The sequence below is a fragment of the Cinclus cinclus genome, chromosome 23 (assembly GCF_963662255.1).
Source record: "Cinclus cinclus chromosome 23, bCinCin1.1, whole genome shotgun sequence".
Classification (NCBI taxonomy): domain Eukaryota; kingdom Metazoa; phylum Chordata; class Aves; order Passeriformes; family Cinclidae; genus Cinclus; species Cinclus cinclus.
In genome coordinates this window covers 8,218,228-8,288,922 of record NC_085068.1, presented here as the reverse complement: position 1 = coordinate 8,288,922, position 70,695 = coordinate 8,218,228, and the positions used below count along the sequence as shown (strand labels likewise).

The 70,695-nt window shown below is 49.2% G+C and overlaps 2 protein-coding genes across 2 annotated transcripts; both read right to left on the bottom strand.

Annotated features, from left to right (window-relative positions):
• Positions 1-14,301: 14,301 nt before the first annotated feature.
• TMEM201 (transmembrane protein 201) lies at positions 14,302-34,098 on the bottom strand. Its single transcript, XM_062507752.1, has 11 exons — positions 34,025-34,098; positions 28,659-28,779; positions 27,949-28,143; positions 26,339-26,515; positions 25,380-25,771; positions 24,808-25,011; positions 16,463-16,680; positions 16,153-16,224; positions 15,050-15,340; positions 14,816-14,947; positions 14,302-14,399 (listed from the first exon to the last, which is right to left on the bottom strand). Exons 1-11 carry the CDS (start codon positions 34,096-34,098, stop codon positions 14,302-14,304), a joined length of 1,974 nt encoding a protein of 657 aa, XP_062363736.1.
• Positions 34,099-37,974: 3,876 nt separating this feature from the next.
• On the bottom strand, positions 37,975-50,013 carry SLC25A33 (solute carrier family 25 member 33). Its single transcript, XM_062507601.1, has 7 exons — positions 49,951-50,013; positions 44,863-45,042; positions 42,501-42,578; positions 41,308-41,408; positions 40,447-40,513; positions 39,117-39,397; positions 37,975-38,459 (listed from the first exon to the last, which is right to left on the bottom strand). The coding sequence occupies exons 1-7, from the start codon at positions 49,998-50,000 to the stop codon at positions 38,257-38,259; spliced, it is 960 nt and encodes a 319-aa protein (XP_062363585.1). The 5' UTR covers positions 50,001-50,013; the 3' UTR covers positions 37,975-38,256.
• Positions 50,014-70,695: the final 20,682 nt, after the last annotated feature.

The following is a 70,695-nucleotide window of genomic DNA, read 5'->3' as shown; positions in this document are numbered from 1 at the left end:
GTCAGAAAGGAGAGGGCTCAGCACGACTTTGGCTTTCTGAATTAGTCTTGGAAATGTAATGGGAAAATGTAATTAAATCCGTGTATCCCCTTTCCATTAGCACCAGCTCCACAGGTATGTGCTGTTCTGGACAGCACAGTCACTTTGTGGCTTGGGGAATGGAATGACCACACACACCACCCTTGCTTTGGGGTGCTGAGGGACTCACCCCTCTAGAGAAGAGTTTGCCTTGGAAGACATTCCTCCCCAGCCTCAGCAGCCCCCAGCAAAAATACAGAACAAATATTTCAGAAGCTCTTTGACACTAAAAATACATTCTTCCTCCTCCTCGGACTTCTCCTTTACCAGAAGGATTTCTCTCCCTGTGCCATTTCCCAGCCTGCCACCCTTGGCTCCAGACAAATCCCTCCCACAGCACAGAGCTCCCGATGGCCACAAGGGATTTCACTGCCAGCACCACTTACAGCCCATTCCCTGCCAGCAGGTCATGCCCTGCCTATCCCTCCCTGCACATTATTTATTTATCCCTCTCTTCCTTCAAAGCTTTACTGATTGCTGCTGCTCACTCAGCAGTGAGGACAGACACCAGCACCACACAATTCTGTCACTGCAAGGATCCACAGAGCAAACCTGGAGATTTGAACAGATCCCTCAGATTACCAATATCCAAAACCCAGCCAGCAAACCCCTCCAAACACCTTTTTTTTTTTTTTTCCCCCCACTGCTGAATCAGAACCAGCAGAAGCCTGCAGGGATTTGAGATGTGCATCCCTCCTCTTGGCAAAATACAAACACAGGCATCTGATCTCATTTACCAGCTCTTGTTCCCCGTGGCTCTCATCTTCACTGGATCTGTGTCTTCCCTTTTCTCTGATAATGGGCACGGCAGAATGTTTGGTGATAACAGATTTATCACAGGCACTGGGAATTGCTCAGTCCACAGCATCAGAGCATTTTCCCCTACTCCTCTTCCTGAACCTCTTTTGTGGGGTTCCAGCTGACCACAGGAGGAAAGGCAGCCAAACATCTACTCAACTTACAAACAACAAAAAATAGCACATGAAATCCTGCTAAGTTGCAAAAAGAGTAAAGATGACAACACCCAACAAACTTGCACAGGAGAGAGCTGACAGGGCAGAGTCCCTTCAGTGCCCTTCAGCCACTTTGGGCAGCAGTGACCAGCCACAGCACAGTGAAACCTTGATTAATTTTGATCACCTTGATGCTCAGTGTTTGCAGCTCATCACCAGATGGTGATGCCTGTTACCCTGGCTGTGCTTTGGAGACCTTGTAGGTACAAGCTGCTGCTGGTAAACATGTCCTGCCCTCATGAGAATTAGCAAAGGCTGAGGGAGCCCAGCAAACTGGTCCAAGGAAAAGTGGCTTTCTTCCACTGACAGCTTCAGGAGACTCTGAATTGTCCAGCAATGCTCCCCACTCACTGCCTTGGGATCAGTCTTACAGCAGCAAATTAAAACCAGTCACACTGCTTCTCTTATGTCACCAAAAAATAGAGGAAGAAGCCATAAAAAACCCAACCAGCAGCATAACTGGTTCTGAGTACATTGTTTTTCTCTGCTCTGAGTGAGAAGTCAGCAGCTCTGATTGCATGAGCGCAAATTCCCCCAAAATTTCCCTGAAACCTTCCATTACAGAGAGCCAACCCAACTCTAATATTAAGTTTAGGCTGGTACTTGTTTATTTACCTCAGTTAAGATTATCTGTTAGATCTTATCGTGGCTGAGTGAATCACCCAGCAGCACACATGTGCAGCTGGCTTTCCCAGGAGAGGAGCACAGCAGCAGCTCTGTAGATTGCAGAGGGGCTTCTCCCAGCCTTGCCTTTCCCTCCCCTGTTTGGCTGGGTGCCTCAGCTGAAGGAAAATTTCTGGTGGGAGGACTAAGAACAGCCAAGTGACAGGCTGTTTCCTCCAACAGACAAGTTGTAACTCCTGTGCTGTCTGTGTGCATCACAGGTTTACAAAACCCAGAAAGACTTGCTTAGGTAATGCAGAAAAATCTCTGTGCAAGAGCTTACAGAGCAAGGAGGGGATTCCTGCTGAATTCTAAACAGAGGTGCTGGGAAGACTCATCGTGGGAAACAGAACCAGGAAGGGCAGCAAGCCTTGGAATTGATCTGGAAGACGTGAATGAGCGTCACCATGAAATCACCAACAACCCAGTGACATTTAGCACACGGTAGAAACTCACTGTCAAACCTTATTAACTGCATCCTTGTATCACAGCAGACAGCTCTGCCCACAGATCAGAGACCACAGCATTACAGTGCAAAAATTATTCATCAGCCTGCTGGTGGCTCTGGAAGGAATCGTAGAATGAAGGAGAAAAAGGAATCCTGATGGAAATTTATTCCCATCATTTAGAAACCTGGACTAACCAACTTTCTGTCCAGTTCCCTTAGAGCCCTGGCACCAATTCCTACATGGAAAAGTCAGGTAACCCTTCTGGACAAACATTTGCACAAGCTGTGCTCACGTCTCTGGGCGTCACGGTTATACCTGGTAGCACTGGTCACTGCTGAAAAGCCACAAAAATGGCACTCAGTGTGCAGGAGCCTGTGGTGGAAGCAGCTTTGGTGAGGGGATGCCTCCTCCCTCCTTGTCCTGCTTCAATGTGCACACAAAGCTCATTCATTATTTTTCATCTCTCTCCCCTGCCACTGATTAAAGGGGCATCTTACCCAATTCCCATCCCCAGCAAAGTCCTGTCTTTCTCTGCTTTGGCAGCTGTTTTTTCCTTCTCCTCCCAACCCATTTGCCTGCTGTTGTCTGGCTAATTATTTTTACAAGGCTCAATAATTGATGCAATCTTCCCCATTTTTCATCTCCTTCCCGCAGCAGTGTTTGGCAAGCAGGGAGCTCCTGCAGCAGCTGTGCTGCCCACCCACCTCCTGCCAGTGCCAGAATAAGGCTGTGCAACCTAATCCCCTGTTTACCTTTCCCTGGGCTCAGCCATCATTAGCCAGAGGAGCAGCTTTGGAAGTCACTTAGCAACGTGCCAGCAAACCAAAGCTCTGATGTCACCATCAGAAATAGCATCTCAGAAAAAAAACACCCAATTGTCTCATGCCCTGAGCCAAAGCATCCGGGGCCATGGAGCTCCATTCCTCAGAAACTGCTGCTTCCAGAGAATTTATCTTTGACTCGCTGGCACATGAGGCAGCTACACAGTGATTTCAGATTAAAAATAATCTCCCGTTCTTCAATAATCACTGGAGCACAGGGCTCCTGCTGCCTCTCTAACGTGCAGCACTGAACAAGAGCACAGGACAGATACTGAAGTGACACAGGCCCGTGTGGTAGAGCAGCTCCCTCAACCCTTCCAGTTATCCACCTATGAAGATGAATTAAGGATTTTAAACAGCTTTATTCACATCCTGCCATTTACTTACGGTCAAACAGAGGGGAGAAATCATGGCAGCGAATACAGAAATTACACTACAGCACAGTTCCTAATGCAACTTCTTGGTTTTTTAAGAATGCTGCCAGGCCTCTAAAAACAGAAGTCACAGCTCTTGAGAATTTTCAGTTCTTTGTGAATTTTCAGATAATAATTGACCCTGGCTCTCAGTTTGGGAACCACTTCCCTGAGAGTTCACTCTTGTCCAGCTGTGGGTCATGGAAAGGGAGGGCAGCTCCTCGCTGGTGCACTGCAAACCAGATCCTTCCTCATTTCACACACTTGAGCAAACCTAGACTGCATGGTGGCTTCCAAAGCATAAAATCCTAGATTCTGCAGGAATCTGCACTGCTGATTCAACATTCAGCATTATTCTGACACTGGGTGCCTCTGACTGATTATCACAAGACTCCTAAAAACTGGACAAATTCTAGATTTGTCCATTCAAGAGCAGCTGAGGAAAGCAGCTCAATGAGGAAAATGAATGGACAGTTCTGCTGCTGCACAGCCCTGAGCAGGGCATTTATGGGGAGCACACAGACACCACAGCACCCCTCCTTGGAGAGCCACGTCCGTGGGACAGGAGCACCCCTGGGCAGCACACAAACACACTCAGCCTTTCCCAGACCCTCTGCAGGTGTTCCCAGGGGTTTCTTCCACACAACCAACCGCCAGCCCTGTCCTCTCTCATGCAGCTTGTTGTTTCTAAGAGCAGCGGTGTGAAAAAACAGGAAGCCATGCAGAGAAGAGAGAGAATACAGATTGAGGCATGAAACTGCAGTAGCCCCAGCTCCCCCAGCCCTCACCCCACCCCCTCTTCCCTTCCCACCCCCTCACCACAGGCCACATTCTCGATGAGAACTGCTCAACTTGGTCTTGACGGGAAACTGGGTACGGAGCTGGAAATCCTCAGCAGGAGGGGAAATCCAGCAGTACGGAGGGAAATGCAGCTCCCTGGGCTCTGATGGACACAGAGCACCAGAAACAGCTCAAATCAGACTCTGCTTCACAGGTGCATCCTATTCAGGCTTCAAGGAAAAGTTTGTAACGCCCCTGTCCTCAGAAGTTCAGATTTGCTGCTTCAAAGATCCACTGAGGGCCATTCTGCTGTTTGAGCTTTAGCTATGATTTGCTGCAATCCAAGCAGGTGTTTGCACCATTCTGTGCCCATGTAATTGTTTAAGGAATAAAGATTCCGAGTCACATCTCTCTACTGGAGAAAGCCAGAGATCCTCATCTACAGCTCTCTATTCACAACTCTCCCAACTCACCCTGCACGGGCAAATTGTGACACAATTTTTTTGTTTTGCAGGACTCTGCATTGCTCACACCCTTATCTCTTGAGTCTCCAATGCATGGCTGAGAGATTAAAAGGGTGGAGATGAAGAAACAAGAAGTTGGGGCAGAAAGGCCAAGCAAACTTCCAAAAACACACCAGCACCCCAGCTCCCAAGGCAGAGAAAATATTCCCAGCTTCATCCTGCACATAACCATGGCTTTGCTTATGTTAATCAACTGTCTGGATAGAAGAGGAAAGGAGGAGATGTCTGGGGAATCCTGGTGTTACTGAAAAAAAAAAGAACCAAACACCACACACAGCTTGGCCAGTGCTTCTGGAGACCAGCATTCCAAAATCAGAGTGAATACAGGTGGGATGTGCACAGCCTGAGCCACAGAGGGTGGAGGCACAAGGGACCTGGCACATCTCAGAGCCAGTGACAGCCCAGGATCAGATAAAGGCATTAACACATGGAGACATCAGCAGGGCACCACCACAGCACCGTGCTTGGATTTGGTCACTCGAAAGTCTTTTACATCTGTACAAACCCAGCACTGTGCAAATAAACTGTCCTGCTTTTTTACATAACATGTAAAACCATTGTTAATCACTAAAACCAAGGGCCAAGGAATAAGGACAGGCATGAGGAGAAGAATTAAACAGTCTGATATCTACTGGTGGGAAAGGGGAATGCTGAATTTCCTTCGTCCTGCCCAAAGCCTCTGTACTGTTCACAAGGGGATGTGCTGGGCTGGGGTGTATTTATAAAACCTCTAAGAATGTTGACCTAAGGCTATAACTTGGAGAAAAATAAGCAGAGGTCAGGTTTTCTAAACGCGGTCGCAAACCCCAGAGAGAAGCTGGCCAGCAAGATCCTGGGCTTTCACAGGGAAGCAGAGCTCAGGAGAAGGCCCCAGCACTTCTGAGCTGCCGAGGGAAGCGTGCAGACCGTGAGCCATGCCCTGGTTTGAGTGCAGCCCGTGCTCCAGGCACGGAGCAAGGCAGGGTCTGTGGGAGCCTGGAGGAGCCTGAGGGGGCTCCCAGCGCCTCTCTTTGCTGGCTGAGGTAGCCAGCTTGCCCTTAGATTTTTTGTCTTTTTAAATCACTGATGAAGGATGCTCCTGCAAGTGGTGACTGAGAGCAGGGCCTTTATCTAAATGCTCTGAATCATTCTTTGTAAGAGACCATCCCTGCTGACAGTGGAAGGAGCCTCTGGAGAAGGCAGACAGAAATGGTGATTAACTCTTGTGTGGCTGAGATTCGCATCAGAACACCCGTGCAAGAGCTGTAAGAACAACCATGCAATGAGCTGTGGCTCATTGAACAAACCTGCTCGAACAAAAAGCCACGGCCGGCGCAGCCGGAGGAGGGGGAACACGAAGTCTGCGATCCAAACGTTTGACCCACAAATAACTCAACCATGGCCATGCCCATCCCTACAGCTCTTATTAAGAACGCCGTGAAGTCCTCCTCACCTCAAGGAAAATGATCCACGCCCAGCACGACGGGGGATGCTGCTGGGAGGGGGTGAGCAGGGGGAGAACCGCGGACGGAGCTCGAAATTCCCATCTCCAGGGGCAGGCTTACAGCATCTCCCCTTGGCGAAGCTCCAACGTGCTTTTGTCGTTTCGTTTCCCGGAGGGGGTGCCGGTGTCGCTCCTCCCGGCCCCACCAGCCCCCATCCCCGCGGGCTGTGGCACCCACGCCCCATCTAGTGGCAACCACGGCGGCAGAAGCTGCGGAGCCCCGAAAGCTCCGGACAAACGCACGGCAAAGCGCCCGGGTAGCGGCAAATCGCTGGAAATTGCCCCAAATAGCCGGGGAAAAGAAAATAAAATCGTTTTGTGTGTTCCTGCGCCCTGCAGCCCATTGCCGCTATCACAGCACAAAGAGAGCACAGAGGGAGGAAAAATTCCTCGCTCTGAACTCACAAAAGCCAAAGCTCCCCGAGTGCCTCGCAGGCACAGAGCCCCTCAGAAAACACCCCGAGCTACGAAACTCACTTTACACCCTTCTTATAGGCCCTTATTTTTGAGAGGAACGATCCCTGCAGGAGAGATCTTTACTTAAGGGCACAGAAAAATCAGCTTTGTCCGCGGATTTGGGGGGACCCGAGCCGGGACAGCCCCGCGGCTGAGGGCACCGGGTCCCAAAGGCGGCCCCGGAGGAAGAAATGGTCACCACTCACCTCCGTCCTCCCCGGCTGAGCCCCTGCAGAAACAATCCCTGCTCGGGAACACGGGCACAAGAGTCGGGGAACCCCGGGATGTGGGGACCCTCCCGATCCCCCCAGTTCCCCCGGGGGCGGCCAGTCTGGAGCGAAGCAGCTGGGTCACATCAGAACCGATAAACGGCAGGGGTGAGAGGCGAGGGCTCTGAGGGGCATGAAAGGTGTGAAAGTTGTGAGAGAGGGGTGAGAGGTGAGGGGTGGGAAAGGTGACGGGTCTGAGGGGTGAGAGGGGCCTGAGGGGAGAGAGATGTGACAGGTGAGAGGGGTCTGAGGGGAGAGAGGGGTGTGAGATGTGTGAGAGGTGAGGGGTGGGAAAGGTGACGGGTCTGAGGGGTGAGAGAGGTCTGAGGGGGAGAGAGAAGTGTGAGAGGGGTCTGAGATGTGTGAGAGGTGGGAAAGGTGACGGGTCTGAGGGGCGAGAGAGGTGTGACGGGTGAGAGGGATCTGAGGTGTAAAACGTGTGAGGTGAGGGGTCTGAGGGTTGTGAAATGTGTGACAGGTGAAAGGGGTCTGAGGGGGCACCGCCCCTGAGCCCTGCACAGCCTCAGCACACCTGGGCACAATTTATTATTACCCGGAGCTTCAGAACTGCCCACAGCTGTTACTCATCTACAGAAGGTTTTCTTCTTAAAGAAACAACCAAAAAGTAAAATAAACAAAAACAAAAAACAAAACAAAACAAAAAACAAACCCAGCGAAGCCTTCTGAAAGATCCCTCTCGGGGCCAGGTTTCATCCTGCACACACACGGGGCTCCTAAAGCCTGTTCCATGCACTGGACCTGGGTGATGGAAAATCTAAAAGTATTTCCAGGACTGTTTTCATCATGTTGGTGGAATTTAAAGATGGTATTTAGAATCACTTTTTAATTGTAAAATTTACAAAATATCAGCTGTAAAACTGAACTTCAGTTGTATCTTCTTTCAAGAAAAGCATCAAAATAATTCAAGTACTTTCTGATGCCACAACTCTTAGGAAATACTGTTTATTAATGTAACATACAACAGGTGCTGCTCCTCACACAGTAGTATTTGAACTCTTCTCTCTCATAAACTAAAAACATGGTTCTTATTGGAAACATATTTTGTCTCTGAACACTTATTTTGAGAGAAAAGCATAAAAACTACTCCCTCTGAAATCAGAAGAGATTCTTACACACTAATTACAGCATCGTTTAGAAGAAACGCGTTAACAATGAACGTATGCAAACATACACAACCAGCAACAATATAAAATAACCCGTATGATAAATCCCATATAAATTCACTTTAAGTACAAACCCACAAGATTTTCAGTATTAATTCAATTAATCTTCGGGGTTTGTTGGTTTGCGGTACTTTCCACCCAAAACAGACCTATACTGCTTTTCCATAGACCTCGAAGGAAAAGCTCCAAAACAAATTAAGGACACTTGAAAAAAATAAGTTGGCTGCAGGAGGCAAGGACTGAGCTGTGCAGACTCCCGGTGCGCTTTCGGAGTCAGATTCTCTTGCTCGGTGCCGCAGATCCCTCCCGAACAACAAAATCACATTCCCCCCCGGAAATCCAGACGGGCAGAGCAGCGGAGAAGATCGGTCCTGTCCCCTCGGAGAGGGACAAGGGCGCATCGCCAGCACCGCGCTCCCTGCGGCAGCTCCGGGCGGCTGCGAGCGGCTCTCCCGGGAATCCCGGGAGCCAGCCCCGGGAATCCCAGCCCCGAGCGCTGCCCGGAGCCGGGCGCTCACCTGAAGGCGGGGGCCAGCCCCAGCTCGCAGGTCACCGCCGCTGCCGGCTCGGGGAGCGCAGCGCCCAGGCGGGGAGCGGCAGCGGCGGCTCCGGGTACCCGCGGGGCAGCAGCAGCGCTGCCCACGGCCCCTGCGGGCAGCCGGGAGGCACCGGGGGGATCCCGGGGAGCGGCGGGGGCGATGCGGACTGGCAGCAGCGGCGGCAGTAATTCCCCCCCGGGAAAACGTCCTGGCAAGCGGGGTCCAGCGCCCGGACGCCGGCGCGGCCGTGGCGGCGGGGCAGCCGTCGGAAGCAGGGGTTGAGGCTGAGGTTGTGGCGGACGGTGTTCCGCCAGCGGGGGCCGCGGTCCCGGTAGAAGGGGGAGCGCTCCGCGATGTAGGCGTAGACCCCGCTCAGGGGCAGCCGCTGCTCGGGGCTGGCTCGGATGGCCATGGTCATCAGCGCCGCGTACGAGAAGGGAGGTCTCTGCGGGCCCGCCGACGTGCCCAGCCCGGTGTCCTGCTCGGTGTCCTGCCCTGTGCTCAGCCCTGTATCCTGCCCTGTGCCCAGCCCTGTGCCCAGCCCGGTGCTCAGCCCTGTGTCCTGCTCGGTGCCCAGCCCTGTGCCCAGCCCGGTGCTCAGCCCTGTGCTCAGCCCGGTGTCCTGCTCGGTGCCCAGCCCTGTGCCCAGCCCGGTGCTCAGCCCTGTGCCCAGCCCGATGCTCAGCCCGGTGCTCAGCCCTGTGCCCAGCCCGGTGTCCAGCCCTGTGCCCTGCTCGGTGTCCAGCCCTGTGCCCTGCTCGGTGTCCTGCCCTGTGCTCAGCCCGGTGCTCAGCCCTGTGCCCAGCCCGGTGCTCAGCCCTGTGCCCTGCTCGGTGTCCAGCCCTGTGCCCAGCCCGGTGCTCAGCCCTGTGCCCAGCCCGGTGCTCAGCCCTGTGCCCTGCTCGGTGCGCAGCCCGGTGCTCGCCGCCCGCTGCTCACCGGGGTCCATCTCTGCCATGGCCCCGCGTTCCGCTCGCCCCAGCCCCGCGGGCCCTTCTAAACCATATCCCCGCCACCTTTCTAAACCATATCCCCGCCACCCTTCCACCCCCAGGCCCGGCCCAGTCAGGCCAGTTCGGGATCGCCGCCGGCTCAGGCCGGCGCCTTGTCTTGGCAGCCCCGAGCCCCCGACAGGAGCGGCGCGGAGCCGGCGGGGCCGGGGCGGCTCCGGGCACAGCTCGGGGCAAAGCTCAGCGCTGGGCATCGCCGGGAGCTCCCGGCAACCCAAGCCGGTGGAATCCCCATCGGGATCGGCTGCACACCCGCCACGTCCAGGGGCAAGCACGGCCGGGCTTGTGCCCCCACCGGGACCATGATGGAGAATACGCCTGTATGTACAGAATTAGCTGTTGGCAGTCATTTAATTAAAATATGTCCTCCTTTAAAAAAGTGTTGATCAGCTTATGCCACCTGCCCCCTAACTTACATTACAAAATAAAAACATAAATTTAAGACCATACAATAATATGTAAACACTCTCAGCCATGATGTCATGAAGAAAAAAAAACCCACTTAAGTGTCCAATGAATACAGAAGTACAGTGTTCATATAACTGGTCCACCCACACTAAGGTGAAAACTTATCCGGTTTTATTTTTTAAAGAAAAATATTCCTCTTTAAACACAAAGCATGAACTAAAAACCTCCAAGGAACAGCTTCTCCTTCCTTGGAGCATGTTTAACTAAACTGTACAGTGATAGGGCTCCCCAAAGAAGTACACACACAGAACATACAGTCTTTCTTTCACAGGAAATAAGGTTTAGGACTTGAAATTGTCCTCCTCACCCTCTCTAGATACCCATTCAATCCAGAAATACTCCGTACCATACACCCACCCCAGAACACAGTGATGATAATTTCTGGATGCAATATATATTAAAAAAAGTGTGGGCCAAATTGGCTCATTCTAGCCTTTTAACAAATGTCTGTGAGAGAGGTTAAGACCATTGTTATTTCCAGGAATGGTGCTTGGAAGAAAAAAATATAGCAGCATCCACAGGCAACAGAAGCCCTTCAGTCCAGCTGCCCTGTTAGAAGGAACCCAGCCAGACCAGCAGTGATTTACTGATGTTCCCAGCACCCATGAGAGGGAGTGGGACTCAAACATTCACAGGCCTCATCTGTTGCTTGAACAAATAGCCTAAAATTCAGTGAATCTGGCCTACATACACCAGCAATGAGCTTTTTTCCCCCACAGTGACCAATTTATTGTAAGATTTAAGAGTTTATGTAAAAAGGTATGATAAATTTCAGAAACCAGCAACTCGTTCTACCCACTCCCTCTACCCCATCAAATAGATATGTGCAGAATATTTGTCACATCTGCCAAACTCCCCAGACTGCAGAACTGGAACCAGACTCCAAAATGCAAATTTTTTCTAATGTAGAACAGCAAAATAATCTAAAGTATCTGCAACATTTCAGAACATAACAAGCCCATATCCAAAGAAAAAGTACCTGGACATTTTCAATGAAAAGTAGGAAATGGAAAAGTTCTGGAATAAAGCTCATTTATACTCTACCTGACCATTAATTGTTGGTATTATTAAGTCATGTTCAAATTTTATCAGGCCATTTTGTAAAGATCTTTTCCACTCCATACACTCCAATAGTTTTTACAGTAGGAAAAATATTAGAAAAATAAAATCTCCCCCCTGAACAATACTATGAAGATCAACACCATCAGTCACAGAGATTTTTACAGGGGGACCAGAAAAACTTCCACTTCCTCCAAACCAGCTTTGTCCAGAAAAGAGCAGCAAGATAGACACAGTATCTATGAGCTAGATTAAGGCCAACAATATAGAGACAAACATGGGCTCAGATCTTCTGAAATGAAGAAACCTTTCAAATGTTTTTGTACATCTGCACACACACACACACACACACACACACACACACACTCGTGTATTCCTCAAGCAAAGGCTTCACAACCGTGAGAGCACCATGGGAGAGAGTTCTAGCACCAGAATGAAAAACTTCCCTCTGCAGTAATAAAACCCAAAGTCTGTCTATTGCTTTGGACAAGGTCACTGAACCCCCTTCCAAGAACAGTTCGAGTGAGCAGCCACAGAACTGCAGTGCCAGGTTAAGTGTTCCTGCTCTGGAATGCAGGTGGGAAGAGGTGAGTGGAGATGCTGCAGCTCCAGGTGGATGGAGAGGAGGACAAGGTTGGTATTGCAATCTGGTCGAGTGTGGTGGTAAAACTCAGTGCAGGGGAGGTGAAAGTGGGGGGTTTGCATACAAGAAGTCACAGTGCACATCTGCTGGGTGATAAAGACAAGCAAAGCCACCATGTTCTCTGGCAGCTTGTCTCTGTGTAGGAGGCCTCTAGGTAGGACAAGGATCCGCGGATGGGATGTCACACATTGCACCAGAACATCATGAAACCCAGAGAACAGAGGTTCAAAGAGAAGCTTGGCAGCTGCTCTGCCATCATCCTGCTGTACACATGCTTGGGTGAGCGTGCAAAGTCTATAAAAGGGACAAAAATCTCTTTACAATGAGGTTATGGGTCTGGTTTGCCTACAAGGAACAGTTCATGCAAGTTACAACAGAATGCATCATCAATCTGCAGCACATCTTTCTGCTGCAGGTCTCTCCTGGCTCCGGGCCCTTGTCCAGGAGGTGCTGGCTGTGCAGCCCTTCACAGCTCTCTGAGGAGGCCCAGGGAGGTGCAGAGGCAGGAGTGACCTTTCCTCAGTCCCTCGGAGCTGCACGAGTGTGTGCAGGTCTGCTCCCCCTGCCAGGCACAGCAGGGACCAGTCTCACCCATGGGGAGGGAAGGAGCAGCAGCTGGAAGGGGGCAGCTAAAACCATGCAGGGAGACTTGGGGAACACAGAGACAGTCAGTTTTTCAGTGCAGTAAAGCTGATCAGAGTCTGGCCAGGGCTCCCGTGATCTACCAAGTGAGGCTGGGGTAGGAACTCAATGAAAACACACAAGAAAAAAAAAAAAACCAAAGTGAAAGGAAGGGTGATCATCACTGTGAGGTGTGAGCCTCAGGTGCTGAGCAGAGAATGGTCAGCAGCAGACACACTTAGTTCTGTGCACATGCAAGAACACGAGAGAGGGAACAGCAGCAAACTGCAAGGGAGGGAAAGACACAGGAAGCAACGATTTAGGATGCAAACATAGGACAGTGGGGTGGGGGAGTGAAATTTGAGGTAAAGGAGCCCAAAGAAAGAGACAACAAAAAAACTCTAAATAGATCCGAGTCCTGCTTCAGGAAACACACAGCTAATGCCAGTCAACTCTCTTCTCACCAGGTATTTTTGACACACTGGTAAATCTTCCCTCTGCACGTGGTTTTTGGGAACCAAAACATCAAGATCAGGATTTCTTTTTTTTCCCCCCTAATATGTACTAAATTATTCTGAGTGTTCAGCACAATACTTTAAGTGGCCCCTGAAGTCTAAGCAATGCTGAAGACTCACCCAAAAGCAGAAATACCCAAATTACAAACTGCTTTTGAAAGTCTACTACTTTCCTCGGGCTAGAAAAGAAGAATCTATCCAGAAGGCTGAATTGTCCAGAAGCAGGTTTGGCATTTCTGAGAGCACCTGGGCATTTTACTGAGTAATATCTAAAACAGTTACTTAGCAAATCCCAACATCAGGCTGAGGTGTCAGGTTTCTGGATAGATGTATACAATCAGACAGCTCCTCACCTACCTCTAACAGAACAGATTTGTGCAATTTACAGCAAGAACAGGCTCTGGCACTCACTGCTTCAGTGAGAACTCCAGCAGAGCTGTGAGCTGAAGCCCTTTGACTATGGTGCAAATCACACCGGGATCCTTTCTTTTTACCCACTTCAGAGTAACACAGTTAATGCCTCCTGGGCAAAGCAAAGCATGGGCTTCCAGGTCCTGCTGCAGCCAGCACAGGGGGTCTGTCTGGGGCTGTGCAGCCCTGCAGCCACAGAGCTGGCTGGACACAGGCACACACAGGGGCTGAGAATCAGCACGGCCAGAATGGAACTGCTGAAAGCAGCCTCGGGGCCAGGTCCAGCTGGAAGCACAAGGACATCTAAGATGCAAGAACATGACAGAGCAGCCAAGGTCACCCATGTGCTTAGGCAAGCTTAAGGCAACTAAAGAAAGTTCACTGACAATTTAGAGGAGAATGCCAAAGAGAAGAGAGAAGAGGAACCACTGAGCAGAGGCTGGGGATGCTGTGACAGTAGCCAAAGCCCAGCACCAGCTACTAAGCCATCCCTCTTCTACAGCTCATTTGTTCTAATTCTCCTCATTTTACCAGCACCATCAGCACGAGGTCAATATGTCAGAAAGAAGAGCTGGGGGTAGGTCCCTAAAAATGCAGCTCATACATTTTCAGGCTTGTGTCTCAGGTCAGTTCTTCTGAAAGAAAGTGTGTGGGCCATTGGACTGGCCTCCTGCTTTGAACTGGAGCTGGGAACTGTGTCTGCCTTCTCCAGGGACAATCCTGGGATATGTTCTACCTGGAAGTGATGGCAGCAGCTGCCCAGGATCCTTTTCATGCCAGTTGAGTGTACAGTAGTTTTTTAAAAAACAGCATGCACCGGTGGCATGGCCATTGGCCATGAAGCCATGGTTGAGTTCCTCTTGTCTCCTCAGAACCAGGGAGGGGGGAAGTGTTGGCACAGGTCAGCGCAGGCTCCTGTAGACATAGGCTGATGTGAACACAGCATTGAGGGTCAGGCTGAGGGCGAGCAGGCCCCGGAGAGCAGAGGTACCACAGCGACCTTGGCAAGAGAGAACACGCAGACAAAAAGGGAACAGTAGAAAGAGGTATTAAAGAACTGGTAAGTCAAAGTGAACAGATGTTGTACTGCTTCTCTCTGTCCAGTGTTTCAGCACAAGCAGAACTTGCTGAAGCACTTTTCCAGTCAAGAAGGACTCCACTGCCCTCTTTTGGCTCTATTTTAATCTCATCTCATGCTCTTGACACCTGCATCCCCAGCCCTCTTCTTCTGTCTCAGTTTAGCACTTTGTCAGTGTTCTTCAGACAGTCCAAAGAACAGGAACAGCTTTATTAAGACCTTAGAATAGCAGGCAGGAGGTCCATTTTGCAACTACTTATTTATTTGCAGAAAAGATCTCAGTTACCCTCAGCAAAATACTCACACATGCATGAAGCAGTCACCAGACCTGCACTCACCTCTCCAGCCAGCCAAATCCTCCCCTTTGGTAGTTGTGTCTACCACACAGGTAGATGAGTGTGATGAGTGATCCTCCTTTTTGATGGAATTATCACTGCAAATACTCCCCCCTTCCACAGCAGATCTCATATCTGCAAGGAGAAAAACACAGGAAAATTCACCACCTGGGTTCCTCCTGAAAGTTTTCCCATCTGTGCTTTGCAAGCCAACCCCTGCCCGCAGTGCCAGCTTACCTGGCACTCCCCGCTCCAGGAGGTTTTTCCTGGGGAAGCCGGGCAGCTCGGGGGCAAAGGCGTGGTTGTCGGAGGGGGTGTGCTCCTCGGAGCCGCTCGGGGTCAGCAGGGCCTCGCTCTGCGCCGGGAACAGCAGCAGCTTCTGTCCCTGCAGGTTGAGGCGCGCGGGGCTGATGAGCGGCCGGCGGAAGCGCAGGGACCCCGAGCTGGAGGTGACCGAGCCGGCCACGGACGGAGCCGGGGATGGGATGCGGGAGGGGGCACGGCTGCCGGCCAGCAGGGAGAAGGGATCTGCAAAGGAAACGCCCAAGGGGCAAAACCACCGGGTTATCATCCCCCTGCAACAGGCAGGGCTGTCTTTGACAGCACTACAAGAGAAAGAGATGCGAGTTGCAAATGGCCACCAATATCTTGTACTAAAATTCGTTATTTATTTGAGTCCCTACACTGCAAAATACAGAGGAATTCCACAAGTACTTTAGTACACTCGGGAATCAGGTTATCAGGAGCCTGGTGAGCTTTCTCTTGGCTCAGCTGTGTCCATCCAGGAGAGCCTGCACAATCCATTCTGCAGGTGAATGAATTGCACTGGCACGTCCTTCAGAGCTGCTGAGGAAATGCATTGGGAGCAGGAGGTTTGCATCACCCAGGCTGTGAGTGCCTCTGCAGCAGCACAAACAGCCCAGGGACCTGTGTGGGTCCGAAGGGCAGCAGCCAGGGCACAGAGGACACAGGAACAGACAGGCAGAGCAGCCAGGGCAGCCGAACTAGCACCGGCTGCACTCTGCTGGGAAAGCTACAAAACAGCTGCCCTGCAAACAGCTCCAGTCTCAGCTCAGCTCCTGACTCCTTGTTTAGTCTCACTCAATCAGCAAAGGGCTCCTTGTTTTGTCATCGTGAGTTCTCCCAGGGAGAACATCCAACACAGCACCTGATTTTAAAGCCATCCCATTTGTAGCTGGGACTCTCCCTGCAGCATTTCTAGCAGCAAAATTTTCAGTGGAATGCAAGCAGGGAGGAAAGAATTCAACCAGACCACGTGTTTCAACCCACTCAGTGCAAATCCTGCAAAGACTGTTGCTCTGGAAGGCCGAGAGCAGTACCTGATGGAGGGGATTCCTTGGACTGGGATGACTGCGAGGCTGGTCGGCTTCCACTGAACAAGTAGCCAGAATCTAAAAGCAAAAATGAAAGAATTTGAACCCAGCTGGCTCAGCTGCTGCCAAGCCCCAAATCCTAATGCTGCACATTCTGTGCCACAGGAGCAGCCATCCCTGCACAGGACTGCAACACGTGGATCCAGTGCCATTCCCTCCGAGCGCCCTGCACACTCCCCTGGACCCCCCCAGCCCATCTCCTCCTGCAGCACTGCAGTGCCATTCCCATTCCCAGTGGTATTCCCTGCTCTCTCACCTGCCCGGGCCAGCGAGGGGATGGTGCCCAGTGAGAGTGCCCTGTTGAGACGGCCGGGAAGAGAGGATGAGGAAGTTCTGCGTGGGGACCTGAAGAGCTGCTGGTTTGTCAGGTGGAAGATACTGGGTGGTGTTGGGACAAACAGAGACGTAGCAGGTGAGGGGAAGGCTGTGCCAGGGCTGCTGGGAAAGACGGTGATGGAGTCCCCAGAGAGGTACCTGCAAAGGACACGCATGACACACGCTTAGCACTGAGAAATCCCAGCAGCTGCCTCTCCTGCTGGGCTTGCAGGAACACTCGTTTTGGTACCAGGTTTGGACCAACTTCTCAGTGCAGGAGTGCTGAAGAGCTTATGGGAATGCTCCTACACTTTGGGAAAAGAACTGCTCAACCTTACTTAAATTATTGTGCATCAACCTGTCCCACAAAACAGGGTGGAGAAGAGGGTGGAGCAGTTTAGGAATGCCAGTGAAAATACCTTGGATGAGAAAATTACCCAGAGAATGCTTTATGAAGTCCAGATGTTAAAACACAGGCATTTTGTATTATTTGTAACAATTTAATGAAAAAGACATGAAATAAAGTCTAGATTATGAACCAGAATCTCCGAATGTTCTTCTGTATGATTATTTTAGTTAGAAGCAGGTAACAGAACTGTTGAATAAATCATGATGAAGAACTGAGTATGAAGTGCATATGTTTTTAAATGGAGATATCTGATTTTGCAGGTACAATATTTGGACGTTTAATCTCACTTCTGACGGAAACAGAAACAGATGAGAGCACCAACATAGCTACAAGGCTTTTCTTCTGTCAGAGGAAAGCCAGGAGTAAATCAGAGGGTGAAGAAAATCTCAGCCTTGCACTGTGAGGTGATTTATGCACGTGTCATTCTACCCTGGAGATTAAAGAGGTGGTGCAGCAATATTGTGCCACACTAACTCTAGAGTTAAGATTACAATTTAAAGTATCTTATAAACTACTTATCTGCTAGTGGGAGGCAGCCATCACCAATCCTGACCAGCTCAATGAGGCTGAACCTGTGAGCCAAGCAGGGTCCTGGTGCAGGACGTGCCTCCACCAGCAGCCAGGGATGTGCTGGTCTTGCAGCCCCAAGAGCTCAACCTCTCCAGGCTCCAGAGCACCTGTCACAGGGGTCCTGCTTTGCATCCATGGGGAATCCTTTACAGCACCCCACACACACCTACCCCACCACACCCACAGATGGATGTGCCCAGCTCAGCTTTGTAAGAGGAAATGAATGGGAAAGGGAATTAGAAGTGCAGCTCAGGACTGATATGAATCACAGGAGAGAGTGATATCTACTCCTCACTGTGCCATGGCTGTGGGGGCCCAAATCAGAGCATCATCTGTGAGCAATGTGGCTCTTTTGTCCTAACTTTGCACCTTCTGTGTCTTTGGCCTAAAGGATCCAACTTTACACAGCTCCTTGCTGCAACAGGGAGCAGCTTAACTGGTTTATTGGCTTTTGGAAGTCTTTCAGTTAGTGGGCTGGAAGATATTACAGTGATTATCACTCATGACCACAGTCCTGGAACTATTTTAGGTCAGGCTTCCAATGGCTCTGCTGCTCAACAGCCTCACTGCTCAACCTCACCTAACTGCTAACTCAAGTTGGTGCAGCCAGATCCTCAGGGCAGCAAAGAAGCATTTGTCTTGAACCATCCAGAAAACGAATTTTTCTGATTGGTAAAGAACAGCTGAAGAATTTTAAGTATCGCTTATTAACACCATAGGACTGAATTCTGACCAAAGTATGTATTAAACTGATCTGTTCTGAACAAACTCCTGCTAAGTGTGCAAAATCCTGTTCCTGTTCTCTGCACTCTTTAGTGTTTGCCACTGCTATGTCACTGCTGCTAAAAGCTCTCATGGGAATGTGCTTCATGCCTGAGAATGGGCAGCTGAACTAAAACTTCTTCCAGAAGCAGATGAAAAAAAGATGAGGAGGATCATAAGATAGGAAGTAACCACACAACAGCCCTGGGATGGAGCACTGCAGCTGTGTCTTTGCTCCAAGCCCTTTGGTAATGGTAGTAATAAGAGTGGCTCTGGCAACAGTAAAAAAAGTAACATTTAAAAAAAAAAAAAAAAAAAAAAAAAAAAAAAAAAAAGAAGGAAAAAAAAGGCTCTGGAGTCAGTTTGTGGAAATAGTCAAGGCCCGGAAGCCGTTTATTTCAGAAGTTGATATTGTGAACACCAAAAATTGGGAATCTTGATTAGTGTTTACAATGATCACAATGCTACTAGACAGTTGGGCACAACTCCGCTACACAGATACTTTAAAAATAAATAAACAGAAGGTTAAAGAAGGGTATTACATGGTATGGGACTGTACATGGTCCTGAAGAAACTCCTCCTGCTAGGAGAGCCTCCCCTCCTCTGTCCCAACAGCTCCCTGTTATCCACAGACACCACCATCCGTGTGTGCCTTTTTAATTCACATTTTACCGGAGATGCTGCATCATCCCTGGGACAGACAGAGACACGGAGGGCACAGGGCAGGCCAGGCTGCAGATGGACCCACTCCTTTGTCAGATACTTCATAGGCTGAATTAAGAAGGGGAGATGCAGCCACAGGCAGGCAACTGGGGGGATGTGCCCAGCTTCATCTGCCCTGGGCAGCTGGGGAGCCATGTCTTAGCCAGGGGGTGAAACAGTTCTTCTGGATTTAATGTCCCCTGGGAACTGAGCTACCCATGCACAGCCGGGCCCCACTCTCCCCAGGCAGTGGGTGCAGAACAAGTCCCTGTCACCCAGGAATAGTAACAGCTGGGGACAGCACCCTGTGTGCCCTGACACTGCTCTGCTGCACCTCTCACTCAGGGCCACAGCCTGTGCCTCCTGCCAAATTCACAGAACCAGGAGTAAAGAGCTGTACAGGAACAAAAAACAGGCACAAGGACAAGGGAGAGTAATGCCAAAATGGGCACAGCTCTCAGACACATTAATATTTTGATATGTGGCTTAGAGAGCTAGAAACTTCAGCTGCCAAGAGTAAGAATTCTTGTCTCTTGCCTGTTGTCCTGCTTTGGATGAAAAAGGAGGGTTGAATTAGAGCTGCCATGTCCTGCACTAAGACTTTCTAGAGTACAGATGCTTGGCATCAGTTGTGCCTTTCCCCCCTAGCTGGTGGCACAAAGTGGGGAGGTGTGTGTATATGCACATCCTACAAATACAGACACAAATACAGACATGCTGGCGTGCCAAAAATGTTCAGGGAACCTCTGCCTGCCTGGACACTCAAGAGCTTTGGTCCCAAATGAGGCTTTACAGGGGATGACTTCAGGACTGAGTACGGTCCCTTTCCCTGGAGAGGGCCTGCCAAGGCCCAAAGAGCCAAGTGCACCTGCAGGTGACAGCACACCTGCAAGGAACTGGCAGGTTGTATGTGACAGCACACAATTTCAATAGCATCTCTGAAAACCAAAGCAAAGCCATACACCACAGCTCCCTCCAACTTTCATGAATGCAGTCAGTCTGGAACAATTATCTGGCTATTAATTATATTAATTTTTATAAGAGCATAAATACTTTGTCCACATTACATCAATACATACTTCCTATAGTATCTAAGCACGATTATTAGCTTCACATAATTTCAGCACACTTGATAAATATTCATAAAGCCAAAATAATAAGCCACTACACTGTTTGAATATTCCCACATGTTCTCACCCTTTGACACACCCAAGCTCACTAGGGCATGCAAAGCACAGATGTAGGAAAGGAGGAGTTAAGAGAAAGAAAAGAACTGGATACAAACACAGTGTATTTCCAATGGTAAAGGGCCACAAGGCATCAGTTTGCATGCACTGATGTCACTGAGGGCCTCAGGAAGAAGAGAAGCAGCAGCAGCAGCAGCAGAGATGCTGACTTGGTTGCTACCTCTGGGTTCTCCCTCACCCCCCTGTAGAGTTGCTCAGAAATGTTAGCCCAGGTGTCCCTTTGTGCCCTGCCACTCAGTGGTGGCACAGGAAGGACAGAAGTGCTGGCCTGGCAGACACATGGACACTGCTGTCCCATGCTGCAGCCATGGTTCCACCAAGCAAAGCAACACAGTGGTGTCCCAAATCTTGTCCAGGGAAAGGCACTTAATGAACCCACACTGGCCCCTTTATAAATCTGGCTCCGCTGGGCAGGGTACAAGATTTTGAGTTGGCAGATCAGCCACAGCCACTGAGGGCCAGAGCCAGGCACTTGGGGATGGAGCAGATTTGAGTTCAAGTGACACAAAAACCTCCTAACACTCCCACAGCACCTCAGCTCTGTTCTGCTGGTACCATCCTCTGGTCCAGCACATGGTTAGTATGAAAAAGCAGCACCTCAAATTAGGGGCTTTTGCACTAAAACCCTCTAATATTGTTAAGATGTTTGCATGCTCTGGCCTGCATGGCTGAGAGAACCCTCAGGCAACAAAACTGCACCTGCAGACTACCAGGTGTTCCTCTGTGGCCTGAAGTAAGAACCCAGCTAAGGGAAAGGAAGAAGCCCAAAGCACTGACCAGGTGGTTCTGGATGATTTTGTGCCAGTTGTGGTTGTTAGTTACCAAGCCTTTGTTAGCTCTTATCCTACCCAGCAGAAGGAAATGTGCCACACAAAATGGCACAGCTATTTTTTTGCTCAGCTGCACAGGACAGCATCACTGTGCACCAAAACACACATTTTCTCCTGCTGGACTCACTGTGGGGCAAGCAATAATGCAGTTAAGTGATTACCTCAGATATCTACATGTAGATGACACAGATGACAGATCTAACTGCTGAGTGAAAAATGCAAAGCACCTTCCATACAGAACCTATGGCAGGATAGTGTCTAGAACAGCCTATTTGGCTTTGAAATCAGGTGTGGCAAGAACAGTTTCTGAAAAGGCAGTAGTGGTTTGACCAGTTTTTTTTTCCACAGTCAGCAGCAGAATACTGCTAACTTACAACTTATCTGCAGGGCTCCTTGTCTGAGACACAGCTGGTACAGACTGAGTGCTACAGTTTGTAAGTCAGAACTCCTCTGGACAAAACCCACCCTGCTCCTCCTTTCTTCCCTTATCCCAAAAGATCCATCATCAGAAAAAGCATATGAGACAAGGAGAAAAGAAAGGAGGCTGTCAGCATCAGAGTCTCCAACACCAAAAATTCAATTACTGCAAGTTTGGTTTTGAGGCTCTGAGGTTTTAGTTGTTTTTAGAAGCACCAGCACAGACATGCTGAGGCACTGAGAAGTGGGGAAAATAAGCTGACACCTGAGCAAAAACAAAAGCTTCTTTGGCTTTAAATGAACTCCACTTCCATACGTACTTTGTTACTCTGTTTCATTTTTGAATTTTTCCCAATTTCAAGCACAGAAGTTCTTCAATTGTAAGTTGTGAAAAAAGCACCACAGAGATCAGTTGTACAGCTTGGCCATAAAACAAAAGTGGCTTTCTGATGTTCTGATATATAAATTAGTGCAACTAGTAAATATAATTTGTATTAAACTGCAGAAAGTGAAGACAAACAGATGTCACTTGCAGTTAACACATCTCTCACATTTAAGGACTTTAAAATCAGTATAGATTTATAGCACTAGCTGTGCAAACAGAGCCAAAATATTCCTTAACAGGATTATTCAGGCTTCACAGTGTAAATCCTCTCCTTCCCACAGTTCTACCAGCTGCCTGTTCCCAACATTCAGCGTGCATCCTCCCCATCCCAGCACTGCACAGGGAAAATGATATTAAGAGAAAAGAACAGGCATGGTAAACCAAGGTAACATTTAAGAGCAAAACATCACAAAAGGTGCCTGACACCAGGGAGCTTGAGGATGAGTCAAGTTTAAATAGAAAGAAAAAACCAAAGTGCTCCTAAAAGGGGAGGAAAGCAGCTACTTAGAGGAGATAGGAGATGATATGAAACAGGACACAATGAAGCTTAGCACAGCCTTGACTTTCAGCTGAAGAGGCTGCCAGCCATCTTTAGAAACTGCCACTGGGAGCTTCCTTACTACTGGGCAAGAAAATTTGGACAGATTAATTTCATTTGTTTCTTATTAATAAAAGGATATTGCTGACAGAAATCAGGCATGACATTACCATGACCATTCCCACAGAGTTTGTCAGCTTCTCATACCCCTCCTTTGAGCCTTCTCAATATATCCTTCAAATATGAGATTACTCCTGTTCCTTGGGCACATCTCACAGGAGAACAGCAAGAGCAACGTTCAATCCAAATTGTACAGGTAAGTGCAGAAGACAATCACAGAGAAAAGTTTTTTCTTACATGTACTTTATGAGGAAAATTTGGAAGTCCTGAAGCAGGAAGAAGGGAAGAATTAAAAAAAAAAAAAAAAGTCAAGATGCCTTATTTCACTAAATGGCCATAATAGCTCAAGGTTTCCCATGCCTGTGAGCTAGAAGACAAATGTTTTGGGTCAGGACTGGTAAGTGATGGGAACATAGAAGATGGAACCAGACTTTGCAGGTGCTGGATTCATTTTGTGGGTAAGTAAACAACCCTCATCACTCACAGCATCACTCACAAGCACCAGGATGGAGCCAGGTTCTGTTAGCTTGGAGGTGGATATTGAAGTTATCTGAAGGCACCAGAAGAAGATTCCAAAGGAGAGCCCAGGTGGGCAGCAGGTCTCTGTGGCCATTCCCTTGCTAAGTTCCAGGCACACAGCCAGGAGCTGCACCTTCCCATGACTCAGCCTGGCTTATTGTTAATGAATTTCAGAGCTTTTGGCAGTGCTACCTTTATGCTTTCACAATGAACACCAGTTTGAGGAACAGTAAGTATGAACAGCTAGGAAATAGCATTTGTTTCCTTTATAAAAAGCTCCTCTAATTTCACCAGCATCTGCAGCACCCAGTAGTATCTGCATTTTTCAGCAGGAGTTGCAGATACTTCACAGTGAGAGCTCCATTCTGATTATTTTTCAGTTTATACACTAGAAGATCACTAGAAGAAAACAGCAGATCTTCTGTAAAAAGTGCTATTTCCTCTTGAAAGACCAAAATCCATACAAGAGACTCAGTGGAGTGCCCTTCAAACAAATGTGCAGGATAATCAGACTGCTTATCCTAAGAGGCCGCAACAAGTTAATCCTAAAAACCCCAAACAGCTGGAAGTTCCCTCCTCCCCACACAGCAATGCCCAGCCACCCCAGCTTTCAGCAGAGGAGTGCCAGGCACACAACTCCAAGTCACAATTTCCATGCCCAAACTGTGCTGTCAGCAATAAACACTGACTGAGTAGTGATGCACAATGGAAGCTGATCAAATATCACAGCACGAGGTTGTCAAGTCCCATACTTCTTCTCTTTCTAAGGCTACAGGAGTGGAGGAACACAGACATTTTTATCCAGTTTATCCAGTTGTGCTTATACATGGACGTTGCTCGGGGAGCAGCTGGGTAAAAACCCAAAAAAAACCAAACCTGGCACTGAAAACAAGCACTGGTAGATCTGAAAATTTAACCTCAAACAGCTGAATACTTTCAGGTATGAAGACACCCTGAGCTACTTGACTTTTTAAAGCACCTTTTTGAATAAATTACTGAAGTTTCAGTCAAAAGCACTTAAGGACACTTCTCCATTTAAAACAGGAGCCAGAAGGGCAGAGCGAGAGAGGATACAGGTAAATGATGCTACACAGTGGAAGGCAAGAAGAACCAGGTTATGGGCTCTGTGGTTCCCTCCTCGTGTGCCTGGGCACCACAGCACATGTTAACGGGGACTCCAAATCCAGAGGCAAGTTCCCATGAGTTCCAAATTAAAATGACCAGCACCATTAGGAAAGCGAAGGTGGCCCAGGCCCCATGGTAGATCAAGGCAGAGGGTTCCACATGGCTAAGGATGGAGAGGCAGTGAGAAGAACCAGGAAGACAGGAGAAGCCAGAATCTCTTTGGCTGGAGGAGCAGAATGGGAAGGAGGCTGCATTTATGGAGCAGTTTGTGAGGCAGCTGCTGAAGAGCTGACTTTGGGGAAGCTGGATATTTGTACTGCTGACGTAGGATGCAGGAGGAAGGGAGAATGGAGGCAGCACGAGTAGCTCCCATGGCTAGCAGTGGAAATGCTCCAAGCAGCTAGCACAGTGGTAAGCAAGGATGGGAAAAAAAATATATAAATATATATATATATACACACACACAGACACACGCATATATATACGTGTATATATAAATATATATGTATTAAAAAAAAGGAAGAAGAGATCTTCACTGCTTATCTAACTTTAAAAAAGAGAAACAGAGGAAGGAAAAATAACAAGAGGAGAGAGAAGCACCAGTCGCAAAGAGTTCACAAGGCTTTTCCTCCTTCCCCCAGCGTCACTGCTCTGGCTCTGACCTTCGGGGCCGGAGTCTCCGCTGGCCCGTTGACTTCCGCGTGGCCACGGCTGCCGTGAAGCCCACCAGGCAGCACAGGGACGTGGTGCCAAACTTGGCCGTGTCCAGCCAGCTGGGCGTGTCCGTCTTCAGGTACCTCTCGGCCAGGTGCAGACCCATCACCACGAACCACAGCACTGAGGCGAACGCGTCGATTCGCCGGAGCCTGCGACGGGAAAAGAAACCAAACAAGAGTTCAAACACCGGCGAACCACCCTGCTGCCGGGGAAGGACAGGGAAGGTGGGGAGGTACCCAGACTGAGCAGGTTCTGTACTGCCTCTGACTACAGCACATCATGTGCAGCCCTGCCTGCTGCTGGGCAAGTGTCTGAGCACATCAGTTCCACTTTCTACCTGAGCTGCATAGGCAACCTTTCATTCACAGTAATGCAAGCTTAAATTGAATGAATTAAGGCACGCAGTACTACACGTGCCATTCTGGGAAATGTTCACCCCTGGATCACCGAGGCAACACAGGACTAGACAGCTCCCAGTGCAGCAGTCTGGAGTGAGACAGAGGCCCAGCACACCCACCTGATGCGCCCAGCCAGGAGCATGGCCAGCAGGCAGGTGAAGAGCCCCAGCACAGCCACTGCCATCTGGTGATTCTTGCCGTAGGCCCACGCCGCACTCAGGTTCTCCAGCAGGTGCTCCGGGAGCAGCAGGAGCAGCTCCCGCCAGCCCCGCCCCGAGCTACCACTGCCACTGTCCTTGTCCCTGCCCTCAGCGGGGCTGGTGCCTGTCCTGTTCCACATGGACTCAGGGCCAGCAGGGACAGGAGCAGGGACAGCTGTGCCGAGGGAGAAGGGGTCGCCTGAGCCGTACAAGGCCATCAGAACCAGGAATGCACAGCTGAGGAAGGCCAGAATCCGCAGAAGAATCACCTGAGCTGGCGTGGTGATGGAAGTGGAAGATGAACACAAATTCTGCAGAGGAAGGGAGAGACACCTTGTCAGAAGCTGAATGAACTGCAGCAAGGTTCAGTGCTGTATGAAACACTTCCGTATTATATGGTTTACTGGACTGTTCCTTTCAATTTCGTCTAAGTCTCTCTACTGGGCTGATACCACATGGGGTTACTGTAGACTAGCAGAGACACATGCAGAAACCAAGGTCAGGCAGGGCAGGGAATCAAGAAGGCCATAATTCAATTCCCATTGTTCCTTTTTCCCCTTGTACTCTGTAATTTCCTGCACTGCACTCATAAATTGGCTTTCCCACCTCCTTTCTCTGCCTGTCCTATTACTTTTGTTCCACTCTATTATTACATTAGACTTACCTTCTAGCAACTGTGCTGAATGACACCAGCAAGAGGAAAACCTCAAACTAACATTAGAAGCATCTGTGGCAACTTTTCCCACGCTCTTCTAAACTGCTGCCACACACCCGAGCTCCCAGGGCTAGAGAGCCCCAGGCTGCTGCCTCCCTTTGGCAGCTGCAGAGCCAGGTGCAGTGGCACAGAGCTCTGTCCCTGCCCTGCACTCCCCAGGTACCTGGCTGTAGCTCTTGTCGGTGTCCCGGCGCCTGAAGTGGTGGCTGAGCAGCAGCGCGCGCAGCTGCCGGTTCTGGTGCTTGATGTAATACTCCACAGCAGCCTGGCACGGGCGGCACAGCTTGTAGGTCTGCTCCAGGTGGTGCCTGTACACCTCAATCTCCTCATCGTACTTGCCCTGTGAGACAACAGCAGGGAAAAGGAGGTGAGCCGTGCAGGTGCCTCACCACTTGTCATGCTTGCTATTGACAGGCAGGCAAAGCGCGACTCCAGTCTCACAGGGACAGCTCCTGAAACCAGGCCTGGACAGCCACCAAGCTGCAGGCCAGGCTTACAGCCAGCTTCACACAGAGCTCACCCAGCCTCCACGTCCCAGAGGAAAAAGAGCCTTGGAGAAGGCTGCTGTGGCCCAACAGCAGGATGCTGAATTTCTGTGTCTGATTTTGCTGTCTTTGTTGAGATCATATGAATTCCACACTGGTGAGACAAGTACCTAGAACTGCTCTTCCTCTCCTCAAGTGAGGGGACACAAAATACCTGTTGCTCCTTCACTCCAAGCTCATCCCTCCCTGGAACAGCCACCCTGCAATGCAAGGCCCCTGCTGTCACTGACACCCTTATCCAAGCACAGTGAATAACACAATCCCAGGTTTCTCAGCTGGCACAGGCACTGCAGTTCACTGAATGCCTAAAAAGGGGCCAAAGGCTGGCACTACTTGAGCAACTGGATAGGTCTGGCAAGAGGCAGGGACTAGAAATAAAGCTGAGAAAAGGGCACCAGCCAAAGATATTCTCATTAAGTGTGATCAAGTTTCAAACTGTTCTCTGGGAATCATTCTGATCAAACTCATTATAATTACACAAAGCAGACTAGATGAGGCAAGCCAGAGGATGGACACATCACACTACAGCATCGTCTAACCCCAAGGCTTGACCATGGTTGAAGGCTAAGGAGTGCAGCATTAAATTCTCTGCAGAAAACTTCAGGGAGACATAAAACTGTGAAGGAGAAACCCCACTATCCCATCCTCCATGGTTATTAAGTAATGGGGAGGCCAAGAAATTGCTCAGCAGGAAATCCTGCTGCTGTAACTCCAAAATCCCTTCGGCCTCCTAGGCACAGATACCTAACCAGGGAAATCATGTGGCTGCACGGGATTCCTCTCTCACTTCACTTGTAAATGCAGAGCAGCACAGCCAGGGCCTTGGGAAAACAAAATCTGCTAAGGCTTCATGTTAACTACTGGGCTGTTGTGCCTCTCGAGTTCCATAAACTCAGCCATGGGAAGTACTGGAGTTGTAAGATCATCTCAGAAATGTCTTGGGCTCAAGCTTCTATTTCCAGTGCTCATCTAGAACAGGGGAACATCCCAGCTTTGAAGTAGAATTAGGTAAATTTTCAGCATTAATCACTGAACTTCTCTGTACTGGTGTGTCACACAGCACTTCTGAAGACTGTTGGAGCATCATTCCACAGCACACTGGAAAACTGCTCTCTCCCCTGCTTACTAGGCTGCAGCATGGAATAAACAAGAGCAGGAATAGCAGACATAGATGAGAATGCCTTGGACAAACATCCTCCAGTGATGGCAGCCCCTAACAAACACTTACCTCCTCCCTTGGTGAGAATGAAGCCAGCTGTTTGATTTTCATGGTTTGATGGTTGTTGCATTTCTTGCAGAGCAGAATTTGGCTGCTCACCCACTGCTGTGGTTTGGCAGGGTCACAGAAAGTCGGACTGCCCGACACGACGTGGTTAAGGTGTTCCATGTACTGGGCAGGGATGGGCTTGTTATAGTCTCCATTCTGACAAAAAGCACGGGAAAAGCAAATATTCAATCATAAAATCAAAGCTAGGTTGACAGCAAGATTCCCTAAGCTCCGTCAGCAGATCTACATTTCATTAGCATTTACCTACATAACAAAATAAGTAAGTAAAAAAAGAGACAAAATGCTTCAAATCTTCCCCCATCTCCACTGTCCTGCACACCTATCACAAGCAGCTGGTGGTGCTGGATTTCAGCTTAAGACAGGCTTTGCTATTTAACAGAATACAAAACCAGAGAAGAATTGTTCCATACAGTAAAAAAGGTATTCTTAAGAGATATGCCAAAGCCACTTTTGCCCTATAAAGCATGAGAGGCAAATTAGTCTCGATCTCTCTAGTCAGCACAGCGCAGCAGATTCTTTCTCCAGGCTGAGGTTCTGAGCTCAGGGGTGCTCAGCACAGAGCTGCCAGCTGCCCAACCACTGGCCATTCCCCAGTCCTGTGCTACCTGAGGATCAGGGCTCCCCAGCAGGCCCAGCCCAGCCCCCTGTACCTCCTGGAAGCCGTTGTACTGCTCGCAGTTGGGGCAGTCCCAGCAGTTGCGGTTCCCGTAGGGCACCACCGTGTCCTGATTGCAGAACCAGCAGTTCACTGGCACGTGCGTGGGCTTCTTCCTGCGGGCACAGCAAACCCAGGAGCACTGAGCTCAGCTGATGGAGAGGGAAGCAATGGCTTTCAAACAGTGAAATGCAGGAAAACAGCCAATGTTCCCATTCTGTGTGCTTAATGACATGACTTGGAGCAGACATTTTAGTAATTAAAAGATGCAATGTTAAAGTAGAAATAAATTCTGCCTGACAATCTGTTCTAGTACTATGGACATGCCAGAACTTTAGTAACGACCTTGTGATTTACCCACTTCACTGTTTTGCAGGGGTACGTTTGGGGGCCACAAGTCCTCTCCATAATCAGCAATGCTATATTCTATGAGAAGGTGCAGTAGAATTGATGCTTAATACACAGGATTCCAGGAAAAGGAAGTTAGGATCAACAAGAGCTGCCTGTGACAGTGCTCAGAAACCCAGGAAACAGGCTCATGGTCACAGTTCTGCCTGGTAGAAAATTTTTCAAGGACAAAGGCATATCACATTATCCTGAGGTTCCAGCACTGTAAACAGCTGCTTCTTCCCAACTTAGGTACTAAAGGAACTGAGGAATCAACATCTCATCCCCTGCTTTTAAGCACTAGAACTGAAGGGATAGAGACTAATGACCTTGATCCATGAGCCCCTTGTTTTCTAAAGCAATCCTGTTAAAACAGCAGCCAGTACAGACAAACAGCTGTGACATGGCCCCACCACAACAGGTTGTGAGAGACGTTTGAGCACAGAACTTCAGCAGAGCCTGACCCCTGAGCCTGCCTGCCAGAGAAGCTCTGCATTTGTCTCAAAACTCAGAGCAATTCCCAGGAGGTTCCTGGCAGGTCAAGGCACCACAGCCCAGCTGTCTGGGTTTATCAGAACCAGTCACACTTCCAAGGGAGGGCAGCTGCTCAGGATTCACTGTGGCAGCCATGCAGACAGCTGGAGCCAGCTGCCACCAGCCCAGCTCCACCAGGGAATTGATCTGTGTGGCTCCATTGCAGCAGCAGAGAGGGCAGTGGAGCAGGGGACCAACTAACAGCAGCCAAAGTGCTCCCAGCTGAGAGCAACTTCTCCCAGCTCTAGGAAATGTCCTCTGCTGCTGAAAGATCCGAACGCTGCAGAAGTGTTGGCTGGCACCCTGCAACCAAACAGCCAGGTGGGTCTTCCTGCTCAGGCATCACCTCCGGAGCTGGATCTCCACAACTAACATTTTTCCCATTCCCATCCATAGACCACGCCTTGAAACTTGGTTCATAAAATATCAAACACTCAAACAACACCTGAGCCTCCTGTTTAGGCACTGACAATGACAATATGCTTGAAATGAAGTGCTGAGAAGTCAGGATGTACAGAGGATTCCCTGCCAGATGCTGAAAGAAAATGGCTGGAGCTACTAGGATGACAGATTCTCATCTCAAAATAGATGCAAGCACCCACACCCCTCTTAAAATGAATATTCCCTGCTCAACTTTCTTCACTGCCAAGGGGGCTTAACTGATCTGAGTTAAAAATATCACTACTAAAACCAACAGGCAAAAAAACTCCCCACAAACCAACCTAGAGCTCAAAGCAGACACATCTAGGTCGATGTCTGAGTTATCCATGAGCTGCTGCTGTCCCCAAAGCCAAGCACTTGTCAAAACAGCCAGATGAAGGATGGGCAGCAACACCTGTTGTATTATCCACTCCCACTACCACAGGTGTAAAAGCTGTGCAAATATAACATGCACCCTTCAACCAGCAGCACACAAACCCTGCAGCTCCTAGAGCACAGCCTGAACTCCACCCTCTGGAGCAGATTATTTCCCAGGTACTGCAGAACCTGCCAATATCCCTTCCTGTGGCACCCACAGAATTAAGACACACCATCCCTCAGCCTCGACCCACCCCCAGGCTCTAAATTCCATGAGATGACAGAGGTAACAGCACTAATTCCAAGGATAAGAAGTGGAAAGCACAGGTGAAGAAATGAATAAAGCAGTCATGCTATAAAGCAAAAATCACCAGTGCCAAACCCTACCTGAGAACTCACTAATATCAGAGACCAAATCCTCAGTATACTCGAGACCTTTCCATTTTCTTCCAAACAAGATTTCATTTCTTCCTTTGAGGCTCAGGAAGTACTACCAAGGATTAAATAGCAGCACTTCATTCTGACAATATATGCAAAAGAATTGGCTAAGTCTTGGATTATTTAGGATAAAAGGCAATAACACTTCTTCCTTTCTACTAAAATCTGTTGCTATAGAAATAGGTGCAAAAAAATCCCAAATTCCCAATCTGGTGCATGCAAAAAGAAGAATAAGGGGAGAAAAAGGTTTTTAGGCAAGAGCATGTAGGTAGGGTGCTAATTTTCTAGCAATTGGGCAGGACTGAAAAAAAAACCAAAAAACAAGTTCTGCATTTGGAAAGACTCTCAGATACAGATTTAACTACTTGGGAGCTATATTTACCTTGGCTGAATTGAGGCAGCAGCTGAGGGCAGCAAGCTCTAGCACACATTGCTTTTAAAGTCACATTCTGGTATGAGACTGACAACACAAAAATCGAGCCTTTGCCATGTGCTCAATCCCTTGCAAATCGAAAGGCAAATCATCCCTGAGGAGTTTATAACCCAACACTGTACTAATCTGAAGCAGCTTCACTGGACAAGAACCTTCCTGCAAACTAAAACCTGAGCAACAAAAAGTGATCAAGTTACTTGTAGCACAGAGATTCCATTCACAGCTGACTTTGCTGTGCTAGCTCCCTGTGTAACCTGCACACCCAATCAAGCCCAGAAAATATTCCCAGACTTCCATAAATTGTTTTGCAGGTAGAAAATATTTGTTTAAGACAAAATTGAGGGGAAAATGCCTGCAAGTAAACTCAGTTATGACATCAACATCTAGAAGTCTGACATTGCTCAGATAACATGACAAATGCTCCTTTGTGAGAAGCTGCTGGATTCCCGTATTTTGCTCACAAAAATCAGGCTGCATCTCTGCAGGTCCCATTGACAAACACTGGTTAGTAACTAGTTTGTGTCTGTCATGTAACACAAGGAGGAACTTAGGCTCCTTCCAACTCCCAGCACTCTTCACTACTCCTCATTTATACACACATTGAAGGTCATGCTGAAGTCCATGCTTCTAATGGACTGCCAGCACAAGTCTACCTTGGTGAGTGCTGGTAACAATAAGCTGGATTTGTAAATATTTTTATTTGCATCTATTCTCCATCCTCTTCACTGCTAAGTCAGAAGATGTTTACTTTTCTGTAGCCTTGAAAGAGACCACTGGTGGATGCACAGTTCTTTGCTGGGTTATCAAGGATTAGAGGAAAAACCCAATTCTCCATTAAAAGTATTTAAAGCAGCAGTCTTCATTCTGGCACAACTGGATTACAAACCAATTAATCAAATGGCTATACCAGCAAATCTGAACAAAAAAATACATGGTGAATGAAGCTGTTTTGCACAGACCAGTTTGATCAAACCACATCTGGTGGCAGCTGGACAGATCAAGCACTGGCACAGCACTGTTGGCACACCTGGATTAAGTGCTCAGCTCCCTGGCAGGGAAACTCCTGGGTGGCACAGAAGCTCCAGGTTGTGCCCATGCCCATCACCTGCCAGTAAAGGGGTCTGTCAGGGCAGACCCAAAGCTAAACCTCATTTTCCAATGCAAGAAGAACACAACATAGCTGCTTAGATTCCAGCAGGTGAGCTATAACATAGATACATAGCTATAGACAAGATTCAGCCACAAGACCAAATTTCTAGTACAGTGATGTAAGTTACAATGGAGCCTGTCCTCCCAGCCAGCAAAAAGGTACCCAGGGATTCAGGCAGGGACACACACTCAGTGATAACCACCCCAGGTTCTGTTCTTATCTGGACATCAAATATTTTATCTCCTTGATTAAAAAAAAAAAAAGCAAAGGCAGCATCATGTACAATGTCTGACATTGTGTCTGTGTCCATTATTAGTCTGTCCTCTTTGATGACTATGGAAGATTTGTTTAACTAAAGCAAAAGAAGAAACTCTGAAGTATTAGAATAGTACTGAGAAACACAAACATGGAACCTCAAAGAATTATCAAGGTCACCTGAAAGAATTTACCGGTGGTCTTCAAGGATCTAGGAAGAAATGCTTTCCATACCAGAGACCTTCTGATAAACCTGAGTAAAACAAATCTAATCTCCTCCCTCAAAAGGCATGCTAGCCTCAACTGGGTCAAAGAAATCTTGCCTGCTTCACTGGGATTGCTTTAGGCCACTTGGATTTCTTGGCTACTCTAAATATGGCACAGAAATGCCAAGTCTTGTATATGGGCTAATGTGCCATTGATCATTGATACGGTTAAATAAGCAGGAAATGCTTTAGAGCAAGCCTTAGGCATCATATTGAGAACATAGGAATATGCTTCTCTTGCAAAACATAAACTATGAAGTGAACAGGGAGCCCTTGGGACTGGCTTGTCTCCAATAGAAGCACTTTATAGATGAGCAGACTACAAAGTCTATTGCTGCTACAAAGACTGAAATGCCTCATATTCCACAGCTCCCTACATTCCTTTCATGTTATGCTAGATTAGAATCTGTCAAATTAATCTTTTCTCCTTTTATGAGATCTGAATCATGATATCTCTCCTGATGATTTCCAAACCTGGTTTGAAATTGTTCTAAATTTGGTTCTAATGTCAGGAAGGTTCCGTGCAATGAAGAAACAAGTAATCAAAGAATTCTGATCCCTAATCAATAATTTTGATTTGTAGAGAATCTCCCCAAGTTATAGCACTGGGCTAAGAGCGTTATTATTTTACAGACATGTTCCCCAGCAATCATTCCTTCATCCCACATCAACCAGCCAAAGGAGCAGGATCCTTGCTTTCCCTGCCTCAAAGGCTTCAGAAAACCAGGGGGGATCCCCCGATGGGGCAGGGCCGGGTCCCCGGCGCCGTCCCGGGGTACTCACCGCCCACCGGGATGCTGAGCCCGGCACACAAAAGCCATTCCCGGGGATACACAAGAACGCCTCCAGCCATCCTCCCCACACGCTCCTGTCCCGACCGCGCTGGGGGCTCCAGGGCCGGGCTCGGACCCTGCCCTGCCGGGGCTCTCCAGAGCGGCCCCGCCGCTCCCACAGCCGCGGGCCAGGCCCGGGCCCCGCCTGGCGCCTTCCCGCCGCCGCGGGCCGCATCCCGCCATGGCCAGGGCCCTGCCTCCCTCCTCCTCCTCCTTCCCTTCCCTCGCTGCCTCCCCCCTTCCCGTCTCCGTCCCCACCGGCCGTACCTCCTCGCGATGCGGTAGAGCAGCAGCCCCGCGGCCGCGGCGCAGGCGGTGACGCCCAGCCCGGCTCCGTCCATGCCGGCGCTGCCCCGGCGGTGGCGGAGCCGCTTTGTAGGGGCGCGGCCGCCCCCCGGCCCGCCCCCCGGCCCGCGGGGGCGGTGCGTGACTCACGGAAAGGCCGGAGTCGTGCGGCGGGGCCGCCGTGAGTCAGCGCCGCAAAGGCCGCGATCGTGGCGGCGGGGGCGGCCCGGGGCCCGGCGCTGCCCCGGCTGCGGGGGCGGCCCGGGGAGGTCGTGCCTGGCCCGCCGTGCCTGGCCCGGCGCCCGGCGCACGCGGCTCACGGGGGGCGGCGTCGCTTCTCCTAAAATTAGCCTTGCTGTGTGACAGCGGGGACAGGCCCCGGGAAGGGCGGCCCGGCAGCCCGCGCAGAGCGGAGTATCCCGAGCTGGAAGGGACGCGGTCCAACCCCTGGCCCTGCACAGACACCCCAAAATCCCACCCTGGGCACCCCTGGCGGCGGTGTCCGAACGCTCCTGGAGCTCCGGCAGCCTCGGGGCCGTGCCCGTTCCCTGGGGAGCCTGGGCAGTGCCTGACCTCTCTGAGGGGAGAGCCGATATCCGACCCAGCGCTCCCGAGACGATCTCGGCCCTGCCCGGGTCTGTGTGCCCACGGCGGGCAGAGATCAGTGTCTGCCCCTCTTCCTTCAGGGGGATGCTGCACGATGGGGTGAGATATTGGGGTGGGATGGGACCCTTGGCCTCTCACAGCCCCAGCTCCGAGGGGAAAAGGCTTCAAACCCCTCTGCAGATCCACCCCAGCACCACAGACACGGCTGGGAACGAGGGGTCAGTGACCAGGCTCTACTGGCTCTTGGTCAGGAGCTGTGGCCTGGAGAGGAAAGGGGAAAGGAAAGGGACCCCACTTGTGCTCTGATCCCGCTGCTGCTATGTGCTGTTCTCACAAAACTGGTAGTTTGACAATCATGCTGTGCTTCTACATAAGAGGTTAAGATCTCTCCAAAATATGAAACTGACCCAGCCTCAAACTGTATAGCTGTTTTTGTGATTAAAACAAAAGAAAAACTTCTCAGCACAATAAGATTACTTAAAATTCAGGAGTTCCAGGTTATGTCATCATGTTTTGCAAAAGGCATAAATGGAAAAGCTCTTCATAGACAAGTATTTGTGTTGGGAGTAAACTGTACTTCTAAACTTAACTATGGTTGGGCTCTTCCAGCTGTACAGATTTAACCATGGAAATTAATTCTGCAGAGTAACAGTGAATATTTCATCTCAGTTAATTTAAAAGGCACGTAATTTTTCCATTTCTCTTCCATTGCTTAGTGCAATTACTTAGGGATTGTATTATGAGACCAAATGATAGGGAAATGAGGAAGAAAACCCACCCAAGTCATTTGGCACACCAAGATCTCCTGCATGTCCTCCAGGACTGCTGCAGAGCTGGTCTATTTTTCCTCCACAAGTCCCTCCCTTCCTATCAGCTCTATCTGTACTATCAGTCCAGCCAGAGGTGCATTGTTTAAAATTTGGTTTCCTCCTTAAAGGAGCTAATGAGGAACTTGTGCAAGGGGCACAATCACAGTACAAGCATGGAACATGATTCCCAGCAAATGCAGGTATTTTGAAGGGCTATCAAGGCAACCACAGTATCTAAAGGGAGTGTAAGGACTTGGGAAATCCTCCAGTGGCTCCAAAATACTTCCAAAACAAAATTAACCCACGAGTATCTCGAAATATTGCAGCAACAGTATGTGTGTAATTTCCATTCAACTGATAATTTATGAATGGAAACAGGCACAGTTCTGGTAAAGTTAATGGAATCTTTGTGGTCACGTCAAATAGCAGTAGTTTCATCATCTTACTGATAACTAAGCTACAAAGGGTCTAGTAATGAAGCCTTTACCTACCTTCCATGAAAATTACTTTCTGTAGAAGCTGGAGAATAGGAAAGAACAATGAAAAATTCCTTTAGATTGACTTTGACAAGCAGAGAAAGGTTGTTGGTTATTTTTAAATTCAGGTATCGTTTTGGAAAAAGCCACTTCAAATTCTTCCCTCTGGTAATAGGCTTATTCTATACTCAGTGACATCAATGGGATTGCTCACACAGCATCACCTAAAAATGGTAACTCTTTACAGGGTCTAAGGAATCAAGGGTTAGTGAATTTTAAAAATTATATTAGAGAGAGGAAGGAAAAAGTATTTAATTATACTAATTCAGAAACTCTATTATCTCCCAATATAGCTTATTAACCCCTTATCAAATTAAGACTAATTCTGTCAGGATTGGCAGCAAAGCTTAAAGGACAAAACAAAAATCCTGCAGAATTCCTGATTTCCCATCAGATTTAGGCAAAACAAAAAATTTCTTCACTTTCTCTTGCTTTCTTTCTTACCAAGTCTCAGATTTCTCCAAAGGGTTTGAGTTCCCTCCCCTCATTCTCAAAAGACATCAGCAGTCTACACATTTGACTAAGATTTTACAAGTGAGCTATTGCACTGGAAGTACAGAGGAATGCTAATTTAGGAAAGTAAATCTCAGAAAATGTTTCAGAGTAGCAGTACAAGTGTCCTAGTTCTCAAAAATAGAAACACTGTTTGACAGTTTTGCCTCCTATAAAGAGCCATAAGATTTTGCTGCTCATCATCTCCATTAAAAAAAGCCAATTTTTACTCAACTGTTTCCTATTTTAGCTTATAGGCAATGTGATAAGCTATTTTCAGGAAGACATAATAGAAATCAGTAATTTTTTGGAGTTTTGCCTCATAATGAGGTACACACACATTCCACTCTCTTTGCACTAAGCTCCTGCATCACACTGATGTCAAACATGACCTCAAGTACCAGTCATCAGCTGGGGTCTACTGGGAACAAATGGGAAGGCTTGAATCCAGTCATCAGCCCATCCTATTTCTGCAACAAAATTCCAGCCTGAAAACCCCACCTGATCCAAGGCAGCCCCACTCACTCCCAGGGAGTCTCCCAATGCTCCTTCCAAGCCCACACAGCATCTCTGCTGTGAGCAGTCCCTGAAGTCAGAGCTGTCCACCAACACTTGCTGATGCTCCAGGACTCAGCCCCTGCTCAGATCGTGAGGAGCTCGTTGCTGTCTCTGGCAGGGAAGGCCAAAGCTGGGCTCAGATGCTGCAGTGTTTGTCTCAGCTGCCAAAGCAAATGACACTAATGAACAGAAGGGCAGAGTATGGGCAAAGCGAAACACCAGCCTACACGTGGGCTCCAAAATACCTTATCCTGCCCTGCCAGTATAATTCATATGCCACACTTTAATCACAAGGTGCTGCTGCAATACAAGTGGGATGAAGATTATTAAAATGAAAGCATATTCTAATGCTTTTGAAGGAACTAATCTCAAGTAAGTACGATACCTGATTTATAAGTGAAAGGCAAAAATTGTATCATGAGAACTGTTGAAAATCTTTCTCGTGGAACCTCCACAGGGCAGCCAGGCCACAGTCACTGTCCTTATGCTCTCAGGCCTGCACCAAAGCAAGCTTTAAAAGCCATAACAGATCTCTTCATACCCAGTACCATAACCACGTATCCCCAGTGCACAGGGGACACAGAACTGTAATTTCATTCTTACTAAAAGCCTCCCACCATCATATTGCCAGTGCAAGTGGCTTTTCTAAGAGATGCTGGTGTACACAGTTCATTCCATCGAAACAGAGCAACAAGTTTGCCCTACTTGAACACTCCAGGGTGTTCACACAGCAGTGAACGATGCACCCTGAAAAAAACAGAAATTTTCTCAAACTTGTTTGGGAACTTAGGCTATGACAGTGCTCAAAAGCAATATGACCCAGTTGTAATAACAGTTTCAAATGTCCAAGCCAGTTGTCCTGTTTTAATATCGTTTTAATGAACATCAGTCCAAGAGATCACTTGATAGTATGAGGTACATTCCTTGACCACATATGGCTGTGCTTAAGGAAAAGGACAAACATATAATTAAATTAAATACTGTAATTTAATTTAGTAGCATTTAATTATCATTAAGTTAAAAAAATTATAATTAACTATTAACATTAATGACTTGAGACCTTTTAGAAAGCATGAGTCCAAAAGGAAATATCCACAGATGGTCACAGACTTGTAGTGTTTCCACCAGCACTGCCACCTGCAACAGTCTCTTAAAGGACTATTTGTTCAATGAAGAAATTGGTCTTCAGTCTGTAACAGGAATCCTGCCTCTGCTACTTAGTGTGGTCTTCCAGGAGATACACAATTAACTCGTAGGTGGACAAGACAATGGCTGTGTTTGGTATCTGCCTGATGAGCTGGGCAAAGAGTCCTCTGTAGAAGGCCAGGTACCCCTCTTCCTGTGCCACCAGCCGAGCTGTCTGTGTGAAAGTCTTGTACTTGGTGCCTTCCTCTCGCAGCCGTGTCCGGATCACCTCTGCACAACAGGGAACCAGAGCCCACAGTTACCAAGGAGAAACGTGCCAGTGCCAGGAAAGCTCCTGTGTGCAAACCCCAGGGACATGGGAACCTTCTGTACCAGCTGCCAGCCAGCACACCCAGCCATGGAACCCTGGACACACTGCCCTCCAGGCAAGAGCAAGAGTTAGAGGAGCTCTCTTTCATGTGGAATAAATGAATTATTTGCTCACTGAAGCCAATAGAGATCTAAATGCTTCACTGATGATCACATCATCAATACTGCTCCTTCGACACAACCATACCATTCACATCTACCCTAAAAGACTAACACTGTTCAGTCCCCAGGTGCCTCCCACAACCTGATCCCAGAATCCCAGAGGCTGTGAGTACTTACCAGCTGAGGCTACTAGTGAGAACAGAAACATTAGGCCATCAGTTTTTTGGTGTTTTTTGAGTTGTTTTTAAACTAGCAAGTCCCAATCACCACCATGTCTAATCACATGTCTACCTAGGAATAGTGGGACCAGTACTGAAAATGCCAGTGCAGAAGCCAAAGTGAAGTGCCTTTGGCCCTTTGAACAACTAAGAGTTCTACAGCCCTAGACCCATCATTTGTCTTGGATTCCAGGCAGCAGCTGTTGCACTGCACTCAAAAATGGAAGGGTTAACATACCATGAGGATAAGCAATACAGGAGGCACAGCCCTTGGAAACAGCAGCAGCAACCATCAGTCCAAAGAAGCTTGTGGAGGTCCTCTCAGTCCCATTAGAAGAAGGGGGCAGTTGGACTTCCTTTAAGTACTTTTTTAAACTTTCATAAATAGCAAAGCAGATAATGGTCTCAGAAATCCCTGCATAGGAGGCAGTCAGGCCCCTATAGAAACCACGGACACCTTCTGTCTGGTAAACATATCTAGCACACTGCAAAGCATTCATTGGTTTGGAGCCCCTCACTCTAAAACACAAACAGAACAGAGCATATCGTGAGCCAAGAAAATTAATTAATATTAAAAAAAAACAACCCTTATGGCTTTCAATACTTTTTATAACTATGGAAATGGTTCTGTATGCTTTACTCCAAAATTGTCCTAGGAAAGTTGCACAGTGCAGGACTATGATGCTAAGAGGGCACACTTGGCTTTGCTACTTCAGCAATATATACTCATAACTCCTTCAGCTCAAGTACAATCTAGTCTGTCACAGTTCACACCAAGGCCTTAAAAGACAATAAGCATTGAAGAGACACTACTTGGTGTCAAACTGGTGATTCCATTTAAAGCCATCTTCAGCAGGCCCAGAGACAGAAGTCTGCTGCTTGAGAAATAATTCTTCACTTTAAGAGGCAGCACTCAGTTCAAAGGTGCCACCCTGCAAAGTGCTGGAATTAAGTCTTATAAATTATTTATAAAGTTGTCGTGCCTTACAAGATCCTTTTTATCTGACCTAGCATGTCCTTGCAGGAAGGAATTTCCATTCTAAGCAGTCGTGTTATTAGCAGAGTCCTTTATTGCTTTGATATCCACCAGTGACTGTGAAGCATTCAAGCAGAAGAAATTGCTGTCAGATTCCCTCTGCCTTTTGGATGTGTGGTTAACAGTAACACAGTGGTGAAGGAGGCAAAAGAACATTAAACCACTGCAGCAGATTCTCAATCCATTTATCCTCATCATCAACCCCAGAACTACAGAGGACTCTGTAAACAGCAGAGAGAAAAATAATGCCATGCTAAACTAAAGATTTTCAGTGAAACAAGAGGCTGAACCTACCCCAGTACTCAAGGCAACTCCCAAATCCTTCCCAATAGTTTCTGTGCATCAAATTAAGATACACAGAACCTGAACCTTTAGTCTGACCACACAGAAACATGACCTGAGAGGTGGAGCTGGGACTCAGGGCAAAACTGAGCACAATCTATCAAAGAGCTGTGAGTAAAACCACTAAGGGTTCAGTTTTCCAGAGGCTCTGGAGCCACCCAGTGGCATCCATTCTGCCCCAGTCACTTACTTCCGTTCCAGCTGCATTCTTGTTTTCACCATCCATATAGGGTTCATCAGGGAATTTGTGATAAAGGCTGAAAAAACAACACCAGAAGTGCAGCTGAATCCAGGCCATTGCATTGCCAGGAACCTTGCACCCTGTGCAGTAAGACACTTCTGCCACCAGCTCTAGCCCAAGGTGTCAAAAGCCATGCAGGTGAACAGCTTCCAATTTCATGTTAAAATTCAGGAGGCATCAATCCATGGATTCTTAGCTTTTGCAGCTATTTTAATATGTGTGTCATGCTCCTAAAGATGAGACAGGATCCCTTCCTTACTGACTGGTTTTGGAATTCCAGCTCAAAGGAAACCCGTGGGGACACGAAGCTGAACTGGACTCGTGTTCCCCAGGGCTGTAGGTGGTGCCATTGAGCTGCTCATTAACAGAACCCACCCCTAATTAAGGGCTTACTTTGGGAAGGATTATTTTTAGTGACCACTCTGGTGACTGATGATTGAACTAGGGGAGCTCTTCTGCAGTATTTTTCCTACAAGAACAAACTATTTTTCCCAGCCTAGTAGGAAAAACACAACATCCTGAAACAATTTGGCAGAAGCAGCATCAGAAATTTAATGGTGTTTACTAATATTTTTTCCTTGCATTAAGAGACATGACCAGAGCATTGCAGTTGGAAAAAAAAACATCCTAAATGGGTAAACAACAATCTAGAAATATTTCTGTGCTGAACAGAAAAACAGTTCCTCTGTAGGCAAGGCCAGCTAGGAGCTAGCAAGCTCCTGGTTTTTGGCATATACCACCTCAAATTAAGTGTACATTTTCAGCACCTGCCACACACTCACCTCTGTTCTTGGAATTGCAAACACTTACCTGCAGAACCTGCAGAACAGATGTGCACAACGTTGCTGTTGGGCACAAACATGCTGTTAAACTGCTCTTTGGCTTTGGAGTAGCATGCAAAATAGACAGCTCTGTGGGGGAAAAAAAAGAAGAAAAGCAATTTAATACAGACAATGTCAAACTAGACAATAACTGTTCTTGCCCAGCCCCCTGAAAAAAAGAATTCTCTCTGAAGAGGCCTCCACATGACTACTTCCATCTGCATGGACACAGGGGTTTTTGTTTTCTTTCTTCCCTTGCACTCAAGTGCCACAGCTTGACTTGACACCCACAGGATAGGAATATTTTGCTATGGGAGGCAGCAGGGTGTTTCAGACAGCATGAGTGAGTTGCATGGAAAAGCAGAGTCCTGGATTCAGAGCCTTGCTCCAAAGGTTACCTGTACAGAAACAGGATTCCCTGCTTCTGGGGGAGGACATCCCACCTACTAGGGAAGAGGCCAGGGAGGGAGTTCACCTCTCTTCAGGTTCCTTTCTAACTGGAAAACTGGTTCTAACTGGTTCAGTTCCAGGCAGAGAACACGAGCCAATATCCAAGCTGCTAATGAGTTTTATCATTTCCTAGACAGAGATCTTCGGCCCTGCCAGGAACGGGGCAGGCACAGGGAGAGACCACTGAGCTGCTGTCAGACTCCCAAATGCAAACCAACTTTGCTGCTGCTGAAAGAGGGACACACTCCCCTTCTGGGGTTGTGTGGCAGCAGGGAGACTCCTTCCCCCTCAGCTGCAGTTTTTCATTTGAGAATTGAGGCAAGCAAGGCCCAGAGGGCAACTCCTCTCCCCTGGCACTCCCACTCACTGCTAAGCAGGCACTGCTATGTGCTCAAGGGAAGCAAGGCATTAGAAAAATGCAATTATTAACCCTACAGACCTTTCTGCACTGCTTTCTCTTCCTTTCCAAGCACAGAAGTGGTTCTTACAATGACTTGAAACTTAAGTATACTTGGCATTTAAGTCCCTTATGACCCTGCACCTTCCAGTGTCATAGAAGTGTAAACCAGATTTTTATCAGTATTTCTTGTGTGTACACAGAGCAGAATGCAGACACAAATCTCAGTTTAAGATGGGATAACTTCATGATAACTTTATTTTGAATCACAAATGCACTGTAACATTTGTGTTGGCACCTTAAACATGGCTTTTAGCAATAGTTTAACTATTTACCTTGATGGTGCAACTCCAACCAAGTTTGGACCCAACCCTCGGAAAAGTGACCTTGGTCCTTCTTTTTCCAGAATTGACCTTAAAATAAAAAAAACAAACAGGGAGGGAAAAGATAGTATTTTATTTAAAAGTTAGATTCTTGTTCTGTCAGGCAGAGAGCCAAAAGAAGTACACAAAAGCAGAGAGTATGACATGTGAAACTGTTAAGATTTTAATCTACGTGATATACTTCAAAATAAGTGGATTTATAATCACTGTACCATAAAATTCAGTGCTCTACAGGCAAATGGGTGTCAAATGGCCCGAGGTTATAATTTCCATTCTTTGCAAGCTGTCAGGAATTGAATTAAAAGTTTCATGGAGAACCCAGTGATAGTTGACTCCAATGAACAAAGAATATTTTTAGTGTTCTCTGCATCTTAGCAATTCAGAAGTTTGCTTCCTGTACAGTCCTGTTCAGAGACCTGGAAAAAGAAATCCTTTTTCCTTTCACAGTTACCTAGGGATGTGCTTTTCCCCCCAAAGAAAGCTGCATGTGACAACGACACCAGGAGCAATGGGAGTGCACATCTGCCAGAGAGCAGCTCTCTAAGCTGAGCTCACCATGGGAAAACCATGCACGAAATTCCAGACAGCTCTGGCTCTGTGGGGAGCTCACTGCACCCACTGGAGCTGCCAGGCTCTCACAGTTTGCTCTCCAGGTCATTGGCACTGCCCAGAGTGCTCCCCACAGATCTCAACCCAGCCTCATTAGACAGGAGGAGATCCATGAGCTTCTGAAACACTTTTGTTTTCTGCAGCAGAGCTGAACTTTCTGTCTAAACTCCAGGGCTGAGTGTTTCCAAGGAGACAGATCCACCAACTGCTTGTTCTTTGTCACTTAACAGTCACGACTGCAGCTTCCAGCTGGGCCAACTCATCAGAATCTTAAACGGATTAGACAAAACCAGCTTGTCCTTCTGGAGTGCTTTCTGTCAGCAGCAGGCTTAACCTGCCCTCTGGGTACCTGTTTTCTTTCTATTTACAGTAGTTAAGGCCTCTCATACTTAACACCTTTAACTCTTACACAGCAATTTAACTGGTAGGGCTCTGATGGCTCCTTTCTTTGCCATACAATTTTCCCAAACCATGAGGTCCCAGTCATGTCTAGTTTGGCAATGATCAGGACTGAAAAACGGATGAAAGAGTAAAAGCAAGGGACCCAATGTCATTTCTTTCTGACATCTGTATTTTCTTAGGTCATAATCAATAGCATTATCTGCTCTCTATAGATGCTGCCTGCAAGGGAATGACAGCAGAAATACTCTGCTCTCACTTCTCAAGCACCTAAAGTAATCAGGTTGAAAACTTGGCAATACACATAGCTAAGCAATTCCTGAAGTGAAATTAAATCAAGATCCCAGTCACCAAACTTAATGAGCTTAATAAATATATGAAAAGGCTGATCCATTTCAAACCATTTCTTCTCTCCCTAAAAAGAAAAAAAAAAAAAGATAACCCAAAAAAAAGATGGGCCCAGAGGATGAATTAACATCTTTCTGCCTTAAAAGTTTTCACTTTCTTTAGTTACAACTCCCTAAAGTTCAATGCTGCAAGGTGAAAAGACAGCAAAGGAAAGGGCATTAAAATCAAAGCAACTGGCACTGCCTCATGCATTCAGTCACGAATTGCTCTAGACTCACCTCTGAGTAGACAAAGAAATGTTTGGCAGGGGAAAGCAGGCTGTTTACAATACAGAAACTCAAGTCCCAAAATGACTCCAGCCAGAGAGCTCTGCAGAGAATTTGAATTAGCACTCCAGTGTTATATAACTGTGCAGCTTCTCCCCAGGCAGTCTGCCAGGCGTGCTGGCCTTACATAAAATCATTCAGCTTGCACTGCTGGTCGGTATTTTCCTTGGCACTCCTGCCACCTGATCTCAGCAGGACCTCTGCATCACCCTGGGGTGCCCAAGCAGCCAAACAAACTCAATCCTTCTGCAGGAGGTCTGACCATAAATCGATGGTGCTTTGGTATTAAAATACAGTAGCTGAGATTGTCATAGTTGCTGGTAGAACTATTGAGCAGCTGTTAGATGATTTCATATTTCCTCTTCTTTATGAACACACATCTGAAAGGGAGCAGCTAGAGCATCAAACACTGCAGTCTGAACTACTCCAGGCTTTTAACAGAGGCTAAGACAGGTACAGACAGGACTGATGCACAATAATAATCAGCAAAGACAACAGCTAATAGCAGGGGGAGAGCTCAGTAGGCCAGTGACAGCTGAGAGGATAAAAGCCCCCAGGACCCCCCCAGGACACTGTATTTTCGTGAAGATCAGTGTGTAAGGAATGGTGAAAGACAGGGGAGCAGCACTCACTTGAGGACACTGAAGAGCCCGGGGGATACAGAGGCTGGCCTGACCATTCCTTCCCCACTGATGGTCCCCAGCTGCACCTGGGGGTAGTAGACAGTCCTGAAGGCCAGTTTTGAAGATTGAAGCCTCGTCTTTATCACCTCTAAGGGACACGTAAAGATGGCTCCAACTGTTCCTCCACACCTGCAAAGTACAGTTCAAACAGAAGACACGATGTGACCAACACTGCTGCACAGATGGGTACAACACAGCACAGAAACTCAGTCTGAAGACTGGTCTCCAGTTATTCCATACTGTGGACAAGTCTTTAGGAAACTCTGGCAGTCTTTAGGCAGCGTTGGCATTGGGCAAGGCAAGCTGTTCCCATGCCCTGGGGGAGGGACTGGTCATGGGCAGAGATGAGACTGGTAAACACAAAGGTGATACCAAGACTAACAAAACATCCCTGACTGACCATGGGGTCATGGGACCACTGACTGGTCCCATGGGAATTCTGCCTGTAAAAACTTCCATGGCATCCATGGTTCAGAGGCTGCTGTCCTAAAACAGACACAGCCTTGGATGGATTTTTCTTATGGGAAGCAGGAAGCTGCCAGATGAGAACGAGCCACTGGGGATTAGGACATTACAGAAAGAAAAAAAAAAATATTCTTCACCATTTCAGTACTTATGATTAAAGAACTGTCTTCAGAAGTAGCAAATATCAAAACTACACTAAGGTAGGCACTCATAAAAACAATGGATAGCAACTTTTCTAGGGGGGGAAGGAAGTAGCAAGCATGAGAAGGAGGGTTGGCAAACAGAGCAACAGGGCAGAAAGACTCCTAAAGAACAGACCTCCCATGCTCTGATAACAGAAGGACAAAAATGAAATATTATGCACACATGACCCCATAATAGGCATATATTCATCTTAATACAGTCAGACTGAGCCTCAAAAAAAGCACATTGGACCAAAAATATAAAGTGTATGAGTCCTAATTTTAATTTTTATCAGTGATCTAGAAAGCGACTGGTCAAACTATTTCCCTCTCTGCTGCTGCTCCTCTTAGGTAATTGAATGTTCCTTCTGGCAAACTTCATGATTAAACATAATGCTGAGGTTGGCTAAAGGGTACTATATCTACATTTTATTACTCAAACACACTGGGATTTAGGAAGACTTAACTAAATATTTCAGATTTCTTGTAAGGGCATTTACTACAGCTGAACTGACTAGGAAATATTCTCTTTGTTTGCACAAGTGTCAAAGCATGTGATTGCTTCAGAAACCTGTGTTTAAGATTTTCCTCAGAAAACACCAGAGGTCAAGAACTCAACTCTCTTTGATGTTCATGTGAAATTGCAATTTTAGTAGTTTTCCATGAAAGGGAGATGAATTAAAAGAAAAAACGTTCCTTTTTTCTTGTGTATAAAAACCCACATTGCTTGCTAAAGAACTTTGCATGCACTACTTTGGGAACAGAGATCCACAGAAGAACATTAACAAAGGTATTAGTGGGTATTTTCTAAAGCCTCTTCTACACATAACTACCTCACTAGGAGAATCTTTTTTTAAACACAAGGGAAAGGGCAATAAAAGAATGGCATAAAGATCCAAGCTGCAGATGCACATCATCTCACAAATGCAGCTTATTTTGCCTGCTGAACCAGCACATTTTATATGAACAGAAACCATTCTCTGTCAAAGCTCCAATGCCCCCACATGTGCAGTAACAGCGTGGCCCCCAGGCTGTGCAACCACAGAAATCAAGGATCCTTACAAGGCTCAAAAGAACATCCCAGAGCTCGTGGCCAGGGAACACAACTTCCTCACCACAGCTTTCAGGTTCTGCAAGATTCTGTCCAAGTATGACCCCAAACTGTGCTTTTCAAATGCAAATGCATCCACCAGAAACTGCTTCCGTGGAGACTGGCAATAGGATTTAACAGCATTGCTGAGTCCTTGCTCATTCCTCTTCCTTGCTGAAAGGGACAGAAACCTAAACTAGGGACAATGCACACATCATAATGACAGACACAGTAAGAAACAACTTTGCCTTCGTCCCTTTGAAAGCACTGAGGCTGCTGAATGTTGACTAAAGTCACAGAGCTGATCTTGGAACTGTGTTGACAGCAGCTGAAATTGTGTCATTTGGCTCTGAAACATCAGTGCTCACAGACCTTAGCAGGCTCTGACTATTCTGTGTTCTGAAGCAGGGCTTGGGGCTGAGCCCTCCGCGGTCCACACAGCCCAGAAGGAAATGGCTTCAGTTCATCCTTTTTTGTCAGATGCATCTCACATTGTTCACACTTCTCTGAAATGACATTTCAAGGGGAAGAGGCCCATCGTTCACTCAATTCCCACCTAATCACGTTGTTATCAGGTGTAGATATTCCTGTAAGCATTTCCTGTGTGGCTTGGTTACTGAGGTAGGGAATGCACAGGAACCTAAACTGGGAGCATGGTGAGACAGCTAATACCAGCACCAGCTCCTGGTCCTGGAGCACACACACACCTTCAGGTGAACACTGCTCCTCTCCACTTCACCGATGGAAACATTTCCCAAACTGTGTCAGCACCAGCACACTGCCTAACGCTACCACTTCTTAGGAAATCTCTGTAGTAATCAGCATTCCACCAGCTGGAGAAACAACATGGAGCAACCTCTGCTGCAGCAGCTTTTCCCAAACAAAAACAAGCATCAGCAGCACTGACTGCAGCAGGGAAACAGGACAGGAACCCTGCCTTGTAAACATGGCAGTGTCTGTTGTGAAACTCGGGCATCACTCTCTGCTGCTCCTGAAACCTTCCCAGCCCTCACAGCCCTGCTCCCACCAAAACACCAAGAGGATACTTTGGTTTGCTGCTGCTACTGGAAGCCTGAAAAGGAACTAACAGAAATTAAAGGGCCAAGGAGCCTGCCTGCCTGAATAACCCGGTTAATAGGAAACCATCTCTTTCAACAACGGCAGAGCAGTTTGCAACATTCAAGTGCATTTCATCAGCCTCTGAGGTGCTAAACATTCTATTCTGGCCACTAAGATTATCTAAGGCTGGCCAGCCTGCTCTGTGCAAACACAAAGACATGAATTACTTTTTAATCTGACACCACAGCCCATCCCCACCTTCCAAGAAAACCATCATAATACCAATAATGCCTCTATCAAAATTCTTTCAAGCCAATGGGCTCCTTTTACTTTCTCTGCAAAAGCCACTTTACAGCTGAACAAAGCACTGGGATCCCTGCAGGAGGCAGAGGGTACAAGAAATCGCTAAGGAAGATGCTGACCTCCCAGCGCTAGATTAAAACACCGATGAGTTTAAAAGTCTTACTTATTTATAGTCTGAGGAGTTACATGAGGACACCAAGAGCTCTGGATGGGCGCTGTTACTATCCAAACAAATTCCATGTGAACACTCAGGCCCAGCTTCTGCCCCAGGCTCCAGGTACTGCTCTGATGGCCAGAGGGGACAGAGGACTCAGTGCAGAGTATTCAAGCCAGCAGAAGAGCAGTGTCTCTGAAAAATTTCAGATTTGTTTGGTTGAATACTATATTAAATAAACCTAGGGACATGTCAGAGGAAACTGAAGTATCCTGTTAAGCAGCAGAAAAACCAATGGTCTACCATCAGACAGATTTAAACTCACAACAGGTTTCATGTTGGCTTCCTAACTACTGTCAGCTGACAAGTGCTAAGGAATAGTCTTATTACTTAGATAATTTAAGGTGTTAAAAAAATAAATAAAATATTTCTGACAAGGCCAAAAGGGCACTTAATCTGCACAACGTATGATTAAAACTTAATTTACAACATAAAATTATCTTCCTAGACTACTATTAAAAAAACTGTAGCAAGTGAATTTTCGAAGGGTTTCTGGTTGGCAGCTTGTGGGTTAGGGCTGTTAATTCTAACTTTTAACACAACAAACCCAAGTTTACAAATCCTTGAAGCAAGAGCTGGGCAGGAATGGTGTGCCATGCCAGGTCATTTAGCCACAGGTACCGACACCTTCTCGACCCCTCTTTTCCCGCAGTGCTGTCCCTTCCTGGAGCTCCTGGTGTAACCCCAGGGGTGAGGCAGCCTGTCCCCCCCGCAGGGACTACGGACAAACCTCGGCCTGCCCTGGACAGAGGGACATCCCCCCCCGCACGGACAGAGGGACATCCCCCCCCGCACGGACAGAGGGACATCCCCCCCTGCACGGACAGAGGGACATCACCGCCCGCACGGACAGAGGGACATCCCCCCTGCACGGACAGAGGGACATCCCCCCGCACGGACAGAGGGACATTCCCCCGCACGGACAGAGGGACATTCCCCCGCACGGACAGAGGGACATCCACCCGCACGGACAGAGGGACATCCCCCCCACACGGACAGAGGGACATCCCCCCCCGCACGGACAGAGGGACATCCCCCCCACACGGACAGAGGGACATCCCCCCCCGCACGGACAGAGGGACATACCCCCCACACGGACAGAGGGACATCCCCCCCGCACGGACAGAGGGACATTCCCCCGCACGGACAGAGGGACATCCCCCCCACACGGACAGAGGGACATCCCCCCCCGCACGGACAGAGGGACATCCCCCCTGCACGGACAGAGGGACATCCACCCGCACGGACAGAGGGACATCCCCCCTGCACGGACAGAGGGACATCCACCCGCACGGACAGAGGGACATCCCCCCCACACGGACAGAGGGACATCCCCCCCACACGGACAGAGGGACATCCACCCGCACGGACAGAGGGACATCCCCCCCCGCACGGACAGAGGGACGTCCCCCCGCACGGACAGAGGGACATCCCCCCTGCACGGACAGAGGGACATCACCGCCCGCTGCCCCGGGGCCTGGCCCTGAGCACCGCCGCATGTCGCGACAGCGCGGCCCGTGCAGCGCCCCGAGCCCGCCCGGGGCTTTGGGGACGGGCACGGGAAAGGCCCCGCTGGGCTGAGGGGCCCGGAGCGGCCGCTCGCAGGGCACAGCGGTCCCGGTCCGTGCTCGGGCACAGCGGGGTCCCGGTCCCGGTCCCGGTCCCGGTCCGTGTCGGTCCCGCGGGATCCCCGGCCCGGCTCTGCCCCGGTGCCCCGCACTCACCCCCCGGCGAAGAGGTGCAGCAGGGTGTTCTCCTGCGGGCCGCCCGCCATGGCGGTGAGGAGGACGAAGATGGGGATGAAGATGGGGATGAAGAGGAGGAGGTGCCGGTGCCGGTGTCACCGCCGGGTCGCGCGCCGAACGGGCCGCGCGCGCGTGACGCCGGGGGGGGCGTGGCCGGCGTCAGCGCGTGACGTCACGGTATCGAGAGGACACGCCCTTGCCGTGACGTCACGGGCAGGCGGAGTTGGCGGCCAGGTGTGCGTCCCGGGAAATGTTTTATTCCATTTATTGACACCTCTCCGCTGCCGTGGTGTGCGTGCGGCGGGGTAACTGCGCGGCCGGGAGATTGATGAATGCGCAGCTTTTAACCTTAACATCGCGAAAATGTTAAAATCTACAAAAGGACTCGAGGTGTGCATGTTTTTCATGCACACGAGTTTCCTATTGCCCTTGACAACATGCTCGAACGGCTTCCTAGCTTAAATTCGGATCCAGACGTGAACTTTCCTCCTGCCTTAATGGCACGAATCAAATTCCCGGTCCTAAACCCGCCAGGAAATGGAGTCTGACATTTGGGGTGTGCACATTCCCTCCGTTTAAACTCAGCCTATTCAGAGGGACACCGAGATTTATAGGTTAGACCCAAGAGATGAAGCAATGCCCGGGTCCGCAGTGGGGTCAGGGGTGTGTGGGTGCACCTGTCCTGGACCCTCAGTGTCCAAAGAACTTTTTAGAATTTCACATTTCTCTTGAAGGTGATGGTGCTGGACCCTGAGGTGCTGTTAAGGGTGGTCTGAACTGATCCGTGTGCTCCACAAGTAATGATTTACTAAGGCAGACTCGGTCTGGTGGACAGCAGCGATGGGATCCTTGGTCCATGGACTTTGCTGAAAACAAGGAATGAAAGGAGCATTAAGTGCAAATAGGATCTGAGGCAAAGTTACAGTTCTGACCACCTGGCCCCCATTCCTCCTGGGACCCTGAGGAGCCCAAATCACAACTGAGATCCTGTGAAGTTACTCTTTGTAGTGACATAGAACATATACTTCAGATCCAGGCAGCAATATGGATTTGCTGCTGTAAATATATTAATATTTATATAAATATAGGCTGGGCCTGTAAAATGGTGAGAAAATGAAGAAGTTTCTCTAAAGAGTAATCCCTTGGGATCATGCAAATGAATGTAGGAATAAAAACAATGTGGAGAGAAGATGGCTGGGGGGAGCTGGTAACCATTGCAGGTTACCAGGACACAGATGATTTTATTAACTCATCTCCTTTGTTTGCTCAAGGTATTGATTCCACCACCCTGTCATCTGTGGAGACCCACCTTGTTTCATTCTGCTGCTGTTCCTCTGCCCTTTCCCTGCCCTCAGGCTGTGCTCGGTGAAGGGTCTCCTGCCAGGGCACTGGGGTTTTCTGTCAGCTGGGGCTGGGTGGGAGCAGCAGCAGCTGCCGGGAGCAGGAGAGCTCCAGGGCCGTGTCCTGGTTGCCAGCCCCAGCAGGGGAGTGCAGGGGCACAGGCTCAGGACAGCCACTCACCAAACAGCTGCCCAGAAAACCTCTGGACAAGTGTTCCCAGGGCTGCTGGGCTGGGCTGTGTCCTGGCTTTGTGTCCAGGCTGTGTGTCCAGGCTGTGTGTCCTGGCTGTGTCCAGGCTGTGTGTCCTGGCTTTGTGTCCAGGCTGTGTGTCCAGGCTGTGTGTCCTGGCTGTGTGTCCAGGCTGTGTGTCCTGGCTGTGTCCAGGCTGTGTGTCCTGGCTTTGTGTCCAGGCTGTGTGTCCAGGCTGTGTGTCCTGGCTGTGTCCAGGCTGTGTGTCCTGGCTTTGTGTCCAGGCTGTGTGTCCAGGCTGTGTGTCCAGGCTGTGTGTCCAGGCTGTGTGTCCTGGCTGTGTCCTGGCTGTGTCCTGGCTGTGTCCTGGCTGTGTGTCCTGGCTGTGTCCAGGCTGTGTGTCCAGGCTGTGTGTCCTGGCTGTGTGTCCTGGCTGTGTGTCCTGGCTGTGTCCAGGCTGTGTGTCCTGGCTGTGTCCTGGCTGTGTCCTGGCTGTGTGTCCAGGCTGTGTGTCCTGGCTGTGTGTCCTGGCTGTGTTGTTGTTGGGCAGAGCCCTAAGCTGGGCATTCCTGGCCCAGTGCTGCCAGTAAAACTGCAGGACCTCATTCCCAGCCCTGTTTCTGTGTCAGCCAGGCTGGGGTAGGACAGGTGAAGGCCAGCAACGTTTGACCGTTTATAACTTCAGCCTAATTATGCTCTGCAACTTGTGGCCCATGCAAAAGCAAAGATGGGCAGCAGGAGAAAACAGCCATAAAGGGCAGGCAGGGAGGAGCTGGGTGCAGCCTGGGTGTGTGGGGGTTTTACCAGATGACATCTTTGAACACTCAACACCTACAGAACCATCTTTACTCACTTTATGCCCTTTGGTGCTGCCAGAGACCACATAAAACCAGAATCATGGAGTGCTAAGGGTCAAGAGGGACCTTAAAGACAACCTAATCCCAAACGTGCAGAGAGTCTTTAGGGACAGGTTACAAGTAGGTGGGAGGTTGTACAGCGGCAGTGAAGTATGTACAGGGTTTTATGGGCTGATGAAGAGCCCGGCTCAGCAGGGAGAGCTCCGCACCCAAATTTCGGACTCGCTGCTTTAACCAAACCCGCCCGGCTCGTGCCCGCAGCTCCCCCTGCTGGGAGCGGCCCCGCAGCGCAGCGAGCGGCGCCGTCCCCGGCTCGGAGGTGACAAAAGCGACACAAATCCAAACCCAGCGCGAGCAGCAGCTCGGTGGCACTCGGCCATCAGGTGTCCCGGCTGCGCTGGAAGCAGTCAAGACACCAATCTCATTATCGTGCTCAGCTCATTCAGGAGGGCGAGACGGTTCCTGACCGGTGTCCGGCGGCCCAGATGTGCTCCAAGGCGCTCGTCACACGGAGAACAGCAGCAGGTCACTGAGAACAGCCGCTTGTGCCGCCTGCTCTGCATCCAGGAGCTCGTTCCTGGAGCGCGGCTCCAGCCTGGTTTGAGCGGCTGGGCCAGAGGATGCTGCCACATCCCCGGAGCAAGGCAGGAGCTGAGTCTGCTCATCACTCCTCAGCCTGGAGGCTCTCTGTGTGCAGTCCGGGCTGGAGGATGCTTGTGGAGGCTCTCTGTGTGCAGTCCGGGCTGGAGGATGTCTGTGGAGGCTCTCTGTGTGCAGTCCGGGCTGGAGGATGCTTGTGGAGGCTCTCTGTGTGCAGTCCGGACTGGAGGATGCTTGTGGAGGCTCTCTGTGTGCAGTCCGGGCTGGAGGATGCTTGTGGAGGCTCTCTGTGTGCAGTCCGGGCTGGAGGATGCTTGTGGAGGCTCTCTGTGTGCAGTCCGGGCTGGAGGATGCTTGTGGAGGCTCTCTGTGTGCAGTCCGGGCTGGAGGATGCTTGGCAGCCCTGCCTGCCTCTGCCTCTGCCTCTGCCTCTGCCTCTGCCTCTCAGTCCCCAGCAGAGAGCACTGCAAGAGCAGCGTTAGCAGCAGAGTCACCCGAGAGCCCTGAGGGATTAGCACAGGTTTGATCCTGGGCAGTCCGACTGCACCTCCAGCTTTGCTGATCACCCACCCTGCACTCTTTGAAGATGCTCTGTCTCGTGGCTCCTGTCCCCCTCCACCAAACACACCTCCAAGGAGAGATCAGTTCTGAAAAGCTCAGACAATCAGTGGCTTTCTCTGAAGCCCTGGCACACAAAGCCATTGCACTGTTTGAGCACCTCACTCGTTTGAGCCAGACAGAAAAAGTACTCCCAGCTTCCTGGGCATCTTCACCTTGATTTTCCTTGTCCTCAGGCAGGTGGAACGAGGAGCTGTGCTTGCTTGTACGTGCTTGCAGCCTCAACAGCTGTACAGATGTGCTGTGCAGTGGAATGTGCCTCCTTCCCCAGGGACATTTCCTGGTACTAAGCTCAGATTGGGGTAGCTGTGGATGTGCAGTCTCCCACATGCTCCCCGAGCCAGAGGGACATTGCTGGAGAATCAATCTCTTTCTACCCTGGAGCTGAGCACTCTGTGAGGTGTCTGCTCCTCCATCCCGGGGTGCCCCTCACCTCTGAGAGCTGCAGGTGCAGGTCTGGGTGCAGGAGCTGTGGGTACAGGCAGGGACCAGAGCAAGGCAGGTTCTGTGTCATGCTGAGAACCAAAGCACCAGCAGAGCGGGCCAGATCTGGGGAAACTGTGTCCCAGACACTGCTGGTACAGCCTGGTGAGCATTTCTAGGGAATTTCACGAGGATAAATGTGCACAGAGGCATTGTGGTTTCCACAGATCAGACACCACAGGAGCCACATCAGGGGAAGTTCCTGAATTACTCCCATGCCAGTACAGCATGAACCCAACCAAGAAAGGGTTGAGCTGGCTATTCCTGGGACTTGTTTTGTCTGGTGGCTTCCTACAAACTGGAGCAAGGAGTCACCAGCTTGTTCCACATCATTAGCAGCTGGCAGCTTCCCAACCATTACCAGCATAGCCTGGATCTCACCCAGCATCTTTGAGATGAAAGACATTGCAGCACCAGTGCACTCACAGTTTTAGGTCCCAGTCCAGCTCCCACTCAAGGCAGTTACTCTTTTTCCACTGACTGCAGCTGGAGCTGGGTCTGACATTCCTGTAACAGATCTGTCTCAAGTCCTGAGTTAGTGAAATATTGGTAAAATAGTCCAAAGCAACAGATAGGAGTCTGCAACCCCACTATTCCTGGCATCAAATAAAAACCAGCAACACAGTCAAGCAAGAGCATGAGGAATTCTGTTTCCTTCCTGAAAACCCTGAAGGTCTGAACTTAGAGCAGATAAAGAACCTGGTGAAAGGAATGTAGGAGCCTGCTCTAAGTGGGTGTCTGTGGGAGGCTGACACTCTTTCATCCCTGCCAGGAGCACCATCAAAGAAATCTCTGGTGTTGATGAACATCCTGATAATTGCACCCATCTGCCCTCAGAATGGCTGAGGTAATTGCTCAGATTTTGGGAGCAGCCTTGGCAGACACGTGTGTCCAAAAAGCATCCAAAATCATAGTGAAGAATACGCAGCAGAACACAGTGAAGAGACATCACTGGGGTATCCTGTCAGCAAAGTTTTGTGGAGAGTACTTTGAGTGATTCAACTGACATCCTGAAGGCTGTAAAGTAAATGTTTGAATTCCTTCTGTGTCTTGCTCTGCACTGAGTGATTAGTGACTCCTCTGTTTCCCTTGTGCAAAGATGAGGCACGAGGGCACAGAAGGAGCAGGCAGGGATGAGGCCAGGGCAGACTGCCTTGCCCCAAGGTCAGCATTTGTCTGTCACACCCACAACTCCCTCAGCCAGCTGCACTCAGATGCTACAGATGGAGGGCCTGGGCTGTTACAAGGCTTGGCCTCTGCTCCTAAACATCTTGTCATTGCTAAAACAGTTCCAGCTCCACGCTCAGGGCCAAGGCACCAAGCAGCAGCCCTCAGTTTAAACCCTGTGTCAAGCAGGGCTCACCCACCCCGGGAGCAGCAGCCCCTGAGGAACAAGGTGGGCATTCAGGGGAAAGGGGAACTGGCTGAAATTATAGTTGGCAAAATACATTTTTTCCACACTAGCATAGAACTGGATTCATGAGCTTATGAGAAGAAGATGCCACTAAGGCCAGGAGTGTTTTCCTGAGAGCAGGAGGTGGAGGAGCAGTGGGAAGCAGGGAGTGGGAGCCCTGAGAGCTCCTGGGAAGCTGCTCAGAGCCTGCCCGTGGCCAGCCTGACACAGACAGACACCCCTGGCTGTGGGACAGCAGGAAATCCTGTGACTTCACACTCTGGACAAGTGCTGAGACACCTCTGGAGGAGATGTGGAAGTCCCAGGGGTGTGTGAGGAACACCAGGAGCCCACGGGAGCCTTCCAAGAGCCAGCACTGCTGAAGTGCAGGGGGTGAGCAGAACTCCTCCAGCCTTGGCAGCTCAGTGCCAATACAGCCTGAAGAGCCAAGTAGAGGGCATGCAGTCAGATATAGGGGATATAGCCAGATATAGGGGATATAGCCAAATGTAGGCAGAAAGAATCCTGATTTTGGGGGGATTAAAAGGGGACCAATGGAGCAGAGTAGCAGCATCCCCCTATGTGAACCAGCTCCCCTCCATCCCCATAGCAGCTTCTCTGCAGGCAAGACTGGGACTGATGGGAAACACATGGGAGGAGAGTCAGGGCTCCAGGGCTCAGGAGGAGCAGCTGAAGCAGAAGGAGCTACCTGGACCCCGTTCAGGAGTGAGCTCAGGGACCAAACATCTCGTGAATGGGGAGTGGGCTGGGTGGGGAGCTCACAGGGTACAGGGTCCAGTTTGGTGCTTCCCAGCCTGCCAGGGCAACACGCCACAATGGGAGGAGCATTCCAGCTCCAGCACAGCAAAGGGGGAGAGGCACTGACCATAGCCTGCATCTCCCACTCAGCATCTCTTCCCTGCCCTCCCAGGTTAAATTATCAGAACTGGACTCGTGGTAGTCACCAGGGACTCTGCTAAAGCCAGTGGGGACATTGCATTGCTGGGGACTAAAGAATGCAAGAGAACAGAATATTGTTATGTAGCAGAATGAGAGTTGCTCCCAGTTTAAAACCAATTTAAAGCCTGGTATCACAGTGACAGCTGCATCACCTACGTGCTTTTATCATCCCCCAGCTGTAATTACAGCAGAAACATGGTGGGAACATTCTCAGTGTGACACAGTGTATCCTGAATATCTGTTTCCCATGTTCCTGGTTCTCTGCAGTTTAACGAAATACCTGCAAGGATGAAATATCCTTCATCTCAACAATACCTCTCACTTCCTTGGATTTGCAGATAATCACTTGGTGCAATCTTGCCCTTAAAAATAAGGATTGGATATTTTTGAAGAGGAATTAAATAACTGAAGGGAGGGTGGAATGCACAGAGGAGAGCTCAGTTACCAAAGTCTGTGCTGTTTTATTAGCTAACATCAGCATAAAGTGCTCAGTAAAATGGCTGCCCATCCCATCAGTTTTATTGCCTTCCACATGTGCTTTTTTACTGTTATTAGCTTAGCTTTAAACAATCCTTTCCAACCTTTCCTGTGTCTTGATCTTTGCTGTCCTCACTCCAAATCAAGTAACAAGGTTGTAAGCAAGCATTTTCCATGCCTTACTGTGCAGGGTTCACTGGGTCGTTCCAGGACCTCTTCCTTCCCCTCATCCCTGACACCCAGGTTCTGCCATGAGCTCTGTGCAGACTCCCTGGAATCACCAAGGCTCTCACTGCAACATTAAAGCTCTGCCTGACCTTCAGATTTATCTCAGTAAATCTGTCCACCATGGCCTTAAAACAATCTGCTCTAACAGCCCAAGATGAGAATTAAGTTTTATAGAAACAAAAGCAATAATTGGTACAATTTGAACATATTTTCCCCTGGGTTTGTTTTTTATTCAGTGGGTGAGGATTTTCATTCAAATATGTTCTGTAACATTATAAATGGATACAGGAGCAATGAGCCAACAAGGCCCTTGCAATAAACCCCTCAAGGACTGTGTGTCCTATTGTTCCAGCTTTATGGGCACTGCCTCTTTTTCTATGAATCTCACACTGCCAGTCACCAGACCCTTCCAGAAATCTCAGCCTGCTCCCCCAAGAACTCCAGAATAAGCTGCAATGCCCTGAAACATCTCAGGATTTCTTTTGGGACCAAATCTGAACACAAGGATCTTTCAAAGCCCAGTCCTTTCCCTTTTTCCTGATGCTGAGGAGCTTCCCCTGCCACATCCAGGGCCCTGAGTGCTCCCCTCCAGGGGTCCTGGAGCTGGGCAAGGGCAGACAGATGCTGCCAGATGCTGCCAGATGCTGCCAGATGCTGCCTTGCTCCAGGCTGTGATTACTCACCAGAGGAGAATGCTGTGCTGCTGGCACAGGGACAAGGTGTGAGTAGGAACCTACAGGGAAGGGGAACCTCTCCCACCAAGAATATGTGCTTTGTACCCTCCACTTCTCTGCTTTTCAGCCAGCCTCTAAAATAAAAACCATGTGGAGGGGTGGAGCAGGAGGGCAGGGATTTATGGGTTGTTTTATAGGAGATGATATAAAACACTTTTATGTCAAGTTCTCTGTTGTGCTAATTTCCTTTCTCCTTCTCTTGCTCTTTCCTTAACCACATGCAGGAGAGGCAGAGCAGGAGAGATCCAGGCTCTCTGCAGTCACAGAATAAATCTGCCTATGGAATGCCTGTGGTCAGTGCCCAGGCCACCCTTCCTGTTACCTTTCTGTTCTTGTGCCTTATGGGAAATAAAACCTAGAGCCAGGGCAAGTCTTTGTGCTGTGTCTTGCTGGTTCACCAGCTCTTCCAACAGCTGTGCTGAAATGTGCCCTAAATGCCACCTTTTAGTCTGACCCTCAGGATTCCACTGCAGATTTAATCCCTTTGTGAGACATACATGGTTCACAGTCTAAGGGGATAAGGCAGGTAAATGAAAGAGAATTATTTATGTTTTATGGATTTATAGAGATGGCTGTGGGAGCTAGCTGCAGGGGAGGTCAGTGTGTGATCTTAGGGTATGTTGGCCACTGAAAGAAACAGGTGACTCTATGTTAAATGTCATTATCTGATGTAGTTCACACTTTTTTTTGTCATCTCCAGCTGAAACAACGAGGAAAGGCAAAGGCTGAGAATGGGTTAAGAGGGAAGGGGAAGCAGCACAAGCAGGTTTTAAAAAATGAATGACTCTATCCAAGGCAAAGGCAGCCTGTTGATATATCTCACCCAAAGGGGACTGGGAGAGTGACCTCATGCTGCTTGTCAAACACAATCCCATCCCTCCCATCACTACCTAATGCTGCAGCTCCATCTGCCTGGGAGCCAGTCCCAGCTTTACCACGGAGCCAGAGCAGTGCCTGCCATCCACAATCACTCTGTATTTACTGGACAGGCCATTTCCCAGTAAATCTGGGAGCAGCAAACAACCCCTTAGTCCTGCCCTGTCACCCGGACATGGTGCAGAGTGATTGAGTGCTTAGGTGCAAGTTTAGGTCCTGCTTTATGTAAAACCCCTTTATTCATCTCAGTATCACTGCTGAGCCTGAAGACCTGGTGGTGGGGCTGGGTCACACACGTACCCAGCCACAGCCTGCCCCAAAGCCTGCCCCAAAGCCTGCCCCACTGCTTTCTCTGTCTTTTGCCAGTAATTTCAAAAGTAAACTACCATTAACTAAATTCTAGCAGTTTCTTTGGTGCCAGAGGCCCAGACTGCTGCCCAGAGACTCTCAGGGGTTGTGCCAAGAGGCTGCACTGCCTGAGGATCCTTGGGAAGCAGCCTGTGCTAAACCTCCCCCCTGGATGTGTTCCATGGAGCCATCCAGAGCCTCACGAAAGCCAAAGACAGCACAGGGAGGTGGCAGGCAGTAGCAGGTGCCTGGATGTGATGCTGCAGGAGCTGTGATGAAAGGACCAGGTCACCCTGTGTCTCAGCCTGGCACAGTTTGCTGAGAGCTCCGAGCACAGGCTGGGCTGCAGCCAGCTTGGCTTGCACAAAAGATTTCACTGAGGATTTTATGGGGCTCCCTGGGACCGCGGGCAGTGGCAGCCCCCCTTCCCCGCTGCCCCATCACCCCGATGTTGAGCTATTTTACAATTTCTCTCTGAAGTCAGTGTTTGGCTGTTGCCAGGTGACAGCTCAAACACGCCTCACCTCGTGCTGCTCCACAGGGCTGCCTGGAGCTGGGAAGCAGAGCTGGTGCCAGCACTGAGGAAATGAGCTTTGCAGCTCCCCAGGACATCCCAGAGCACTGGAGAGCTCGGAGGGGAACATCCCCAGCCAGATTGCTGGGCAGGCACCTGGTCCAGCACACCCTGCCTGACACAAACCCCAGAGCATCCCCCACCCCTCCAAACACCTGGAGGCAAAGGCACCACCCCACTGCCAGTGGCACCTGTGGGATGGATGCTCTGTGCAGGGACACTCTGACACACTCTGGGAGTGCCACACAGCCCTGCAGGATGCTCTGCTCCTGAACCACAGCATAAGCTGAGGTACCAGGACAGCTCACAGAGCCCTTCAGTCCCTGCAGGGGCTAAAGGAGCTGCCCTGGAGGCTGTGGCAGGCAATCCTGACCCAAGCAGCTCGCTGGAGTCACAAGGAATATTGTCTGGGCAAAGAGGACACTGCCAGGGCTGTGTCCCTCCTATAGCCTTTTATCACCCGTGCTCATCTCCCAAGTCAGAACACAGCTCTGGCAAGGTTGATACAGGTATGTCATGACCACAGGTTTACCTTTCCAAGCCTGTAAACTGCATCCAATAAATCATCAGGGTCTCCTCGAGGAGTGGCTGGCAGCTCTGTGCTCCCTGCACATTGAAGCCCTGCCTGCCACAACCACACTGACATGTTCCACATTCACAGGCAAGCCACAAAAACCTGTCCCGAGTCCCTGCTCCTTCAGGGAATGCCCTTGGCAGGGAGGAGCAGTGCTGTGAAGCTCTAAGGCAGCATAAGAGGCAAGGAGGCTTCAGCACGGTGCTGGCTGAGGTTATGGTCTAGTGAGGTTTCACCAGTGTTGACACAAAAAGTGTTTACAGCCAGTGCTCTGACGGGAGGTGTGGTGCCCTGTTCTGTCATTTATCCAGCGTGGAACAGCCCCATAACATGTCAAGAGTGCCCTCAGCCTCCAAAGCAAACCCCAGGAGTGGGAAGGAGTTCCCATAGTCTCCTTTACACAGCCACAGACAAGCTGGCCCGAAGTGGTTCACTGTCCTTTATCCAAATACAAATTCTCACCCTCACGTTGCATGGGGAAATGCATCAGCTTTGCTCCTGACTCTGCATTTGCTTGCAGAGGTTGCTGCTGCATCTGCACCAGGCTTTAGCAGGCAGATGCTGCTTGTTTGTCCTTCCTTGCCAGCTCACCTTGCAGCCCCCCAGCACCCCCTGGTCCCCCAGTGCCCGTGTGAGGCTCAGCCCAGCCTCAGCTGGGGTCTGCCAGGGCCAGGGAAGGTGAGGCTGTGATGGTCTGCACCCCTTGCACTCAACGAGGCATTGAAGCCCATCAGGAAGGGATAAGGGAAGGCATTTCCTCTGGGCTGGGTGCCCAGCAGCTCTGCAGCACAGGAGGAAGAGATTTTCCTTCAGAAAGTGGGGCCAGTGCTGCTCTGGATGGCAGGAGCAGAGGAGTCTCTTGCCAAGCCCCCTCTGGAGCCCTGATCAAACACTTTGGGGCACCTCCTTTGTGCTGAGAGATGAAACCACTCCTCTCATGAATCTGGGTGCCCAACGCCAAGTTTAGACACAGTCTAGACGCAGCAGGGTATTTATAACCTTGGCACATGGCGTGGCAGCCAGTGGGGTATAAACAACATTCAGAAACCGTGAGGCACAAAGTTATTTATACATCAAAGTGCTGAGTGCAGGTACCACAGCCCCCAGGGCAGGTGAGAGCTAACCCAGTCCCTGAGCTCCACCGGCCCCATCTCACTGGGAACTTCCACTATTCAAGAATAAATTTGGTTTCACCTATTGCCACAAGAAATTAAAAAGAGTGAGGAGCAGCTTAATGGCTCAGCCATTACCTGAGATGTAGGCAAATCTCCATTCTGTCACAACAGCAAATCATCCATATTCAGCAGGTAAAATTCACAATGAAGCTCTGCTGACAGCTTGACACGACTGAGTGGCAGCAGCTCTCTCACCAGTGTAAGAACTGATTAATTCATGGCAGTAACACAAGTCAGGGTCTCTACTGCCTCTGAAATACAAGAGAGCATGAGTGCAGTGAGCCTGCAGCTGCCCAGGCATGAGGGACTAAGGCATTACTGAAGAGTCAATCTCTGCATCTCCTGGCAATTAACTCAATTTTATGCAGCAGAGGTGCAGTCCACTGTTTAGCAAGGCTTGGGTGACATTGCCCTGAGCTGACAATGCAGATAAAGATCTAGTTGAGAACATAGAAGAATTACAGAATTACTTGCTCCAGAATATTGGCCTGTTTATGGGTAAAACTGATCTCCTTGATCTCTTGGACTGAAATGGGATGGGGTTTTTTGTTTTTCTTTTTTCCTGGGAGCTGGAGCTCTCAGCCAGCTCTGGCTTCCTTGTGGAAACCACCCATGGAGTAGGCTCCCAAGATGATTTTATTTCCATCCTGGCCTCGATACAGGAATCAGGTAAGGGCTTTAGGTGCCCACACCTCTCCCCAGCCCGTGGCTCTCTGGCGGCCACTGATGGCCCAAGCCCCGAAACAAGGACAGCCCTGAGCCAGCCTGGAGGGGACGGGCAGAGGGATGGGATCACTCACTGAGAACAGGGTGAAGGAAGTTTCCACGTCAAATCTTCCTTCAGCCCTTCAGGGAAAGGAGTGTCACATCAAGTGTCACATCTCTTCCCTCTCCCCTCCTGTGTTGCCACACAGATTTGGTTTTGGGTTACTGCCTCTGGGAGGGGAGAACCGGTCCTGCAGGTCACGGTGGGGAGCAGCAGGGGAAGAGGGAGGCTGGACTCGTGTGGCAATAAATACCCATCCGTGTCCTTCGTGTGACTTACATGGCATGAAACACCTCAACCTTCCACCCGGAAAGAAATTTTTACAGACATAATTGGCTTTAATGATAGCTTGCAGAAACACTCTGCTTTCTCCTGGGAATCCCACGCACTGGGCAAAGCTCGGCCCTGAGCACGGAGGTGTCACTGTCACTCAGAGATGGATTATCCCAGCAGAAAGTCACTGCCCAAGTATTAGCTCATCCTAGAAGTCAGAGAGAGGTCGAGGAGTGGAGTCCTCCGTGCAGGCACTGGGACAGTGTCCCCTCTCCCTGCAGCTCTTGAAGGATGCCAGGGCCGTGCTCTCAGGTGTCCGCTGCCCTTTCTGCACAGTGAATCCAGGCCTCGGAGGGACAGGGATTTACAGACCCTGGAAAGCTCCTGGGGGAGACTCCTGGCGGCTGCCAGCAGTCAGGCTGTGGTTTGCCGGCACAGCCTCTCCCTGTGCCCGTGCCCATCTCAGTTGGCAGAATTATTTACATCAGCCCTTGGATTGAGAGAGAGGAGCAAGCGGGCAGCACAGCGGGCCAGGCTGAGGAGCCCTGCACGGACCGTGGGCAGCACAAGGCTCCTTCCCCTCATGGGGAATCTGTGTATTCTGCTGGACCTCGCAGACCAGAGGGTTCTTGGCAATTTCTGCTGCAAACGCCGTCACTTCTGAGCTGATTCCTCCCTGTTTGGTGTGCAGACACTGCCCCGGCCTCGTGATAAGGGGATCATTGTTGAGCAGTTATAAATAGCTATAGACACGGGCCACTAGGTCTGTGTTACTCACAGCGAATGTGTCAGCCAAAGTTCTTCCAGCAGGAAACTGCGTTTCCCACCCTTTGTCTGTCTCACGCCCTCCTCCCTTCCTAGAGGTATCTGAGGTATTAACTCCTCTCTCTCCAAACTGGTTTGCTCTCCAGCTCCCACTCCCTCCCCTTTCTCCAGTCTGGCAAGGAGGCAGTGACATACAGACCCTCACCTGAGTGAGGACATCCTTCACTGGGGTCCTCTCCTGTCCTGACACCAATTTTTGGCAAGTGCATTCTGGCAGAACAGGGATGTGCCTGGCCAGCGCTGCCCTTGTGACAATAATTAGTGTAATTTGAGCAATAAAGAAGCTACAGACAAGCCGTAGCAGTGAGTCAGAACAGACAGAAGTGAATAAGGGATGGAAAGTCACAGCACTGAGTTGCTCAGGACAAACTGTTCAAGTCTGGGGAAAAGATCTACCAGAGGCAACAGAGAATCCAGTGAGGACAGGACAGTGCTGCGCCTGGGTGCAGCGGCCCTTGGTCCATGGCAATCTCAGCTGGGGACACAAAACTGAGGTTAGGCCATTTTTAGGTGGCAGTGAAAAGGCTGGAAGGGTGATGATGCTGTTCCCAAAAAGACAGCTGAGATTACAGAGAAATTAATGTTGCACAATTGTCTCTTATAGAGACCAAGGGGCAGGTGAAAGGGAGGGCAGGGTTGTTTTCCCCTGATGTATCTATACCAGCTGTTCTCAGAAGTTACTGAGCAGAAGACTCAATTACACAAGTTCCTAATATAGCAAGTTATATGATCATGGGCTAAGTTTTCAAAACTTTTGAGTCACTCATTTGTCCACTACTAATGGTAAAGGTCTTTACTCTGTGGAAACTCTTCCTACTAGAGATTGAACTGACTCAAGGGAACATTTATTTTGGGAGACTGTCCTTTAAAAAGAAAACAGGGTGAAAAAACAACCCCAACCATCAGCTCTGAGCACTATTCATGTTCATTCACGTCTCAAGAGAACTGCTTCCTGTGCAGACAGAGCAAGGCAGAAATCAGGCAACACCCAAAGCCAGAGGGACCCTGGCTGGTGAAGAGAGCTCTGGGCTGCAATTCAAGAGCCTGTGGCTCAGTTCCCAGCTCTGCCCTGGCCTTTTGCTGCCATTCAGGGAATCAATTCATTGCCCTGTGCCTCAGTTTCCCTGCTCTGTAACAGGCAGTGATAGGGCTCTGCTCCTGAACACTGCTAAGAAGGTGTTAAATATGACTTCTGGAGGGCTTGCCTAACTCAGCCTCAGCTCATCCCCTTCCTAGTGTGTTTACTGCACTTCATTCCCTCCAAAGGATCCTGTACTTCAAACACTTTTCCTTAGAATAAAAGGAGAAAAAGCAGTACACTAACAAGTAAACAAACCACAGCTCCATCAGCCAGGAAAGAAAAACCAAAAAAATGCAGACAAAGAGACTTGTTTGGCTAGGTGACATCCTGCCCAGCAAATTCCTAATTGCCCAAGATGCATCTTGTGCATGGGACAGTTTTGTTCACCCCAGTGAGGATGTGTTCAATCCGGGGGGCAGGGGGTGATGGAAACTGCACAGAAACCAACTCCTGCAGCTGGGGAGGAGAAAGGTGACCCCAGCAAGGTCAGGGCAGAAGGCAGCCCCCCCCTTTCTCTAGAATGTCCCCCTGAAGGCAGCAGGGCTGGTGTGTGGTTTCAGATCCTGTCTGCCTGAAAGACAGAGGGACAGGAAAAAAGAGAACAACCTAACCCCAAATCTCTTGAAAGAAAGTCAAAGGCCAGATGTTCCTTGCTTCCTGCCACAGCTGCCGTGGCCTGTGGTTGTGGTTACCCTGTCTGGAGCTCAGATGTGAGAGGCTCAGACTCTGCTGGAAACTCCCCCAGCTCGGTGCCTGCTCATCCCCAGCAGCACCTGGCAGCAGAAAAACCCCGGGGACACTGAGTCTCTGCTGGCCTTGTGTGGCTGGAGAACACAAAAGGTGTTCTCCCCCCAACATGTAATACAGGTAAGCATGACATTAGTAAAGGAAAAAGTGTGTTTTGGACTGGTTTTAAAAGAAATATGTCAAAAAACATCACTCCCTTCAGCCCTTTATTCTGAGGCACCAGGAGGACCTAAAGACATTTATACAACAGAAAGAAATGTGCCTTTTGGGCTCTGCCTTTATAGGTGGCCAGTAGCTTTGACACAGAATTGATATTCCCCTTTTCACCCAAATGAAATATTTTTGGCAGAAGAGAAAATGAAATCATTCCCCACACCCTGCCCAGTGATCTCTTTTCTGTCTTGTTTTACTGCACACAAACATTCTCACTCCCTTTTGTGATGCAGGTGAGTGAAAGAGCCACATCTCAGTGAGAGAAAACACAAATGCATGTGCTTTGTTGTGTGTGGAGCAATGAGAAGGGATTTCTTTAAAACTGGGAAGCTTCCTATTGGCACAATATCCTGTGCTAGGGAATGCTCCAGGAACTTGGAGGATGTATAGAGTCAGGCATGGGATGTGTATATTTAGTAAATACCATTATATTAGATCGTGTTTCTTGACACTGCTCCTCTGTAACCGACTACATATGAGCAAAACAAACCAAATAAATACATTTGTCTCTACTACAGAAAAGAAATTGAAAGCAGGCAGAGCAGAAAGAGAAGCAGACCAGCTGCAGGGCATGTTTTGGCCACTGCTGAATAAATGGAGTGTGTCAGATGGGCCAGCATGTACACACATGGCTAACAACTGCTCCCAGGTCTCCTGAGATCTGAGCACAGCGAGTAATCCACAACAGCTTGGAGCAGCTGGGCAAGTCTGCAGTAAAGTGGAACTAGAAGCAGGACACAAACAATTTATCTAAAATATTGACAAGCTTAATAAGCCACATTAGTTCTTTCCCTGTAGGTAAAAAACTTTATTTTTTTTTCCTTTTCTGTGTGAGATACAAAGAGGGCATCAGTAACAGTCTCAGTGGAAACATGTGCAATGCCCAGGGGTGGAAAGCACTGATAGATTACAGCAGGATTTCTGTGTGCAGCCCTGGGCCTCAGGGCTGCTCTTCCCTTTCCTTGCCGGGGGAACTTTCTGTCTGTTCTTTAATTGTGGTGTAATCCTGATCAGGCAGGACATGCTCACACATCACACCTCGTGCCCTCTCTCAGGCCTGGGGACATCAAACATTGCTGATGCCATCCATCCTGCTGATTTCTGCCACTTCTTTCAGTCAGACCAGTGGGTAAGAGATAGCAGGACTCCCAAGACAGCACACCTGCACTGAGGTTCCTGCACATTCAGCTTCCTTCCAGCAGCCCTGGCACCCACCTCTCACTGGGACCATGTGTAACACCTCATACCACTTTGTCTGTGTGACCTTAAGGAAGTGATTTGTTAATTAAACATGGCATTTTCAACCTATGAAGTCTACCTAATGAGTATGAACTATTCTGCTTTAGTGTGGTTTTGGCTGCAATTCACAATAATTAGGGGGATTTTCCATGCTCGTCCTTCTCTTTCTAAGCAAAGCTGATTTTTCTGCCTCTGATGTTTAGCTTGGGTGGCATTTGGCCACCACCAGCTCTGTGCAGGAATTCTCTTTACATCCTTAACCTGGAGAATATGCAGTGCTGGTAGTCCCCATCATCCAGCTCACTTCCCTGGTGATTTATTCATACCAAAAAAGGAGCCAGTTATACTTCTGTAATCCTCAGGAAGGAACCAAGAGCTTTCTAGCAGGGTGAAGGAGAGCAGCACTGCATTCAGTGCCCCAAGCCAGAGCCTTGGGCCGTGTTCCTCTCCCGTTACATCACCAACAAGAAAAGCAGGGCAAATTCTTTGGGGTCTGTGTCTTCTGCAAACATCCTACTCTGGCTGACTTGTCCCACACAAAGCAAATTGGCTGGAAAATAGTCATCACAGCCATTTCCTGTGGCAGAGGATAATAAATCCTGGTTAATTCCATGCAACTAGGAAGGAAAGGATCCAAGGAGCCACTGGCTGCAAGTAGCACCAGTGGTTTTCACTGCCACCTGCCTGGGGCAGAGCTGACCCCTAACATTCAGGACCTGCACAGGTGAAAATGTTGTTCCTGGCCCAGAATCACCTAAGGATCTAAGGCAAAGGCTCAGTGTAAGGTCAGGCATCCTCACCTTCAAATCCTTTGCATCCAGGGCTGACGTGGGCTTCTCTGGACCACAGGTATTTGGTAGAGAGGGATGCAGTTTGGCCTCGAGTTTACTGATGGTGACACAAGCTGTCACTGCAATCAGCCATCCCCACAAGCAACCAAATGCCACCCCTGCCTGGGTGTGACATCCCACTGTGAACAAAAGATTGGTGCTGGCCTTGGCAGAATGGAGACAAGTGCTGAGAAAATTCAGATAACGACTGCTGCAAATCCCAGCCTGGGCTGGATAAGACTGAGCTCAGGCAGATATTTTCATCTCAGAACAGACTTTCCATGAGCAGCTTGTTCCCACTTACAGCAGGACAGGGACAATGCAGAGTTTCCCTCTCTGAAGGGCAGGAAGGCACGAAGTTAATTTGTGTTTTGCTTCTGCTCCAGGATTCGTGAAGAACACCACTCTGAGTTAGACCCTTATGACCCAAGGGCCTCTAAAAGTCCTGCTAGCACTCACAGTCCTTTCAGCTTTCCTTGGACTGGACTCCAGGTGAGCTGAAAACATTGCACAGGTGGCATTTCCAAAACCAGGGGGAACAACTCCATACTGCCCTTGCCCTGAATGCTCCACCAGAACCAATGTTAAATGCTTGACTGTCAGTGTTCAGTTCTGCTGCATGGGCCCCAGAAGCAGAAAATAAGATTAAAAAAGGCATTCTAAAGAAAGCAATTACAGCATGAATGTACCAGAGCTGTTGTGATGCTCTGATCTAGACCTGAGGTCGTCTCTCTCTGGGAGCAGCAGTTAAAACTTTTTTTAAAAAATAAAGAGTGATGCAATCCAATGAATAGGTCTTTCCAGGACTGACTAGGAGTGGGATAACCACGGGGAGATGGGAGGGTGTTATTTCTGTAATCACAGCTTGCACAGCCACCAGCCTGACAGGGAGGACTGCAGTCAGAAAGTGAAGGAGCAGGGGGAGGCAAGACCAGCACCAAGAATTCAACCCAGGCCAGGGTGGAATTGAGACACTGAGTGTGCCCAGGCCAATCTCTGAGGCTGCCACACCTCAGGGCTGCCCAGCTGTGAAGTGGAGATGACAGGGGCATCATGAGCCCCAGCTCAGCAGCAGCTGCCAAGCTCCCAAATCCACTGATGGAGGTGTTTGTTTTTTTTGGTTTTTTTTTTTTGTTTTTTTTTTTTTTTTTTTTTTTTCTATTTTTTTCTTGAAAACACTAAAGAGATGAGCAATTGAAAGAGTAACCAGCATAGCTCAGTGCCTCTTTAGAAAGGCCTGGTGGAATCCCAGCCAGCAAGGGAAAAGGGCTTGGGAGGGAGATGAGAAATGCTGCTGAGGCCAAGTCCAGAGAGAGAGTTCTGGCACAAGGGTGGCAAAAGCATCCATCCCTCTCACACTTGCCTGTAAGGAGGGGAAAGAAAACTTAACCAAAAAAAAGGAAAAGAGAGGGGAAAAAACTAAAGGAAAGGGGGAGGGGGGGGGAAGAAGAGAGAAAGAAAGAGGAGGGAGCAGCAACCCAGCATGGTTGGAATAACTCAGCTCACTGCAGCCTGTCCAACAACAGCCCTGGCGGATCATAAAACAGCCTCTCACATCCATGTGGCTTTTGCTGCTAGGAGACAAGGTACAAAACACACAGGGCTCTATAAAACCTTATATTCCCCCTCAGACCCAGAGTTCAGCTGAAGAATTTGCATCACCTAATTAGAACCAAGCTTTAAAATAATCAAAAATAGTAAAGCAGAAAAAAAAATAATGAATAGCCTCTTTCCTTTCTCTGCCCCCTTTTTGTGATTTTAGTCACCATAAAACTTGAAAAGTACCTTTCTGACTCTTTTCCAGGCAGAGTTTCCACACAGAGGCTTTGCTGGCAGGCCTTAATACTGAGCACATTTGAAGGCTCCATCAGTTCCTCTCGTGGTACCCAGCCAGGTGTGTTCTCCTGTTCTCCTGCCTCCACGGTCACAGCTGCTTACCTGGGAGGAGAGCCCAGCTGCTGCTGGACTTCAGGGCTGGTCTTCTGCACAGAGAATGGGAAACCAGTCTTTGCTAGTGAAGACACTGTGATAATGTTTCTCTTTTATTTTAATTTTTTTATATCTTTATCTTCTGTTTCAGCTGCACACTGGGATGAAACATGCAGTGGAGCAGGTGCTTAACCTGGTGCTGTCTCTGTAACAAAGACACCCCCAGGTTACTCAGGGCACTTTACCACAAAGAATTTCCTTTGTGTGGGAATGCACAATCCCTGCTACTCCAAATTCCCTCTGCAGTTCCTCTGTGCATCCTCCTGCTAACCCTGCCCAGGGCCTCCCATGCCTGCAGCTCATCAGGGGTGTGAAATGTCCCAGCAGTTCTGGGGCTGGCTGAGAGACCAAGGGCTGCCCAGCAGCTGCTGGATGTTCAGCTGGTTTTTGGGTGCTCTCTGTCCCTCTCTGTCCCCCCATGGATGTTCAGCTGGTTTTTGGGTGCTCTCTGTCCCCCCATGGGTGTTCAGCTGGTTTTTGGATGCTCTCTGTCCCCCCATGGATGTTCAGCTGCTTTTTGGATGCTCTCTGTCCCCCCATGGATGTTCAGCTGCTTTTTGGATGCTCTCTGTCCCCCCATGGATGTTCAGCTGGTTTTTGGGTGCTCTCTGTCCCCCCATGGATGTTCAGCTGGTTTTTGGGTGCTCTCTGTCCCCCCATGGATGTTCAGCTGGTTTTTGGGTGCCCTCTGTCCCCCCATGGGTGTTCAGCTGGTTTTTGGGTGCTCTCTGTCCCCCCATGGATGTTCAGCTGGTTTTTGGGTGCTCTCTGTCCCCCCATGGATGTTCAGCTGGTTTTTGGGTGCTCTCTGTCCCCCCATGGGTGTTCAGCTGTTTTTTGGGTGCCCTCTGTCCCCCCATGGATGTTCAGCTGGTTTTTGGGTGCTCTCTGTCCCCCCATGGATGTTCAGCTGGTTTTTGGGTGCTCTCTGTCCCCCCATAGATGTTCAGCTGTTTTTTGGGTGCTCTCTGTCCCCCCATGGATGGCAGAGCTGCTGTGGGCAGTGCTGGGCAGTGTGAGCCCAGGGAGGAGCTCTGGGGGGAGCTGGGTGATTCACGGAGCCTCTGTGCAGGAATTACAACCCAGCTCAGACCTTGGGCAGGTCCTGGCTGCCCTCACACAGAACCTTCACTGTTGGGAAGAGCATGGAGTGAAACCATTCCCCCAGCACTGCCAGGGGCACTGCTGACCCACGTCCCCCCATCCACAAGGTTCTAAATCCCTCCAGGAATGGGCACTGCATTGCTTCCCTGAGCAGCCATGCCAGGGGCTTGAAAACCCTTTTGCTGAAGATATTTTCCTAATTTTCAACCTCAACATCACCTGGTGCAACC

Coding starts and splice junctions, on each gene's coding strand:
- SLC25A33 (XM_062507601.1), bottom strand. CDS start 50,000: ATGGCGGGCGGCCCGCAGGAGAACACCCTGCTGCACCTCTTCGCCGGG. Junction 42,579..44,862: donor GGGCTCTTCAGTGTCCTCAA/GTGAGTGCTGCT, acceptor TTTTATTTTAAG/GTCAATTCTGGAAAAAGAAG. Junction 39,398..40,446: donor AGAATGCAGCTGGAACGGAA/GTAAGTGACTGG, acceptor TTTGTGTTTTAG/AGTGAGGGGCTCCAAACCAA.
- TMEM201 (XM_062507752.1), bottom strand. CDS start 34,098: ATGGACGGAGCCGGGCTGGGCGTCACCGCCTGCGCCGCGGCCGCGGGG. Junction 25,012..25,379: donor CTCCTGGCTGGGCGCATCAG/GTGGGTGTGCTG, acceptor TTCCCGTCGCAG/GCTCCGGCGAATCGACGCGT. Junction 16,681..24,807: donor CGGAGACTCCGGCCCCGAAG/GTCAGAGCCAGA, acceptor TGTCCTTTGCAG/GTACCTCTCTGGGGACTCCA.